Here is a 72,089-nt window from a genome sequence, read left to right as displayed (position 1 = left end):
GATAAATTGTACAAATATGCTTTCAAATTTATTTAGCCAAAAATTCACGAAAACAATGGGAACTGCTCTTAAAAAGATAGTATTTTGGGGCAAAATACCATTTTGATTTAGTTACTTCTACCAATCAATGTTAGATGTATATTATCCACCCTTTTTAGCGCTTTTTTGGTCTCCTCTGCACATGGCCCCAGATTTTCCTTTCCCACCTCATCCAGCTCAGAGGTTGTTGTAACCTCTAAATATGTTGCTTTTTTTACTACCCTATAATCGGTAAAAGATACACATTCATTAATAATTATCTGTGTTTTATCCCTGTTCAGGATAAATCCTCACAATGCACCATATCTCTGAGCTTCTTCTTCAATTGCCCTGTCAGCCTGAACAAGATGGGAGGTGACTAGAGCTATATCACCGGCATTAACCAACACCTTACTTTCCAGTTCAAACATAATTAAGGGTGGAATATCTACTACCACTTCCAAATGCTTCAGGAAAGGATCAATTTAAAGCATATCAAATTGCAGTGAGCAGGGATACCCTTGTCCCTTTCCTCTTCTTATTTTAAAGGGTTTCATCAGTTCCCCATTTATATAGAATCTAGCCACAGGCTTTTAATACATGGCTATATCCGCACCAATAAAGTTATTTCCTGTCCCTTTTCTATACACTGAAGTCCAAAGGAACTGCCAGGAAACCCTATTGAATGTTTTTTCAAAGTCTTACAGAATTGCAGCCATAGGGTCTCCTGACACCTGTGTGGCATCAAACAGGGTGATAATTTTTCTGATGTGTTCAATAGTGCCTCTACCAGGGAGGAAGCCATGCTGCCCCGAGGAAACAACGCAGTGAATGATGTGCGATAGATGAGAGGATAAGACTTTTTTGGGCGGTAGGACCTCAGCTCGTATATAGGTTTATTTTTCTTTGGGAAAACTATAATCTTCACAGAGGCCCATGATATTAGTGGTAGAACACCTTCTGCAATCTGTAAGAACATAGGGGTATTTGCACAAGAATTGTCGCTAACTACCGCTAATGTTAGGTAGCGGCAATTTTCTTACTGCTGTGTACCACTGAAAACTATCGCCATCGTACTGATGCATTTACAATACGTCGCTACATGGTGACAGTTTCTCATTGCAGCGGGAATTATCTACGTGAAGACCGGCATCACGGCGATACAAATCTTGCCGCCAACATGAAAAAAGTGTCCGCCTGCCTGTCAGCGGTCTGAAAACGCACGCTAATCAGCGTGACAGCAGTTTTTTCACGTTTCACTGGAAAAACAAACTACAAAAAGCCCAGGAAGTGCCCAAAACACAAAATCAAGAAAAAAAGCCCAGAATAAACATGAAGGAAGCACGAACCAGTAAAGCAGGAGAGAACAACCCCATCAACCCCTCCAACAGCCAGGAGGAGCAGCAGAGACCCAGGGGAAGGAGAAGAGGAAAACCAGGGTCAGCCAGCAGGAAAGTGAGATCCTGATTGCGGAGGTGATAGACAACTCACACCAGCTTTTTGTCAGCTCCACTGTGTCATTGTAGCCCAAAAATGCAATATTTCAATCCACGTAGCCAAGGTTAATGAAGAGGTCAAGGGGACAGGGACAGACTCAAGAAGTGCTGGCATGATGCTAAGCGCATGACCAAGCAGAAACTGTCCAAAAATCACCTGGAAGCACTGCAGACCGGAGGTGGGAGTCCAGCCCGACAGGAGTAGAGGGATGCCTTGGAGGAACAGGTATCTGTGAGGAGTCGGTGGTTTGAGTCCAGGGACAGGATAGTGCTGAACATGACCAGCTGCATCAGCAACAGGGTAAATAACAACTAGGGACTGGGGGATGAGAACTAATGTTACTAATGTCCAGCTAACTATTCCTCAGTGCACACCAACACTGTATGCAGATCTTTTTCCAGACACATTGGTCCCTGGGGATAAAGACACATATTGGTGCTGTCACTGACCTGGAATTCTGTACAAACAAATATTCTAATACAGAACCAAACTAATATACTTTAGTCTACAAAATCAGGGCAACATGAACAAGCAAAGATGCACATTGACTAGAGAGGTTGCAGGGTGTTGCATTGGCCTCCTAGGATCAACACCACACTCAGCCAAATTGCCAATATAGGGCTGCATCTCATTGACAAAAATATGATGCAGCCCCCTGAACCTCCCAGCTCTGAGGCATAAGTTTGCAGGCCATTCGACAATTCAACTCTGTGGGGCACAAGCCTGTACCCTACTTAAGCACATACAGATTAGTACATTTGGAAAACAGTAAACACAAACAGGGCTTTTAGGCAAAAGCTTCAGGGTTCTGTAGTAGCAATTGAAACCAGATAATCAAGAGTCCACCTTTACATATACATGTCACATGGTATATTTTGTGTATAAGGTACATATAAGGTTGACAGCGTTTCGATCCCACTACTTAATCATGGGGATCCTCATCAGGACATTAATTAATGCCTAAATGGTACAAGCCTCTTTTGCCTAGGAATTGCTAGGAGGAATGGGGCACTTTAAAGGAGTTATGGCGGCATCCCAGAATCGGGAGCCGGGGGGGAGCGTCAAAAGTCAATTTTGATCGTGATGGGTGAGGATGTGCCGGTTCAGTCGGTTTTCAGTCCTCCGTGGCAATGCGATCACATCGCATTGCCACGGAGGACAGAAAACCGACTGAACGGGCACATCCTCACCCATTGCAGATGGAGAAACATCACCTCCTGAACAGCAGCCTGTCCCACTCGTCAATGATGAAGATGAAGGCATCGCAACCGTACATCAGGACATCCTCCTGGAGCTGCTTAACTCCATTGGCAGCCCATCTCCGGAAGCAGAGACATCCATCAGTGTCATTGAAGCTCCACCGTCTGCACAAAACACCCACGAACAAGCACTTATCACCACAGCTGTCTCCCAGGACCTTGAGGACCCACTTCTAACATTTTAACGTTGTGTGGTAGAGGTTCAGCAAGGCAAGGCTGGTCAGGTGTGGGTGGGGTTTGCCAGCCTTGCGGGCAAACTAGATGGGGTCCATGGGTGTCTCAGTCCCATTAGGGACCACCTAGAGTCCATCACAGGCACCCACATTCTGCTTCATGGTCTCCAACATTCCATAGATGACATCGCTGGAGTACTTACTCAGAGACAAGAACAACTGTCCAGTCAGGGTGGCTACATCGATGTCACCAAGGAGTTGTGTGAAATGAGAAAGATCATGCAGAACATGGAGCAAATGCAGGCCTCACACTTGGCATCCATGGCTGCATACCATAGTGACGTTGCTGGAGTCTTGCAAGGCCTTCAGCTTATCATCACTACAGTGATGTAACATCATTTGGTACAGATGAATGCTGCTTCTACTTCCACATGTACCTCTTACCCCCTGATATGTCACAGCCTCACAGTGCTCCAGCCAATACACTATCTCACACATGGGAGGCACATGACACATCAGATGAGGACGATGTGGATGAATCCATATTCCTGCGAAAAAGTCAGTGGGAGCATTCATCTGTGTCAAATAGACAATTGCTGCTTGGATCTGTGCTAACCATCATGCCTCGGAACATCAGCTTCCACTGTCCTAATATTGACTCTGCTACACTCACCTTGGTCTTCAATAAGGACTGACAATGTTGGCATTGTTCCCAATGACACTGCAATTAGCCTGCTGACTGACCTCTGCCTCTTCCTTCTCTGGACATGTTACCCCCAAAGGACTCTGCCTGGCCCTCCACTGGGCATCTATACAATGTGGAGGTTGTTTGTTAAAGTTCTGGGCCAATCTTTTACCAATGATGTAGGAAGGTGGCTACCTGACTATGGTTACTCCAGATTTTTTCCTTGTGTTTAGCTGGTTTTCGACTTAGTTGGCCTGGTTCCCTGCTAATCAGGGCCCCAGGCTATCTGCTCTCTCTGTAAAATGGATTCCATGTACCCTAGGTGCATAATTAAATTGGCTTGGGTCACCTTATCAGCCCCTGTACAGAGCACTATAGGTGCCCAGGGCATAGGTGCATCCAAGGCCTACCAGGGGCTGCAGCATATATTTTGCCACCCCTGGCTGGCTATCCAAAATTGACACAACTGGCTGATCACTCAGCTGGGGCAAGGTGGTGTAATCACCCCTTGCTTAGATATAGTATGCCTATATCTAAACCTATCTGGACACATATATACCTATAAGTCACTCCTACGGCAGGCCTTAACAATCCTGGAGGCAGAGTGCTTGGTTTTATGTGAGATGGTGCTCTAGCATGAGCTGAGCCTGTCTGCAGCTGTCGGGAGAATTCCCTAAGCTGTTCCGGGATAATGCCATACGTTATACTATTAAGTGCATTATAATCCTCGCGGTTATATGTTAACTTTGGTTTGGCTTTATCAAAACATGTCGTGTAAGGTGTCATACGATTTGGAATACTATACCCTCGACAGTCCTGTCGACGGGGATAGCATTCCACACCTCTAGAGGGAGACGACATGTTACTTTGCTAAAACGCAGTTGATTTTAAAAGGAGCCTCAGCACCACAAAATGGATGCTTCTGCCACAGACACAAGTCTGACCTCCTGCTGCTGACCGAAACTCAGCCGAGGAGGCCTGGACAAAGGCTTTCCTGTCGCGGGGAGGTGTCACACCACCCCAGACAGGAGATAGTGGATTGTAGCAGGGAGGTTTGAAAGAAACCAGACAGTGCCTGGGGCGCACAAGGCTTCCCCTTGCATAATCCGGTCAAACCGGTTCTGGGGCACACCATCCCCAGTCCCAGCACGACCTGGACAAAGGAAAAGGAGTGTAACCACCCCCTTCCTGGGTCCCACCCATAGGAGGAGACCTAGCAGGTAATCCAGCCCCCTAGATTGGTATAAGAATGGGAGCAGTGCCAAAGCACTCAGATTATCCTGACTGAAACTTATGAAACAAAACTCTGGACCCTTCGACATCCTACTCAACGTAGGAGACTGAAGAATCTCCCTTGTGGTCAAGGAGTGACCACCCTGTGCAAACAGGCACCATCCAGCACCTCAACATTTGCTTTGTTGCAGTTCCCGCTGGAACTCGAGCAACAGAGATCGACAAGACCAAGCGTGCCTGCCTTCTAACAGCCCGATCCACAGTCCCTGCAGAGCTGAGACCCGTGGAGGCGACCGGAAGCGTGGGGCCCGCCATCTTGGAAAGACCACGAGACGCTGACTGTGCAGCCCACGAGTGACCCTCGAAGCTGTACATCGGGGTTTGAGAAGCCCAAGCCCTGAGCCACCCTTGCACCGAAGCTCACCCCTCCACACACCGAGTGCTGCGTGGGGCCCTTCTGCACCTTTTGGCTCAACGCGTTGGCCCGGTCACTTGCCCGTTGGCTTGTGGCCCCTGTGCCGACGAACTACGAAAAATAACTTGTGATTCTGGTTGATCCAGACTTGCACTCGCTCCTCTAAAGGGGAGCACCCGGTCTGACTCTCCTGGTCCGAGTGAGAAGCAATGTTCCAGTCCTGTGTGGATTGCTCTTGCCAAGTGTTGTTTGCTCCAATCCTAAAGCCGACACCGCCGACGGCGAGAGCCTTTGTAGGACAGCTTGTGATCCACTCCTGGTTGTCGCAGATGCCCTAGAGTCCACGTGGCAGCGGAGAGAAGCTCCTTGACAACCACCTGATTGCGCCCGACATTGCCTGGTTCCGTCCTGGTTCCACCCTGGTCACTGCTGAGTGACCCAGACTCTGTCCCCTCTGCTTTCAGGTACTCTACAACTCCGATCTACCCTTGGATCACAACGGACACTTCTCCTTCACGACGCCTGCAGCATCTTCAGCTTCAAGCACCATCAACCAGCGTGACAAAACCAGACACTACTTCGCACCTGTGCACCCGCTTCCTGTGGGTGAGGTAACACATCAACGCCGGTGTTCCCACACTGGTACACACCTCTAGTGTATGTGTCTAAAGTTTCATCTTGCTAGGTTAAGCGGAAGTCTCCTTAAACTATAACTTTATAACTTTTATGCACCATTGACTTTGCATTGGTGCATGCTTGTGCTTTAAGCGCTGCACCCGAATCCCGTGGGCTTTTCCCGACTTCAGCATTGCTAGTCCCGACTGCTCCCAGCGATTCCCTAGGCCCTAGGCCTAACCACTGTTCGATTGGTATCTCTTATACCACTTTTTTAATATATGGTTTGCGTGGCCCCCCTGCCTCATCCATAATTGTGCAACTTTCATATGTTTAACTGTGCTTTTGTTTAAACGCTTGTGCCTCTGCACTCATAAAGAGTACAGAGGATTATTCTAGTAATAAATACATATATTTTTATAATATATACTTGTGTGGTGTCCTTTCATTTGATATTACAGGATTGTGATTGGTAAAACAGCTTGCTTAACACGACCTCTAGAGTTAAGCCTTTAAGGCTGCTTAGTCCATGCTACCATTAGGATAGCTTGTCTATAAGGTTGACTTACAACCAGACACCATAATGGATTGTTTGGTCTGATACAAGGTGGTTCCAGAATTGGAAACATTATATATCAGGCCAACTTCTCACAAATGTGAATGCACATGTAAATAAAAAAACTAAAGTCACACAGATGTGTGTTGCCTATGACCATTCAAGTATATACGTATTAACAAATGTATGATCCGTGAATCCATCAAAACTTCCCCAGAGCGACATTTGATAAATGGTCATGTTGAGTCATGTTGAGTCTGTGTCCCAGATAGGCAGTGAGATGACCGGGTATATGTGAAATAGCCATGCCCTCATAGCTCAAATACAACATTCTAGCAAGAATTCAACTCTGTCCTAGGTACATGATGGGGATAGGCAATTGCTGCAATATGTTCAAGTCAGTGTCATGCCACAAGGAGTGTATTCAACTAGCTTCTGACATAAGTGCAACCACAATTCCAAAATAGTAACCATTTATTTAAATACTACAAAATAACCTACCCTAAACTAACATTAATCACTACAACTAACCTAATCTAAACTAACTGGTACTAACTAAATGTTACTCCAAACTATCTACCTTAACTAATACTACACACACAATTACATATCTGATACATCAACCCCATTCCCCCCTTAAAGTACATCATTAGACAGGACAAATACATCTTAGCTAAGCATGAACTAACTACACATATATCCCACACAAATATGTATATTTGTTTTGTTTTTCATACAAAAAAAAATCACCCCCCACCCAAATGAAAAGGAAATTTAGCCCAGAACACTACATTGAGAGAATAAACAATCTAAAAAGTTACCTAATAATTACACTATGTCTACTCCACAACTATACTACTTAACACTTAAAACCCTATACTAATTTAAAATATTTTGTACAATAACCATTGGGGACTGTCGAAAAGGGGGAAGGCTCACAACCTGGCCAGCTCAATATGGGAGCTCCAGGGCACCCTTGATGTCCTGGAGGTGGGTGGTCATATCCGACAAAGCCCATTCAATTTATGCCAGTCGCACATTCCTGTCCATCATTCACGGACAGTCCCTGTTGGGGAACCCTACAGCATGTTTCCATGCTGCAGATGGCAGTGTGGCAGTCCCTTGAATGCATGGACGTGAGGGGACACTTGCTTGTGTGCCTTAAACAGTTGCAGCATGTTGGCTGTGTGCTGTCTGAGCTTGAGTAGCAGATCAGTGTTGATGTCTGGACCCACGCCTGCAATTAGAGGGGCCTGGTATGACCTGTGTTATCAATGTTTGCTGTGCAACTTTAGGGATAGACTTGCATCTCCTAGCTTACCGGTCATCTCTGTACTGCTTAGCCATAGCACAATATCTCTTGGCCACCGCAGGGTCAGACTGGCTACCAGGTGTTTTGGCATGCTGCCAAGCTGGGGGCTGATATTGTTGATGGGGACCTGCATGTGCTGAACAGAATCCGTTTTGCTTTGTTTATTTCGAAGCACACGCAGGTCTCCATCAACGAAATTACCCCCCACTGCTGTGACATCAGCCCCCAGCTCGGCCGCATGCCAAAACGTCCGGTAGCTAATCCATCCCACCTACCCGTCGTATGTGCAGATTTCGTTCATTACGGATATGGAATGCTTGAGCCTCATCTGGTGACATGTTGTCTGTAAAATAAGGCACATGACAATATGTGAGTCCTGATAATTATGTCAATGCTCTCCATTTTACTCAGAAACACAAGGGCATGAAAACATGGACCCTACACTCAAACCAAAGATTGTGAAGTTCAAAAGTGACCTCAACAATGCAATGTTTAATTAAGGATCAATTACAACCTGATGGTGTCACTGACCTGGCAGTGCATGGCATGGGACATGTCAAGGGCAGAGTAGTGTCACACCATTTTAAGGTTGTCATAGTCAAATGATGGTGCTGTCACAAACGCAGACTGAGTTGACTAGGGGAATGAGCCCAAGGAGACAGCTTGACAATACCATTGCAGAGCCAGGTCATGCCCAAAAAATATATAAGGCCATCTTCGCAAGGTGGTTGTGGAGCGTGCCATTGGTCTCCTTGGTTTAAGGCTACACCTGCAACTTCAGAAACGCAGGTTTGTACCATACCTACAATAGCATTGTACAGACCTGTGTCTGCCCCCACACTGCATGAAAACTATTGCCTCCTTGCGCCTAAGCAGGCCCACAGGCACAACGATGCAAGTGTCTCTGCATTGATGTGGAAGTTGAGAATGTGCAAGAGAGTGCCCCTTCCTGCACATAACCATTCGTTAAATGATGTCCTGTCACTGCTATGTGTGCTGCATCACGCAACACATATTGAAGTCACATGATGACTTTTTCATCACAGATTGAACATGTGATGCAAGGTGCACCTTCATGCACTAGAGCAATCAATGGCGCCTTGCTTTTTGCATGGGTACGAGACAACGCAGCACTATTGGGCTTCATTCTCAGGCAGCTAGCTTATGGGAGCATCATGACTCAGGCAAATGACATCTTTTTGCTACCACAATGTTGTACAATCTAACGTTGATGAGTAAATTGTGTGCTTGTTATATGCACCAACATGTCAAAGATACAACACATCAGAGAAAAGACACTGACTATTAGCAGTAATCCAAGGTTGGGACAGAAGTATCCATTAAACTGATGTTGACACATCCAAAGGAGTTCTGACTCTGGATCCTGCTAAAAAAATTATTTAATCACATACACTAGCTTTCATATTGTGGATGTGACTGACTCTTTGTACTGGTACTTGTAACTAACACCTGGTGCAACAAAGAATTGATCATCATTGACAGTCATCTCAATCAAGGATGTACATTAATTCCATGTCTGGCCATAGCCATCACCAACATCACTCACATGTCTCCTTTCCTGTGTGTACACTGTGTAATCCACATGCATGGAGTGACATAACCCTTTGCTATTTCTGGAATAGGTATCACTGACTGGGGATGTGTGAAGTTACATCAGGAAGACAAATGCAGTGCTCAATCTTATCTTACTAAATTGTTTATACTTCATACTTTTATGATCCATCATCACACTGGAGGCTAGGTACACGTGATCCAAACCCAGACTGCATACAATTACATATAGGATTTTACCCAAACATTCTTCCCACCTCACAATGCAAATATATAATGCGAAACTCACCAAAGGCGTGTGGGTCCATGAAGTTGTCGATGTCCTCCTGAGTATTCCGTCGTCTGCCAGCTGTGAGACATGAATAGAAATGTGTGTTGGTATCAAATGTGTCCTATTCATAGTCAGATTCATCTTCATCCAAATCAATGCCCTGTAACGGTACTGTCTCTGTTCAGGTTGCATACATGATTGTATCTGCTTTGCCTCTCATACCGACAGAACATGACCAATGCTGAGTAGTGCAACACAAGCCAATCCTGCTAGCAAATGTGCTCATTTTGCACACGCTACTCTCATGACACATTCCCAAGGCCACGTTTCTCGCCACAACATCATGTTCTCCATGGTCTGTGGACAATATTATCTCTGCAGATCTCACATGGGTGTGTTAGGACAATTCATGTTGTCTGATAGCACATTGTCTATGCGCAGACTGACACTCCAAAGAAGGCATATTTCTTCAAATACACAATTTTAAATCTCATCTTGCCTTACACAATTGTAATTGTGAGACAATGTTGCAGGCATGTGGTACTTCACATACATTGTGAAGTGTGAACATGTGATTACACCCTTGCACAGTGGTGCCAGTCATGTTTGTACAGGAGGCAGTGTGTTGTGTCATGTATCCTACATTATGCAGCTCACATGGCAACCTCATTCACATTAAGGGTCCACACACAAATCTCCTCATACTCAATCTTAATAGGATGCGCTGCGAAGCACACCTTAAACCTTGACACAGCACTTGTATGTGTGCAGAAGTGTACACATTCCTAAACATGGTCATACCTCATAATAAACACTGTCTCACTTGCATAATGGTGCATGTGTGGATATGTAGAAGCTGGCAGCTTTACTCTAAATAACCGACTGACATCATCCTGTAGTGTTTCTCACATTGTGTTCCTGACTACATTTTGGATTTTGGAAAGAAAAAGACGATTTTGGGGTTGTACTAACCAGCTTATAGGCCAATAATGACTCCCCGGTGCTCCAACATGACACCACAGCGGCCCAGGCAATAATGCCATCGGTGCTTCCATTCTCAGACAGTCCTGTCCATCCTGAAGATCCTCAGCATTTGACTTCAGACATGCTCCCACCTCACCTTACGTACACGTACGGCATATCCCTGTGGGATCCTTCCCCCACTCCCAGCCATCAAGGGCAGGTAGAATTTCACAAGCCAGTGAAAGACCCACAATGCCCCCTCTGACATCCTGCCCTCCCTACCCACACCCACAATCTTCCAAATTACCCCTAAACCCACTAGTAATAAGGAAAAGCCCAAAATATCCCCCTGCAATTAATAATATTATTAAAGTACACATTGGGCACACACCTGACAAGATTTATTATGAGAGGCAAAATAGCACGTAAGGACAAGTACACAAGACTTTACAGAGACACTAGGGGCAGTTCACAGGACGCAACACCACTCTCTACTCCCAACAAACCAGCACACAACTCAAACCACCTCCAACACTCTCCACTGACACCAACAGTGTGCTCAAAAGAGAAAGTGAAAGTGTACAGTACTCCTCAATTACACAAGATGCATGCTGAAATCACTTCCTATGTGTCTGTAGCCCATGCTTTGACTATGTGATAATATTTTGCAAGCTATTGGCTTCTGCTGTAATTTTTAGTGTTTTAACATGTATATTGGGATCATTTGCTATGGCGGTTATACAAATAATTATCGCTTTTGTGTTTAAGCAACAACTTTTTGTACGCAAAGTGCAAGTTGTTCATCAGATGTACAGGATTTCATTAAATTGCATGACTGCTGACACCATTTGTTTATGTGATGTGATCTGTGTTGTGTATGTGACTTCAGTCAATCTGAAATATCAAGATTACAGTTATGCATAGCTGTCTACATGCCCTTGGATTACACATTGCAGCCTATCCACATTGATTCATGTGTGATAAGACATGCATGTGTCAGTGGTAGTCATTATATTTGACATAGTTAGTATGTGTGACAACATAAGTGACTGTGAATTTACTCATTCATGGGATGTCTGCTACTGTTTGACAGGCTTGCAACACACATGTAAATGAACATCAGGCATCCAGTACTTGTCAAACATGTTTTGGATGCTTCAAACAATGTGAAGGCTTGACCACAGATTCCTACTTGGTATTTTTCAGCCTAGATTAGCAGGTCTGCACAATTTGGGCAGCTGCAAAGTGAGTCATGTGCATGAATCAAGGTGGTTGTGGGACACAATGGAGATATACATTATTTGATGATGTGAGCAAATTGTATATATCTGGCATTTGATTTAATATTTCTGCTACATATGTGCAATACATTCATACATTCATACATCTCATACTGAACAGTTTGTGTCCAGCACAATTTTTCAGTCTAGTTTGACAGTGCTACACAGCTTGAAGCTAAGTTGATAACAATATGATGCCTGAACAGGTGATACAACAACAATTTTATGTGTGTCTGCAGTACATCAGGTCTCAGACTCTTTAGGCAGCATGAGCTTGTGGTAGCACAGCTGATGTTGTTGGCAGAAATCTATGCACCAGAATGCAGAATGTGTCAGCCATGTGCAAATTATGTAGAGTACAACAATTCACACGAAGCCATCTGGTAATATGTTGTAAAGCCAGTGTTCAAGATGGACATGACATTGTTGTATGGCCACAACAAAGCAGCACTTTACATAGTGCACTACTTATAATAGTATGATGTACAATGCCAGTAAGCACATACAGTCCACATTGAATTGACTCAACACTGTATCATTTTTATTTGACCTATATTGTCAGAAACAGGAACTGCAGTGTTTATGCAAATTGTCTTTGACGGCTAGGCCTGCGTCTTCCACAAAACTGTGTGCACTGGCATCAACAACAGATAGCTGTTGGCAAACCCTGGCATGCCCAATGTAGACCGATTGTGGATAGGGAAAATCAGGATTGGTGCACTGAGTAGGGGTGAACAATCAAAGTGCACATGATCATATACAAAGGGCACTGCATATTGTGTGGCATGCACCAACACAACAATGGGTTTACAGTGGAGACATCCTACTTTGTTCCATCTCCAATCTTTGTTTCAATGTCCACTGCTATAAGTGAGAGCTGTGTGGCTCAGATTTTTGCTTACCTTTTCTTTAACAGTTATATGAAATTCTGCAGTTCAGTTTCAGTTTGGAAAGATTTATTCGATCATTAAAAACAATCATAAAAGCACATACAAACACAGCAAGTATAACATGACGATAAAATATGGGGGCATCAATCATAGGCAATGACCATTGGTTAATTAAAAGAAAAGACCATGCTTTTCCTAGAAGCCACAGATTTCAGGATATATACAGCTGTAAAAAAACACACATCAGGTTCATCAAGTGCAAATAGCAGCCTCATAGCAGAATTAACAGATGACACAGAGTATTTAAAAAAAGTGGCTTAAGATAAGCAATACGAAAGTACAAGTACAGAGGGCAAATAAACAAAAAGTGCACAGTACTTTGCTTCGTGCTCCCATCACATGGGCAGAAAACAGAGGTATGTTTTTTTATACAGGGGAAGGCCACCAAATTGTGTACGATACCTAATCTTAACCTAGTGAGGACGTACCGATGAGAGGGCCAAGTGACCACCTTTAAATACTTTGGAAAGCCAGAACTAACCAAGTTGTTATCATAATAAAATTGATGGGTTAAGAGCTGGCTTGAGGCGTCACTACGCCGTTTGGCTTTTTCCCCCAGATATGTAAGTTTTAGCTCCTTCTTGGGGATATCAATAGCACTGGCTGGATCTTCTAAAACGTTCAGGTCAAATATATGTTTAAAAGATGTTACCACGTAATTAAGCCAGGGGATCAAGGAGCATTTGTCCAAACGGAGACAATCATTAATGATTCTCCTGGTGAAGCCTGTTTCCTCCTTAGCCCATATCGATCGCCAGGCAAGTAGGGGTCTTAGTCCAATGAGGTCTGTTAAATACTCCAACCTTACTACCTGGTGTGTCAGCCCAGTAGAGGCAGATGTTGGGAGGCAGAAGAGTTTTTTTAGAAATGTATTTTCCTCTACTTGCAGATCCCCATGAGGACAGTGACCCCAAACTCCAGAACCATAAAGAGCTACTGAGGCACATCTATGACGATATATATGCAACATGTCATGTACACGTCTACTACCCAGTTTGGAAGCAAATCTGCAGTTAATACCCATGCATGCAAGAATTTTGTGTAGTGATATTTTATTTCACAAGGTAAGATTATGTGGCCTTTTTTAAGATGAAGGTAATTATCTGGTCAGGAGACCTTTCCCAGGAGAATGTGCACACTTTTTCAGGAAATGGCATGGTTCCTTATCTATACTTATTAACGCTGTTTACTTCAATAACGATCATAAGTCATCATATCAATAATTCATCTGTTCTATATTTTCAGGATTATTCATTTGCTTCAGTGAACTCCAGTCCGCTGCTCATTATATAGACATCATATTATTATTGCAATCCATATATACAAAACACCCAATGCATTTCGGATCATTCCGAGGACCCTTTCTCAGGGGTCGAAAAAATAATAAACAAGAAGCTATTCAGTCAAAGTTTCCAAATACATGGTACACATATTACATGTAATGCTATCATGTCACTTTCAAAATTAATTTACAAATGATCATGCCTAACTCATGTCCAAACTATCTTGTGCAAAAAATACGAGGTTGAAACCTCAGCTATATCATCCTACTTATCGATGTTGAAAAAGTTGTACATGTCGTAATCTCTGTCCTTGATGTTACCGGGATTAACTGCTCAAAAACGCTAATGTGTATGCACAGCCGCTTTTATCTCACCTCAATGAACAATACTCGTCTGGCTTTAAGATGGTTAAAGCAAGAATAACTTGCCTATAAAAAAAGGCACTGTTCAAGCCTAACCAGACAGTCCTTACTGAATGCGCGTGCAGATATTAACATCTTATAAGCTCGCATTCAATGCGGTTTAAAAAAAGAACTCTAACCAAAGAGTTAGTCATGGATTCTAACTGCGCTGTTATGGCAAAGAGTAAATGCGTTCACTTACCTCTTCTCCCAATCAGGAAATTTCAAACGCTCTCCCTGACTACGTTTCGTACAGCGTGATATGCAACGTGGCTATATCACGTGACAGGTCACCGCGGTATATTTAAAGGAGCCGGTTCCACAGCTCGTGAATGCACCGATTAAAGTTGCAGAAGCAAACAATAAAAAAACGAGTATGAGTGGAAAAAGGGAATGGTTACTCGCCTACAATTACTCTTCCGCATATGCATAAACACATATAGGGTAATGGAACCGACATCATCTCATGTGATATAGTTGAAACTTCATTCCTGTTAAATGCTATAATGCCAATGCCTCCTATAACATGATCAACAATCAATATACACAAAAAAAACTTAAGATCCAAAGAAAAAATTCAAAGAAAACATGGTAATTCAATCCGGTTGTTCAACCCGAACGGTTGTGTGGAGTTCAATTTTTTGATCCATAGAAATTCAGCTCTTAACAGTTGTTTATGTGGATCAATGCCTGGACAACATTTCAAAGATTCAAGTATTGTAAAACTTAATTGAGACACATTGTGTCCTGTTTCCAAGCAGTGCATGGCTACTGACGATTTTTCGTGCTTCAGTCTTATATTGCTCTTATGTTCTGTTATTCATATTTAACTTTTAATTACAGTTATTCCTACGTAGATTTTGCCACAAGGACACTTAGTGGCATATACTATGTTCTTAGTGTCACAAGTACTCGTGTGTTTAAGATCAATTTTATAACCTTTTGATGGATATACTAGTTTATTGCCTTTTATTACATTGTTGCAATGAGTGCAGTTCCCACAAGTTAACATGCCTTTGAATTTAATAGATGGTTCTTTCGTAGCCTTCTTGGATAGTAATTCCTTTAAGTTCTATGAGCGTTGAAACGCAAATATCATTTTGTCCTTGGTAATACAACTTAAGTCAATTTCATCCTCAATCAAATGCCAATGGTTTTTAATGATGTTTTTGATTTTGTGAGCCTCAGTAGAATGCTTCAAAATGCATATGTTCAAATTTTCATTCTCTTTGGTCTTATATTCAAGAAGAGTTGATCCTTCCATATGCTGACCTTTATCAATCGATTCACTGATCAGTGTTTTAGGATATCCTCTCCTTATAAATCTATCAGCGTAGCTTTTTATAGTTTCCACAGCATCTTCTTCTGTATTTGTAATTTTTTCAACCTTAAAAACTGTGATTCCTGTTTCCGTATATATGCAGGAGGCACAAGTAGAACATGGGTGCAGTCAATTTTCCCCAAGACAGGAGAAAAAACAGTAATGTCATAGAAGCCTTGCTTGTTGTCAAGTTATTCTTGCACAGTGTTAGGGAAGCATAGAGTGCTGCGGCATCAGGCTGATGATGGCATCCAAGACAGTTGGGAAGAACCTTAAGAAGGCTGACTGTGAGACTCCACCCACTCTGGTAGTGGTTGGTTGGAAGGTACCAGAGGCCAACATATGCTGCAATGCAAGTAGCTTTATCTGCGGAGGTATGTTTGTGCAGCGCTGTGATTGTGCCTGCAGCCTCTGTACTATCTGGGTGAGTATGCGTAGGAGTGAGGTCCTTTTCCGCCTGTAGTGGGCTATCACATCCTCTGGCCAGAGGTCTAACAGGGTGATGCGTTTGTGGTATACCTGCTCTCTTCTTTGGCCCTGCCTCTGTAGTGGTACTGGTGGTTTTGGTCTTCTTGGAGCTCCAAGCTGCAGTTGGAGTTCCTCCATGGTGTCATTAGGTAAGCAAATGGGGCTCTGGGTGAGTCTCCCTAATATACAGGTGTTTTTGCACCAAGTCCTGCTGACAGAAGCGGTGATGCATAAAACAGACGTTTACGCGGTTAAATTCCTGCAAACTGCGGATAGTGGCAACTCGTAAACACAGTGAAAAAAAGCCGCCTTAGCATCAAAAAATTGACGAAACAGCGTGTTAACTCCTTGTACATATGCCCCATAGTTAGCATGAGTCCCTTTATCTGCTCCTGAATAACCTTATAAAATTATGTGGGGATTAGGTTGGGCCAGCCTATTTCCCTCTAGGTGGACTAGACATTGCTACCACAATCTCCCTTCAGCTGAATGGATGATCTAATTGTTCCCTCTTAAATTGACAGAAATTCACCCACCGTGGACTCCAAGTATTTAAGTATTGGCTCTTCACGCTTGCCCGCCAGGCTTCCCCGATCTTCTGAATATAAAGCCTGACAACATTTATAACAGGCTGACTGGATTTCAATGGCTTCAGATACCAGCCCTATTAGGGGATCCCTCACCATACTGATTTTGCTTCTTATAAATTCCTGCCTAGTCCTACCTGCAAGAAGATGCCCCACCCTTTTGCTACACTCGTACATTTTTTCTTGATGAGCAATTGCTTTGTCTATTGCCCTGTTTCGTTTTTCCCCGATTGCTGCCTTATCGAGTACTATTTCCATTTGGGATTCCTATACCCCTTTTTTCTGCTGCAGGGCGGTAATTAGCTTTCTTCTGCCTTGGCCAGCCTTTGTTAGAGAAGCCGCAGCCAATCCTTTCCATTTTCCTTTTTCTAATCAAGAATTGAATTGCCTGCTTGTGTGGTGTCCCAAACTATGACAAGTGAGGCCATTTCCAAATTCCTTGGCAAGAAATCTGGGATCCACTCCCTCATGTGTCCCAAATTGGTTTCTTCCAATAAAAGTACTCTTTCAAATGTTTAAGAAGGGGGCCTTTCAGAAGAGCCCCCGCCATCCACCTCTAATACTAATGTGCTTTGATCTAAAAGAAATCTTGTAAAACATTCAATTGTGCCCTTCTGTCTAACTTTGGATTGTACAAAAATATAATCCAACCCTACATGTTTCTGGTGGGGTGCAGAATAGAAGGTAAGCACGTGTTCTAGAGGTCTCATTTTAGCCCATGCATCACACAGTCTGTGCACCTGGCATAAATTACAAACTGCTTGAAATACTTTGAGCTTCCTTCCCATGTATTTTTGCAAAGGTCCACAACCACATGAAAGATTGAAATTGAAATCCCCACATATAACAATAGGGAGCTGCCAGTGTGACAATTCATTAGATGACCACTCTAGTAGAGAAGGATCATCAATATTGCTGCCATAGATAGAGCATAAGTTAAAACAGGGGTACCCTGGGGATCTACACATGGCTATAACCCAATGCCCTAATGTGTCCACCCGGATTTGGGGACACTGTATTGTTTTGTTGCGGGTTAAAATTGCACCCCACGTGTGTGAGTCCCTTGGGTTGTCTTCCCAACTAGGCTATGCCCAAGTGCTTTAGAAGATCTTTTGGTTTACCTTCTAAGTGAGTTTCTTACAGACAATGTCTGCCTGTAATAATTGCAACCCTTGTGACACCATCTGCCGGCTGAACTCATTTAAGCCACATATATTTATCGTAGCTATCCGTAGTATACCCATTTTTATGTTCTAATGCCCTTAACCACACTTTAATCTTCAACTGTCCAAATGAACACTCCACACTCCAACCAAATGAGACTAGTCCCACAGAAACAATTGCCTGCCTAAGTCCTTCCACACACTCTTTTATGTGTACCACCCTTCCTCCCTCCCTACCAACCCCCCACCCCTCCCACGTACACAGGCAATCAGGCATAGCCTGAGCTATGTGTGTCTAACACACTGCCCCACCGTCTCTCTCATCAACGATACTCATTTTACACCAATTGCTCAGGCCCAATATTCCAGTAACAACCTAAGCAGCATGGAAAAGCAACTGTCTGCTCAATTGGAGGGGTTCCCTTCTTTTTCCTTTCTTCTTTTTTTATTTAGGTAGTTTGCGCTTGAATCTCTGAAGTGAAGCTACGAAGAGTTCCTTTGTATTTGATTTTAAGCATTGCCCGATTCTGGACCTCTGTTTGAAAGGGAGAAGACAACTGTTATAAACGCCAGCATCTTTCCACCGTTTCATGAGCAAAGTCTGGTTTAGCAAAAATGAAACACCGTCGCAGGCTTTTGGAGCATTAGGGTGAGCTTGATCATACACTAGTTGCCTCAATAGGAAGTTCCCAGGTCTTTCATGTTGGTGCTTTTTCAGCATTAGTGGAATTCCGTGAGCATGTTGAATTTAGGAGTCCCAATCCCATTTTAGTTGATCGGGGAATGCACTCCTCAATAAATTCACAATATACGATCTAGGGTTGCTGCCTTCCACTCCCTCCGTAATCCCTAAAAAGCATAGATTAGATCAGGCAGAGCAGGTAATATCTTCCCTCTATGCTGCCGTGAAGAGCTAGAGGGATCAGTACTCAATGGGGTATCAAGCTTTACTTTCCCCAGGCCTCCCTTTATTTGGCCTTCTGCCTCCGCATCTATTCTTTGTTCCACGGTCTCCTCTGTGACTAGCTGGCTTTTTCTCCATTTTGAGCTAAGTTCCCAAGGCAGGGAGACTGTTGGACTTGGCCCTTTTTCACCTGAATTTTTTTGCTTTTGTGGGAATCAACGTCGTGTTTGAGAATCTGAAATACAAATGTTATATGTAATGCAATGGTGTGCGCACCTGTAATTACCCCATTGTAAGAATGCACCTTGGTAAAATGCTACTTTTAAAATGGGTGCCATGGCTGTGTGTTGTGCCGCCTGACTGAGGTGGGTTAGCAGTCTAGTTGTTTCCCAGCAACCCCAGCTTTTAGAGGATAACCTGACACCCAGGGTTCTCTACACCTCCCCTTGAGCCAGACAGGTCTTGGTTCCCCAGACGCTTCTAGAAGCTTCTGGCACTGTCTGGTAGGTGGGGTAAGGGGCATATAAATAGGGGGGCTGTGCCACCATGTGCTCAGAAAGAGCGTGGACTTGAACGTGAGGGGACTTGCTGCCAGGAGGTACCGCCACATGGGCCTGTGTGCTGACTCCTGTGCCCAACTGTAACCCCTCTGCTGTCCACAGGGCTAGTGAGAGCCCCACTGCCGGAGTCAAGGCTACTGTATCAGGAGGAGTGCCACGTTACAGAGGAGGATGGTTCTTAGGACCTATAGCCCTGTCCTGATAAGTGCCCACTGACTGCTGACCTTGCCCAGTAGTGCCTACTGCTCTGCTACCGAGCGCCTGAAGGAGAAGAGCACTATATTGGACTGGCCTGTGCTCCCTGCCTGCACCCTAGCGCCTCGTGGGACCTTGACTCATGCCCTGCGCAAGGTGAGCGCTATAATTGGTGGGCTCTACACTTGAATTTATGGTATCCTGCCTGTCATCTAGCGCTTGGCGAGGGTGGCGCTATGTTCTGATTATCAAAAAATCATTGGGGGAAGGAATCATTTGTCCTGAGTAACCAGGGTTTGTTTACTATTCGTTTCGGATACCGATAAAAAACCCTCATTCACCTACCTAGGCTCGGATGGCGGTGTATCTTGGTTCTCCACCTTTTTATTAGCAACGTGACAGCATCATCATCGGGTTTGATCGTATGCTTCCTCCACCTGGAAGTGAACCACTGGTTAGTACAGTAGTGATTAGTGATGAAAGTGTGAGTGAGAAGTACTAAATAAAAAGCTTAGATGACCAGACAGGACAAACTTCTATTGGGTCTGAAAAACAGGCTTGGTTAAAAATGTGGGCGTGCGTCAGAAGTTAAGTTATGGGGCTTCCGCATGGTATAATGTCCATAAAAAGGTCAACATATTTCAGCCACAAACTGCCCAGAGGGGGTCAAGTTGGCTTTATTCAGGACCTAGAATATATAGTGAATAATATAACTGGGCAGGATGACACCATACCTCGCTGTTGCTGCCGAGGTAGAACCACGCACAGGAGCCACACTGGACTCCACTTCCCAGGCTCCCCCCGCCCTCGTCGCCCTACTCAGCGCCCAGAGGTGCTTAAATCGGAAGGAGGCACCCTGCTGCCCGAGATACCTCGCTGTTGCTGCCAGTGGTAGAGACATGCACAGGAGCCACACCGGACTACAATTCCCAGGCACCCCACGCAGTCGTCACGCTACTCAGCGCCCGGAGGCGCTTCAATCGGAAGGAGGCACACCACTGCGCGAGACGCGCCCGGGAAAGCCCGCGCCAAGGGCAGGCCCATCTGAGCCAGTCAGAGGTCGAAGGAGGCCGGGCGGGCGCCATTATTGACATTTTAAGAACTATTGGAAGCCTATTGTCACCTGTTGAACTGTGATAGTGAGGTACAGGGTTTAACACGCTACTTACAATTAGAGAATGTATTGTATTATATTGAGTGAGTAACAGGGCAGTAAACCCTGAGCAAATTTAAATCGTTAACAGGACAGGGAGTCGTAGGGATTCTGGACGCTTTTCTACTAAGGGCCAAGTCGGCTCTAATACATGAAATTGCACTCACTGAGCGTAGATTATCATTGGAGCTACAGTGCCCCCTAAGTCACTCGGTTATAAATGTTTTCAAAACTTTTCACACACCTGCAGTGAAGGGACAAGGGGGTAGAGCAAAGGGCGGGCTTTGTACATACATATCAAACCAGCTAGCCATAGACAAAATGGAATTAAAGTAGGGGATAGTTATTATCAGTTGATCAAACTACATCAAAGCCTGACTCATTGCATTGTTTTGGTTAATTTTTATAATAACATTCTACCAGATAAGCTTGGAAAGGTTGTAAAAAATATTGGCAGTGAGCTTAATTCATTCTGTAATGTTAGTACAAAGGACACAATGATAACCTTTGTGGGGGGATTTCAACTGTGCCTTATTCCCACATGAGGATAGTAGAATCTGTGGTGCTAATGACGAAGAGGGCATATGTAACACTCATTTTTGCTATACACTGGCGGGGGAATTGTTTAACGACTGATCTTGAATACTGAGCTGGATTTTGTGAATGATTTACTGGGTAGAGCTATCTCCATGCCCAATTCATTTAATGGAATAGGTTTATCCTCAACCATAGACTATATATTAGTATCCCCCAACTATGCATCCAGGCTGCTCTCTTTTAATGTTGGTGATAACTTCCCTCTATGCCTAAAGATCAGTCTGCCATCACATAGGTATGTTAGGGGCGGATGATGCCACAGTTTGTCTGAGCAACTTAGCTTCCCACAACAGTATCTTACCATCCTTTCAGATAATATCAGCCGAGGTCAGGGAGTTAATATTTGTTCAACTCCGTAATAAAGTCAAAAGTCAGGGGTGGTTCGACACCAAATGCCACAAGCATGCCCCAACCTTAAGAATGAGTTACATAGGCAGGGCAGAATTTCAAATAATGTTAGGCAGGAAAGAATGGATTATAGACTGGCCCTTAAGGAAAGAAGATGTGCTATGAGAAGGGAAGCCTGGGAATCCCTTCACAGTGCGGCACAACAGAACTATAGTGCCGCCTTTTGGAGAGCAGTGAAAACGCCGTTTTTACAACCTGCAGGCGGTACCTCCATAGAAATCGCCATACCTGCGGAGTCCTGGATCAGACACTTTTCAAAGGTGTATGACCAGCAGGGAATCCTTAATTTACCAGTTATTGATATGTTAGAGGAAAATATTGAAAAAGTAGACTTGCAGTTCACACTGGAGGAAGTGGAGTGAGCTCTGTCAGTGAGCCAGGGAGGTTAGGCTCCCAGCCCTGACGAAGTACCAGTGGACCTGTTCAAATCAAATACAGCTCTCTGGGGGCCCTTAGTAACCCAGGTTATTAACGCCAGTTGTCTGTATTCAATGTTGAAGACCTGGGTGGAATCTATTATTGTTCCAATTTTTAAAAAAGGGGATCGTAATGATCCTGGGTGTTATAGGCCCATATCCTTATTGGACTCCATGGTAAAAGTAGCTGGGCAAGTCAATCTCAATTCAATTCAAAAGTCTTTATTCGATTACATAATCATGAAAGACATTTACATTTAAAACAATAATGTCCTAACATTCCATCCTCATTAAATAGCAAAATTACACTAGAAATAAGTCCTTAATTACTCCATCAATAAATACAAATATACAATAAATTAGTCTAAAACATATTTAAAAACACAGTTGGGCATCACAAATCTCAAGCCATGGTACAATAAACCAGAATTTAAGTAAAAGCAGATTAAACATAATCTCATTATGGTAGACCTATCGTATCCATTATCATTATTGATTAATCAGTCTGTGGGCACGGGTCATCCACATACCATGTAAAAATTTGGTGATCGCGATTATAGTTAATTCATTTCCATCTGTTTTTAAAATCCTTAGTGCTTCGGAACCTGAAGTAATCCCCATCATGTGACAAATTGGCTTCAGCCATTTGTACCTCAGTTTCTTATAAACAAGGCAAATAAATAAGATGTGAGCTGTTATTTCTGATTGTGTTGAACAAAACGGACATTCCGGCAGGAACCTGTACCCCATTTACCAGTAAATGATTTAATAGGAAGGGTACCTATCCTAAATTGGTGGTACCATTTCCTATCACTGGGTACCGTGATAAGGTCCCAGTACACTTCGTAGTCAGATGCAAGTTTGGTCTCTAGAAAGTCTCTTGACAGTGAGGGACTCGTCAGGGACATGAAACGTTTCATAGTGACCATGTTCCAGTAAAGCCCCCTCAAATCCTTTCGGGATGGAAATTCACTATTTGTTGGATTTTGCCACAACCTGTTAAGTCCCATATCAGTATATTTGGCCTTTACCTGCCTCAGCCATGAAATTTTGCCCGCACTGTCAGCGTCCCTGATCTCAAGTAGGGCTTGTGCATGCTGGGTAAGCTCGGGGGTGACCCAGAGCCTCCTCCAGTAAACCACTGGTCTGAAGCGAGCCACATCCTCTAAAAACTGGCTCCCCAATTTATAATAGAGCGGTATTAGGGAAGTCAATTGAGGCAAGCCTGTCATACCCTTCATACATTTATTTTGCGAGGTCGTGAGTGGCGCTAAGTTGCTGAAACTCCAGAATTCAGCCCCATACAAAACTGAAGCTGCAATTTTTGCATTATAGATTTTTAGCACAGGGGCAATCAGCTTCGTAAAGGATAAACAGTGTTCTTTCAGCAAAGCGCGAGGTAGTTCTGCATGTTTAAGTAGCAACTGATCCAAGTGTGGGTTCCAATTAAGCCTGGAGCCTAGTGTGATGCCAAGATACGTAAAAGCATGGGTCTGCTCGAGTATAACATCGTTCATGGTAACTCTCCCTCTTACAGTTTTTTGTTTGTGTAGTACCATGAACTTGGTCTTGTCTACGTTAATTTTGAGGCCAAAATCCTGGCAAAACATCTCAAATCTCCCTATGACCTTCTGCAGGCCTTGTTGGGTTTTTGAAATTTACAGGGTGTCGTCGGCGAAAATTAACAGGGGTATCTTCCTACCATCTAAAGTTGGAGCATCAGTAGGGTGGTTCTCAAAGTACTTGGTCACCCTGTTAATGTAAAGAGAAAATAAAGTTGGTGCCAGTACACACCCCTGTCGAACCCCTCTAGTGATATGGATTCTATCTGTAAACTTGTCCTTGCTGGCCCCAGCGAACTTGGGCAAAGTTTACTTCATTAAGTTTAATTAAAAAAGCCAGCAGGTCCAAAGGCATTCCCTGTTCTGCGAGGACTCTCCACAACTTGGCTCACGGGACTAAGTCGAAAGCCGACTTTAAGTCTGCAAAAGCGGCATATATTCTGCCTCCATTAAGGATCGCCACACGCCAGTAAATTAAAACAAATCTAAAAACATGTTCTATTGTGCTCTGATGTGATCGAAACCCGGCCTGTAAAGGCGAGAGGATATCAAACTAGTCAATTGAACCCTGGATTATACTTAACACAAGCCTGGCTGTCACCTTCTGAATGCAGTCAATTAAACTAATAGGCCTGTAGTTACCAGGACCTGATCTGTCCCCTTTTTTAAAAATTGGTATGATCTCTGCAACCATCCAAGACTCAGGGATTGGAGAACCCTTTGTGATAGCATTCACTAAGATCTGTATATATGTTACCCACAAAGCCTTATTATGCAAGAACAGGTCAGCAGGAACACAATAAAGCCCGGGCGCTCTGCCACTCGGTACAGTATTAAGTGCAGCTTCAACTTCCAGCTTAGTAAAATACAGTGCAGGAGTACCAACTTGAGTAATCAGAGGACTCTGCGATAATTCACATTCTCGGGCATCATTGGCAAACTGTGTCTTAAAGTGCAAAACCCAGTGTTCGGGAGCTACATGGTTGTTTGGCATGTGGCTCGGCTTTCCCTTACCCCACTTACCAAGTGCCACTATGCAACCATGTTCCAGTCTTGGCTAGCACAGTATAGCTCTTGCCAATGTTCCTCATTCCATTTCTTTTTCACTTTCTGTTGTGCTAACTTATACTACACCCGTGCATTGTGGATCCTATCCCTATTCTTGGATCCTATCGCCATAGCTAGTGCTTTGTATGCCACCCTACATGTTATCCCATACCATGAGTCAGCAGGGGCCTTTACAGAGATTTTTGGTTTTACTATTTTAGATATAAAAAAGCCCTTAAGCTTATTAAAAAGTTCATTATGAACTGTTGTAATATTGGACTATTCTCCTTGTTGGTTGAGACAATTTTGGAGGTCTGTGGTCGCCTTAGTCACCAACATGTTAATAGCCTCCAGCTGATCCTCTTTATTTATATATTTCGACCATTTTACTCCCCTGGTGTCATTACTTAGATGAAGTTCTACACCAGCGGGAAGACCATCTTTTATGCAATTGCCTACTGGTATGAGTGCTAGCACCAGGGGATTATGGCCACTTACCACCCTCTCCTGGATGATCATATCTATTAAGTATGGTCAAAATTTGCGAATTCGCCGTCCGCAAATTCGTGCAAAATGGCAAAAAAAATCTGCGAGTTCGTGAATTTTCCTGCGAACTCGCTGATTTTTGTGCCATTTGTACAAATATGTGACCACGTGTGCCTGTAACTTTGCCAGCGCGCCAAAAGGCGCCGAGGTGCCTTGAGTGAGCTGGCCATTATAGTGGGGATGGGCGGGAAGACGTTTCATACCGCTAATCTGTGCTGGACGTGGCCAAACGGGCGGGGCTTCTATGCGAGTTCATATGCATCTTGTTTATAAAGCGTCAGAGACCGAGCAGAGCAGCAGATGAGGAGAAAGCAGCCTCCTGGTCACAGGAGCTACACGGGGATGGCACTCGGGAAACTCACGGACACAAAAATACGTTTGGCACTGGACCCAGAATCCTTCAGATGTTCAAGATAGCTGTGCTGCGCGTGTTGGTATAAAGCCATTCTGATCCTGCTCAGTGGGTTCAGGCACATGCAGCTGCTGCTGCTGGACAATGTCCCCTCTCATACTAAACTGCCCCGTACAGGCATATGCTGGCGCTGGGCAGTAGGGTGCAGTGGCATGCGGGTGCTCCACGCCTGGTACATGCGCATACAGGTGCCGGGGGGAACACGTGTTTATTGGTGCTGTGTAGCAAGTTATGACTTTACATTTTGACTACACCAGATGGTTGTACCACCTACACGGATCAGGAGCATCCAGGCACCAGACTTCATGGTGCAAGAGCATAATGGTGCTGTGCGGTACGGGTATATGTACTGGGGGCAGGGGGGCACTTAGCACAATCTGTGCTCACACCCAGAGGGCTCCCAAGCAATTGAGCACAAATGATTTTCACACTGAGAGGGCTCCGGGGCAGTTCAGCAGCACGGGGGCTCACACCCACTGGGCCCGGGGCAATTCAGTAGCGCATGGGCTCACAACCCCTGGGCAGCTCAGCAGCGCGGGGGCTCACACCCACAGGGCTCCCGGACAGTTTAGCAGCGCCACCCTATGGTTCATCACTACCACCCTCTGGTTCATCACTGCCACCCTCTGGTTCACCACTGACACCCTATGTTTCATCATTGCCACCCTCTGGTTCACCACTGCCACCCTCTGGTTCACCACTGTCACCCTCTGGTTCATCACTGCCACCCTCTGGTTCATCACAGCACCCTCTGGTTCGCCAATGGCACCCTCTGGTTAATCACTGTCACTCTCTGGTTCATCGCTGCCACCCTCTGGTTCATCACTGCCCCCTCTGGTTCACCACTGCCACCAACTGGATCATCACTGCCACCTTCTGGTTCACCAGTGCCACCCTCTGGTTCATCACTGTCACCCTCTGGTTCACCACTGCCGCCCTCTGGTTCATCACTGACACCCACTGGTTCATCACTGCCACCCTCTGATTCATCACTGCCACCCTCTGGTTCGCCACTGCCACCCTCTGGATCATCACTGCCACCCTTTGGTTCATCACTGCCACCATCTGGTTCACCAGTGCCACCCTCTGGATCATCAATGTCACCCTCTGGTTTATCACTGCCACCCTCTGGTTCATCACAGCACCCTTTAGTTCACCAATGCCACCCTCTGGTTCATCACTGCCACCCTCTGGTTCACCACTGACACCCTCTGGATCATCACTGTCACTCTCTGGTTCACCACTGCCACCCTCTGGTTCACCACGGCCACCCTCTGGTTCATCACCGCCACCCTCTGGTTCATCACAGCACCCTCTGGTTCACCCCTGCCACCCTCTGGTTCATCACTGCCACCCTCTGGTTCATCACTGCCACCCTCTGGTACATCACTGCCACCCTCTGGTTCATCACTGACACCCTCTGCTTCACCACTGCCACCCTCTGGTGCACCACTGCCACCCTCTGATTCATCACAGCACCCTCTGGTTCACCACTGCCATCCTCTGGTTCACCACTGCCACCCTCTGGTTCACCCCTGCCACCATCTGGTTCATCACAGCACCCTCTGGTTCACCACTGTCACCCTCTGGTTCACCACTGTCACCCTCTGGTTCACCACTGTCACCCTCTGGATCACCACTGTCACCCTCTGGGTCACCACTGCCACCCTCTGGTTCATCACTAACACCCTCTGGTTCACCACTGCCACCCTCTGGTTCATCACTGTTACCCTCTGGTTCATCACTACCACCCTCTGGTTCATCACAGCACCCTCTGGTTCACCACTGCCACCCTCTGGTTCACCACTGCCACCCACTGGTTCACCACTGCCACCCTCTGGTTCACCACTGCCACCCTCTGGTTCATCACTACCACCCTCTGGTTCATCACAGCACCCTCTGGTTCACCACTGCCACCCTCTGGTTCACCACTGCCACCCACTGGTTCACCACTGCCACCCTCTGGTTCACCACTGCCACCCTCTGGTTCATCACTGTCACCCTCTGGTTCATCACTGCCACCCTCTGGTTCATCACTGCCACCCTCTGGTTCATCACTGCCACCCTCTGGTTCACCACAGCCACCCTCTGGTTCACCACTGCCACCCGCATCTATAAGTAGGTGAGCCATGCTTGTCCGATTTTGTCCTCCCGTTGACTGCCCTTAATCCATGCTCCAAGCAGAGCGCTTTAAGCTGTAAGGCCGCCTCCGACCACTTCTTGATCGGATTCAATGTTAATTGCGGGATATCCCATATCAAATCTTCCTCTTGGCCTAACTCTATATGTTTGTATATAGCGGCTCGAAGGAGCAGTTAAAATCCCCAGCGACCACTATGTTTCCCTCTCCATTGTACAAATTGAGGTAGGAATCAAGAAGGGCAACAGTGCCTGAGGCTTTCCCTCCAGGAGAAACTCTATAGCAAATACATAAAAAAGTATAAGGTCCTCTACACCGAGGACTCTTATCTTAATTATTAGGATGTCATTACTATCCGTGTCCAACTGCTGAGCTGTATACCTGTTGCCTTTGTCTTACCCAAATAGTTAGCCCCCCCATCGGCCTCCCCCTATGCCCAGCAATAGCAGGTTTATAGAAATGTATGTAACCTAGTCTAAACTCAGGACCCACTGACCAGGTTTCTTGTAAGACCACGATTTCATTGGTTTCAATAAAGGATAACCAGTCAGATGACTGTAATTCATTCTTCGACCGGCAATATTCCATGATGTCAGAAAAACATTTTGTGCCCCATTTCATGACTCACCGGAAGTGTGCTCCTTGCTGCCCCCATTTGCTATACATGTGTCAGTTCTGACAAGCAGTGGGCTGTTTTCTTCTTGGTGTATCTTAGTGGGGCTTACACTTACTCTGTGGTGGTGCTTCTAGTATTTGGTCTATCTGAAGGGATAATTATTTCAGGAGGAAAACCCTCTGAATTTTGACTGTTGTAGTTTAAACCCGACTCTCCCTTGTCTCTTCTATCTGGATGCGTGGGGGTACGGTGTTTAGATATGAGACCCAGTCAATCGTTTTCCTCCAATGTGCTCAGTGCCTCATATCTGTTATGGATCGGGACTACACAATCGGAAGGGCCTAACAAATGTCCTGAATTCCTGTAAGATCCCCCTCCTGTGTTTACATTTGCTCGATAAAAGAACCCCAGGGGGAGGACATTAATAGCATCTTTCCAGATTTTAAAAGGAGCTGCCCTTTCCAGAATACACCTAACTATTTGTGGAGGCCTAAAGCTTATAACTACACTGTCCCCAGCTATGCCTTTTTCAGAGTTTCCCACCCAGGCCATCCTTCTGACCATCATGAATTCTTTAAATAGATGATTTCTGAGCCCAGTTTTTAAATCCAAGAAATGGAGGGCCTTATTCTTTAGAGACGACCAATGTTCCTCCTCATGTGATTTCAATCGAGGGACATTGGCCTGTACTATAGTGTGTGGCGTTGGCTCTGGTGGTAGATCAAGAAAAACCCTTTTCGACTTTTCCCCTCCTTCTCCCTGATATCTCACCACAGGTCCATTTGACACTTGTTGGCGTGTGTGTGAGGCATTAGATACTGATGTAGGTTGTGCGGGAGGATTTGGGGGGCACTCTGGATGTGGATAGGGGTTAAAGGATTTGGGTGAGCTACTGCCTAAACTTGTGGTCTGAATGAGTTTCCAGCCCGACTAGACCCTATGGCCTCTGGGAGGCTACTCCCTTTATTTTGTCAGTCAGTCAAAAAACTTTATTCGGTTAATTAAAACCATAAAAGCAGTGCATAATACATAGAAACAAATTTTAAAAAATACAATTAAACAGATGAAGCGAATTGATTGCTACTCCTTCTAAGTACATAATAAACACATTCATAAAAAGGGGTTGGTAGATAAGGGGAACACCTATGTCAGCATGTTGGAAACATTCTTGCCAAAGTTGATACAGGAAGTCAGATTTGATGATTAAGTGGTGCGGCAACTCTTAATTTATTCTGTCTGGCGGCTGCTACTAAAAAACAAGCTACACCATATGCAACCGGCACCGAGTTCAACATCTGGAGATATAATAGTGCTGGCCGTACCTGGACGAAATTCAAAGGTTTCAAGATGGGAACAAGAAATTTTTTCCGCGGCGCCATATAATGCTCACAGAACATGACCAGGTGCAGAGTGTCCTGTGTTGAAAAACAGTCACATGTACAGGGGGGAAGGTTTTCTGGAATACCCCATTCTGTGTACGAGCCAAGGATAAGGTGGATCAAATTAAATCTGAACCTTATGAGCAGAAAGCGATGGTAAGGCTTTGTGACATATTTTAAATAGGGTTCCATAGCTGTAGTTGTGGAAAGTTGGAAGAGTGATCTCACCGTAGGTTTACTGAGTTCAACCGATTCTCTTTCGCATTCCAACAAAGTCCGAAAGTGCTGCTTCACCCATTTTACATCCTCTTTTTTAAGATTTTGCGGTAGCGAGTACATTTCCGGTCGCCCTAGCCTCGCACATGCCGCTCTAACATATGCCAGCCAGGGTATAGTGTGAGCTTTGTCCAGAGATATACAATCTTTAAGGATGCAATGATTTAAGCGGATTTCCTCATTTGTCCAGGTTTTAATCCAGCAAAGTATTGGGGACATTTTTAGGAGATCAGAGACATATCCCATGCCTATTTCATTATGGGTTGAATGTGTGGGAGAAGATTTCGGGAGTGTCAGCAGGGCCCGTATAAAGTTGTTTTCAGCGATTTGTATGCCTGGAGTTGGGACGTAGCCCCAAATGTCTGCCCCATAGGATGCTATTGGCACACATTTGGCTCTGTAGATCCTGGTCATGGCTTCCATAGGTTTCGAGCCCAATTTTTTGGAGAAGCTCAGAAGTGCTGTGATGGATCTAATGACTCCTTTTTCCTTGAATTTCATTTGTGGTTTCCAAGTTCCTCTCTCGTCAAAAGTGACGCCCAGGTAGCAGAAGGAGGGCACCCTCAGAATTGGTGAGTTGTTAGAGCTAAAGGATCTAATCTTCATATTTTTCTTTCGAGAGCCTACGACCATAACATGGGATTTGGCAGTGTTAATTTTTAGGTCGAGGGCTTCCATGAAGAGGCCAAAATGGTCCAAAAGTCTTTGCAGACCTATACCAGTCCGCGCTATAAGAACAGCGTCATCCGCGTATAGGAGGACCGGGATAGGTAGCCCCCCCATACGCGGAATGTCCAGGGTGGCTGGGTTCAAAAATTTCCCCAAGGCATTGATGTACAGTGTGAAGAGGAGAGGGGCCAGGATGCACCCTTGTCTGACCCCTCTCCCTGATCTGAACTTTGCTGTACACCTTCCATCCCTCGTTGCTCTAACAGACGCAAACAAATTCAAATGGAGGTCGTGTAAAAAACTAACCAAGGTAGTGTCCAAACCCATATTTCGTAAGATGGACCATAGTTTTGAGCGATTGACCAAATCAAAAGCGGAAGATAAATCCATAAACCCCGAATAAAGAAGCCCCCCTTCACCACAGTGTATTTGCTAATAATTAGATGAAGGTTCAAGCATTGGTCGATTGTCCCTCGGTGTGCCCTGAAGCCGTACTGCAAGTCTGAAAGGATCCCGCTCTCCTCCAGCCAATCCCCCAATCTGTGCAAGATGACTCTGCCTAAGATCTTGACGGCAGAGTCCAACAGGGAGATTGGTCTATAGCAGGCCGGGTCCGCCCTATTCCCTTTCTTAAATATAGGCACTATTATAGAGGTGGACCAAGAGGTTGGGAAGCCAGCTGTAGGAATCGCATTAAAAACGTTGGTCAAAATCTTTGACCAGAATTGTGGGTACTGTATGTAGAGATCAGCGGGTACCCCATCGGGTCCTGGGGCCTTGTGTTTACTGGTATCTCTAATCGCCCTTTCGACTTCCATAGTGTTGAAATCCATAACCAAGTTGGCGTGGTCATGGGTATTGACAGGTGAGGCAGGGACTGTAGATTCATAGATTTTGCCAAAATGGGCTAGCCATCTGTTGTCCTCTATGACACAGTCTAAGTCCGATGACCCATTATCTGAAAAAAAGGGCTGATTTAAAATGGCCCAAAACTTCTTGCTATCTCTTAGCACATCCACAGATAAAAGGCTATTCCAAGCTTCCTCCTTGATTTGGGTTTTACGCTTATCAACTACGTTTTTATATTCCTTCCTTAACTTGGCCACTATTGACCTGTCTCTCGGTTTTTGTTTAATGGCTTTTAAAAGAGCACTATGTATCCTCGAACATTCCTTGTCGAACCATTTATGAGTCTTTATTTTCGCTTGCCCAACTGACCTTCTTTCCAAATTTTTACTGATCCTTGGACAGATCTCCTCATATGCGACCAAAACCTTGGGGCCCTCGGCAGATGGGTCCAAACACACTGCCATATTGGCCTCGGACTCTTGGGCGAGTGAATGAAAGAATTCTTCTGGGACAATCATCTCCCATTTTAAGCGCCTTCCCTGATCTTTAGACTTCAAATCCTTTGGAGCTGCCACGTTCAGCGAACTGCCGGTACGAAAGCAGTCTAGGTCCAAGGTCAGGAGGACAGGATAATGATCGCTTGAGATAAGATCAATCACACTAGTCTATGACAGTGTTGGCATCTCTCCCGACAAAAGTTGGGGCTCTAGGCTCGCTAATGCGTTGGTCCAATTCGTAGAGGTTTAGATTAGCTAAAGGGAACTCTAGGAACTCGCCTTCGGATGTATGCTCGAAATGAGGAATGGCTTCAGCTGATATACCCCCATATCTATCGTTAAAACAACTTCCCTCGCAGGGGTGAATGTTAAAATCCCCCAGAATAACCAGTTCTGGGAGGGTAGTGCGATCACGCCTATAGGCTGACAAAAAGTTTAACAAAGAAATCAAATGTTCGTTTGCAGTGACTGACTCCTTTGAGTTATAAAAATTAATCAAAAGAAAAGTCTTTGAATTAGGGAGGGTCCACTCCACCGCAAGCATATTTGTTGATGCGGTATCTATTTTTTTGAAAACCCCTACTAGATCTAGGGAGCACAATATGAGTAAGCCACCCTTTGCTCTCCCTCTTACTCTGAGGTTCCGTGACGATTTGAACCCGTGTTTTCAACATTGTCGTAAATACATAATTTTGGTATCAGCGAACCGCAAATGGTCCATTTAGTATATCCTGGTGTTTTCGCCATGCTACGAGCAAGAGTACTCCTGCTACAAACACATTTCTGATCTACCCATGGCATCCATCTTAGATCATGGCAGCCATTTTGTGTTTCTTGCCCTCACATAGACAATGGACACGCAATGACCTCTGATTGCTTCATTTCGATTAAGGACACGTAGGCTTAGCTGGAGATTCACCTCTCTAGTGACACGTGCACCTTAGAACAGAACACGCTGTAGCTGCATGACTCGACAAAGGCTGCCTCCTCTGCCCGAGGCCAGTCCTGCTATACTGGTTTTCGTATTCTTTGGCCTGATCATGATTAGGCGGCCGAAGCTGATAACCTTGCCCATTTACGACCCACAAACATCTCTTATCCTGCTTTTCTATCTCCTACACCTGGCTCTGCTCCTTTCCTTCTGGCCCTTTATTAGGGGGAGGTAACGAAATTTACGATGAGGCGGTCCGGCTCTTGAATGAAATGTTGACATGGGATTGTGATGGAATTGTGGGAACCCCTCTTCGTAATGTTTGACATCAGATATTATCAACGATTCTTGTGTAACGCCAAATATTTATTGTTTAGGACACAAAGGTTTGGGAATGTACCAGCATGTAAAGAATTTGCCTGAAGGCCAATATTTAGTATATAAGGAGCAACCCTTCTTGTACAAATCGAACAGGCTCCTAGATACTGCCCGTGTGTAGTTTCTGTGACTTCTGTGTCCCTGCAGTAATAAACCTTTGGTCTTTGACGCCACCATCGAGAAGCCCGTGTTTCTGTTTATTTGTGCACCGAGACAGGTAGAACTCCGGGGTCTTCGGGTGTTATCCCTGACACCTCTGGACGGAACCAAAAAGTCCAGAACTCCAATTGGCGCCCAACGTGGTGCGACGTCATTCGGTACCGGTCCAAAAGCCTGAAGAGTTCGAAAAGCTTCGTGTGAAGATTCCTGAGGGAGGCGCCCCACTTCATCGATCCCGGCATATCGCAAAAGTGGCCCGACGTTCTCTTCCACGAGGGTTCCCGTTCGGACGGCTGCAGTGGTCCGTTGCCTTGACCGTCGCCCTGTCTTGGACCCGAGGTGCAGTCCTTAGTACGGCGAGACGTAGACGGGTTTCTCCTTGGTGACGTCTTCAGTGCCTCAGTTAAGTATTTAGTGGTTGCTAGTTGGTTACTTCGTAAGGGTTGTCAAAATCCTTTTAGTTCTTGGTTTGGTTTGGTTTCGTAAGATTATCACTGGTTGTTACGATAATCTATTGGTTTAGTTTGGGTATCGATACATTTGTTCGCTTTTGGTAGGCCTAAGTTCTTGGTTCGAGTGCACATTTCTGTTTGTGTTTTTGTTTGTCCTGTGTTCCGGATTATAAAATGGTAAGTCGGAAAAATTGTATGTTGTCGTGTTTTGGTTGCAACAGTGATTCCCGGTTGGAGGACTCATGTCTGGTTCCTCCGATTGGAACTCCTCTATATGATTTATACTGTAAGTTTGGTGTGGGTCCGATATCTTATAATGAGGAATGGATCCGATACACCGAGAAAGACGGTGTCCTTAGTTGGCCACTGCATGGTAGTTTCGAACCCGAGGTCCTTGATAATTTGGAAGTGAAGTTGTTTAAGAAGAAAGCCCGGCCGGCAATGTTTGATTCTTTCCGTTATTGGCGAAAAGAATCCAAACAGAGAGAAATTAAAAAGCTGAAGAAAGAACAGAAAGAACAAGAGTTGACTTTAGAACAGGCTGCTAAGCAGCTGCAACTTAATGAGTCCGAAAAAGCAATAGAGGTGGCTACTAGAGAGCATAATTTAGCGATGGACAAGTGCTACCCTGCCTTGCCATCGAGTACAACTAAGGCGGTAGAGGACTCTGAGAATGATCCTCTGTTGTCTTATCTGTTAAGGTCACCCCCACCGTATGCACAGGGTGCTACGGCTCCACCTGTACCGAATATACAATTACCGGTTGCTGGACAACCTGGTATTCCTGCTCCTGCCCCTCTGAATCAAGCTTCTGTACTTCCTGTGGGCAATGTTAATGTTCCTTCGGCACCCCCTCTTCCAGGGTTGCCGGCTTCTTTACCTGTACCTGCACCACTTATACCTGCTGTTTTACAAGCTCCTTTGTCTGATACTCCTACTGTTCCTGTTCTATCTATTCCAACTGCCACTGTATTTTCTGCTTCTGCTAGTATTATGACTCCGCTTACTGTTCGTCGGAGAATCACTGATTCCGTCTCCCATATTCTGTCTCCCCTCTATAAAACTTTAATTAAGACTCCGGCCTCTGACTCTGTTCAGAGACGTAGTCAGCTTCCCAGTACTGAAGAACGGGGAATATTGGATTCCACCGCTCTTAGATGGATTTCAAAAAGTAGAAGATATAGTACTAGAGATGTATTAGATACATTTATGCAATGGAAAGAACCGACACAAAGATATGTTTTCGATGAGATGTGCTCTCTTCTGCGTGACGAATTAGAAGAAGACGATTCTGAATCAAATCTAGAAGAATTAATTAATGTTCAGAAAGAGTTTGCTGCGGGTATGATAGTTGGTGAGGATATAAAGGAAGCGATGGAACTAATTTTAAGCTATAGGAATGATCCATCCCTTCGTTCTCCGAGAGAGTTAGAGAAACGTAGTACGAAGCAGAATCGCCAATATCCAATGAGGGAGGTTCCTCCAATTTGGCGCAAAGCCGTTCCAGCTGATGTGAACCGTGGTATTGCAGCCGCTCCGGCCCAATTCCAGAGAGTGTGGATACACATTCCATGGAAGCGAGCCGAAGTGTTAGCAGTTAAACAGGCTTTACCAGATCCGCGGAAGAATCCTGCCGGATACTATAAAGAGTTAGCACAGACAGTTGAGGGTTGTGTGATGAATTTAGCAGACATTGACATGTTATTTGGGAATGTAGTTCCGCAACCAATATGGGCTAAAATTCGTAAAGAGAATCATCCAGTTGCCCTAGGTGGTGATTGGGCAGCTATTATTGCAGCGGATGGTCAACAAATAGGTGGTTCCAAACCCGAACCTCTAATTGCTGATCTTCCAGGTAGAATAATTGAATTAATGAAGACTCTGATGCCAGCATTGCGCGTTAACTGGGACAAGTTGTCCGCATGCAGGCAGAAGAAAGACGAAAGTGTCTCCGACTTTTTCACAAGGTTCGAAGAGACTTTTGTAGATCACAGTGGTCAGGATATGAGCACAGAAGGAGGACAGAGACTATTTGTCGATAAATTTGTACACAATCTGTTGCCAGAGCTCAGTAATAAATTGAAAGATTCCGAGAGTGCGTGGGCTGTCTCTACAACTGCGCAAATACTTGCAACTGCACAGTATTATGAAAATAGGGATAAAGAGGAGAAAGAAAAGTCAGAAAAGAAAACGAAAGATTTAAAAACTAAAGTCCTTTTACAGCAAGCATATCCGCCTCGCACGAATCAGACCAATACACAGCAAGGGTCATATCAAAGGACAGATTATAATTCACCGAGGCCGCAATATCAGTGGAACCAGTGTGCATACTGTAAGAAAGAAGGTCATTATACGAATGACAGTCCAGTCTTAGCGCAGAATAATGCTGCAGCAGCTCAGAGAGGTCGTGGTGGTTCCATGCAAAATTCTAGAGGTCGAGGACGAGGTGCTATGTCTCCACAGACGAATGATCGCCCTTCTAATTACTTTGATCAACGAAATGGACCATCTGCCCAGCAAAATAGATCTCAACAGTATCATGTTGAAGACTACTGTGAAGTTGATGAGGGATTTCAGCAAACTGAGTACTAGGACAGCCATGGACAGAGAGAGGGAGTAGTATCAGTTCCAGTGGATCAGAGTGGGCCTTATGTCGCAGTAGCAACATCAGGTGTAGTCGAACCGTTTCTGTTGGATACTGGTGCCGCAAAAAGTTCTATCATTCATGCGAAACTCCCTGGCGCACCTTTGTCCGGCTTAACAAATGTTTCAGTAGGTTTTTCAGGCGCCCCTGTTTACAACCCTGTATCTGGTCCTTTGCCTATCTCTGTTGGACCGTGTCAATTGAAAGCACCCTTGATTTTGACGACAGGTTGTAATGAAAATCTGCTTGGTTTAGACTTGTTAAAATGCCTGTATGCGACGTTGTACTGTTCTCCATCAGGAGTACAGCTTACATTGGGTAAAAGAATCACCTCTCCGATGTACTTGTCAATGGATGCGCTCCCACCAGAGCTGCGTTCTCTCCCTGATACTCTTTGGGCGACTGGTCCTAACGATGTAGGCCTTTTGGAAATTCCACCATATGTGGTCACTTTGAAAGCAAATGTCAAATTTCCACGAATTCCTCAATACAAGATTTCTAGGGAAGGTGAACGTGCACTTTTATTGATTGTGCAAGATTTGATTAAGAAAGACATGATTGAAGAAACTAGAGGAAATGTCTGTAACAGTCCTGTATTGCCAATTTTAAAACGTACTGATCCTTCAAAGCCTCCAGTGTATAGATTTGTTATCGATCTCAGAGAGGTTAATAAAATTGTGGTTCCGCAGTTTCCTGTGGTTCCAGACATTACTGCATTGTTAACGTTGATTCCTGCTACAGCCACATGGTTTTCAGTCATCGACTTGAAGAATGCCTTTTTCAGCATTCCGATAGCCGAGGAAAGCAGAGATATTTTCGGCTTCTCTCTAGGAGGTCGAAGCTTCAGGTTTAAACGTGCTCCACAAGGCTATTGTGAGAGTCCGTCCATTTACAGTCAGGCATTAAAAAGTCAGTTAGATTCTTTTGTGCTTCCTCCTGGTTCTGCATTAGTACAGTATGTAGATGATCTTCTAGTGGCTGCCGATGACAAGGAAACTTGCAAAGCAGCTACGATTTCCTTATTGCATCATTTGTCCAGTTTGAACCATAAGGTGTCACCTTCGAAAATGCAATACTGCTGCCAAGAAGTGACCTACCTAGGTCATCTCTTGTCAAAGGAGGGAAGGAAGTTGACCCCAGAGAGAATAAAAGCAATTACGCAGATGAATGTTCCCCGCACACAGAGAGAAGTACGTGCCTTTTTAGGTATTACCTCATACTGTAGGCAATGGATCCCAAATTTTTCTCTTTTGGCAAAACCATTGGTAGCTTTGACTGGGAAAAATGTTCCGAGTCCGGTGCCGTGGTCTGCTGAATGTCAGGAAAGTTTTTCTGAATTACGGAATGCACTATGTTCAGCTCCTGTGTTGGGTACACCCGATTACAGTAAACCATTCACGCTCTATGTTCATGAGAGAGAATGTTGCGCGTTGAGTGTTCTGACACAGAGATTTGGTGATAAACAACGCCCGTGCGCGTATTTTTCGTCAACATTAGATCCGGTAGCCAGAGCGTTGCCTAGTTGTTTGAGAGCTACAGCGGCAGCTGCAGCTTCCATTCGACAATCTGCTGGTTTGGTGATGAATAACATGCTAGTGGTCATGGTTCCTCATGCTGTGGATACACTCATGAACCGAACCAAGACGCAGCATCTTACCAGTGCTAGATTATCAGGCTATGAGCTGACACTGTTAGCGAGTCATATTAAGATCAAAAGATGCAATGTATTGAATCCAGCAACATTGTTGCCGACTAATCAGGAGTCGAGCGATTCTGAACCCCATGATTGTTGTTTCAGAACCGAGGAAGAAACTAAAGGACGAATTGATTTAAAAGACACTCCGTTGTCAGATCCAGAAGGCACGTTGTATGTTGATGGGTCATGTTTTAAATTGGAGAATGGTGATGTGACTGCTGCTTACGCAGTAACGACTTTGAGTACGATTGTGGAGACTGCGAGAGTGAGTCAGAATTCTGCCCAAGCTGCAGAATTAATCGCTCTAACGAGAGCGTGTGTCTTAGCAAAGGGAAAGAGAGTAAATGTGTTCACAGATAGTCAGTACGCGTTTGGCGTGGCCCATAGTTTTGGCCGTTTGTGGAAAGAAAGAGGTTTCATTACGTCCCATGGGACTAAGATTCAACATGGTCAGCTAGTTAACGACTTGTTGGAATCTTTAACCTTGCCGACTGAAGTTGCGATTGTGAAGTGCAGTGCTCATAAAGCAATCACGGATGATGTTGGTCGTGGGAATGCTTTTGCTGACGAGACCGCTAAACAGACAGCTAGGAATATGATGAGTAGAATGTATGTTGCTATGTCTGCGAGATGGGTTTCTGAGTCTGGAATGTGTGAGGACACAGTGGAAAGTGTGAAAGAGATTCAGAAAGAGGCGACTGAGGAGGAAAAGCTTGCATGGAAAGAGGGTACGGCTAAATTGGACTCGAGTGGATGTTGGATTGATCTGTCGGAACAACAGCGTTGGATGTTGCCTGATGCGTATGTGCTTGCAGTAGTAACGATGGCGCATGGAGTAGCGCACATCAGTTCTAAAGGGATTTGCAAGATGTTGGCTCCAGTCTGGAAGAATGATGGGATTAGTAAGTGTGCAGAGAGAGTGGTGAGAAATTGTATGGTATGCCTGATGCATAATCCTGGCAAGGGAGTCCCCACACCTGCTGGTCATTTCGCTCCTCCTTCCTGCCCCTTTGAAGTGATTCAGTTAGACTTCATTCACATGGATCGCTGCAACAACCTAAAATACGTCCTAGTGGTAGTTTGTGCTTTTTCCAGATGGGTCGAAGCATATCCACTGAAGGACAACACTGCTTTGTCTACTGCCAAAATTCTTCTCAAAGAATACTTCCCTAGGTATGGAATGCCACGGATTGTATGGTCAGATAACGGAAGTGAGTTTGTAGGGAAAGTTATGCAGAGTGTGTGTGCCGGTTTAGGGATCAAGCAAAAATTTCACAGTGCAAACCATCCACAGTCTGCTGGTTTAGTTGAGGGTTACAATGGCACCCTCAAGCTAAAACTCGCTAAAATACAGGCATCCACAGGTTTGTCCTGGCCAGACGCACTACCCTTGGCTTTGTTATCAACAAGAGCGACTGTACATTCTAGAGTAGGGCTTAGTCCTTATGAAATAGTCTTTGGTCGTCCTGCCAATATTTGGGGAGTGCCAAGGCCAAAAGAATTCTGTTCTCGGGAATATCCAATGTTGATTGATTACCTTTACGACTTGACTGCTAAATTGAGTCTTATTCACCAACAGGTTTTCGATGCATTGCCAAAGCCATCAGCTGAAACCTGGCGACCACGTTGTGGTGCGGAACTTTGCGAGGACGAAGAACCTTCAACCCAGATTTGTCGGTCCTTATCAAGTACTTCTAGCAACGAGAACTGCTATTCGAGTGGCTGGACGCAAGAACTGGATACATACGACGCACGTCAAACGTGTGCCCCTGCCGCTTCCCTATGATAACTGGGTGAAGAAGGGAATTGGTGCCTCTGAGTGTGAACAAACACCCAGGTTCATCCCTTTCAGCGATGCCGAACTAATCACTGATACATCGAACTTTGGCTCTTCTCCTGAAACTGTTCCTTTGAACTCTGAACGTTTGTCTTCCACATCAAAAGAACATTTGCCTTCTGCGAACTTGAACATTGCAACCTCTGCTGATGAGACACTGTTTCCAGATCAAACAGCTCCTGCAAAACTGAGATACAATTTACGGTCTCGCAATATGGACAAATAAAGCAGGAAACTGCCTATTGTAATATTTGGATTTTGACACTTTTGCCTTCAGCCAGGAAGTTTGCTATTATTTTTATTGTTTCAAATTGCCTTGCCGTCTGGGTAGCCGTAGGGTCGTGGCTGTGTGCCTAGTTGAATCTGCGGGGGTCAGACACAAGGTCGATCTTTCTGTTAGTTCTGGGAACTCCCAGGGCTGATAGAGGCATTTTCATCTACGTACACATCATCAGTGGTCGCGAGCGGATTGTAGAAGATGGAACTTCCTGAGCTGCAACGAGAAAATGTGATTTATGTTCGCAGAAATAGACTTTACAGAATTCTTCACAGCAAATGCTTTTTGATGCAATGTGCTATTACATTTTTAATTGTTTTGATAACATTGGTGGGTGGAATCGTCTTTGGTATTAATTTGATTTTTATGCCAGTAACTACAGTACCTCCCCTTGATCCTGCTACTTCTACTGTTCCTTCTATACACTCTTTTCACTCGTTTCCTGAACATTAGCAAGCTCGACGCTCAGAATTCATTAATAACACTTTTGTACAGCTCTTGCACCAACACCAACTGGTAGTTAACACTACAGACTGCTGGGTGTGTGGCTTGATACCCCACACTATGGATAAAGGCATTCCCTACCTGGTTTTGCCTTTTAGCTATAATGGATCATTTCAGGCCCTTCAGACCATTTTTGCCTATGCCCTTGAAACCTATCCTCCGCGTCCACCACGTTCCACTAAATATAACTCTGCCAACAAAGCTTTAGTCCAGGGAATTATTGACATGATCAAGGACGTCAATAATACTCCATCTTACCCTAGAGATGAATTACGAGTATATTTGAGTTGGAACTCTTCAGAGTATCGCCTTAGTCTGGGAGAAAGCAAGCGTAAAAGCTCAACTCCAATCTGGGTCGTGCCTCACCGAGGTCAAGTCTGTTTGCAAGGAAATGGGAGAAATCCAAGAGCTCAGCTAGGGAGGAGTGAGTGCGTTGAGACCTATGTGTTTCCGTCTAACTCTTCCCCTGCTTTCCTTACTGCTAGGGGTACCTACTTCATCTGTCAAGACAGAGCGTATACGTGGTTGCCTGCTGACTTTTCAGGATCATGTTATATTGCCCGGTTGTTGCCTCCAACATACACTGCTTCTTCTGATTATCACAAGACCAGAGTAGCAAGAGGTGTCTTCAGCAAGGAAGATACCGCTGGTCAGGAAGCTGGAGACTTCTTCAAAGGTTTCCTTCCGTTCTGGGGGCCTATGGCCAATAGTAGAAACATACGTCAGCTAACACGGGTAGTTGAATCTACTATTACCGAAACTGCTGGTGCCCTTAGCAACTTGACAGCTGAGCTTTAGGCGGATCGACTCATGACGTTACAGAACCGTATGGTTCTAGACGTGATACTTGCAGATCGAGGTGGGGTATGCAGAATGATCCAATCGAGCTGCTGTGTCTTTATTCCCAATAATGCTCCAACCGTTTATGAGGCGATCTCTAAGCTACACAAGATTTCCGATTCTATACACGTAGACAAGGGAAACTGGTCCTTCATGGAGTGGTTTTGGACTCTGATATCAGCGTGGGGATGGAAGGTTCTGATGGTCATTGGTGTCATCCTAGTATTCCTGTTCTCGTGCTGCCTGATTATCCAGTGTGGTCCCGCTTTGTGTAGTCTCTGTGCTGCAACCTGTTTTAGAAAACAACCTGCGTTTGGAGAAAAGGCGCGAGAAAGGATGATGATACAACAGCATGTCACTGACCTGATGAGCATAGAACTAGATTCTGACATAGACTGAGTAATTGCCTATGTAAGGGCAAAAGGAGGGTCTGAGGTTCCGTGACGATTTGAACCCGTGTTTTCAACATTGTCGTAAATACATAATTTTGGTATCAGCGAACCGCAAATGGTCCATTTAGTATATCCTGGTGTTTTCGCCATGCTACGAGCAAGAGTACTCCTGCTACAAACACATTTCTGATCTACCCATGGCATCCATCTTAGATCATGGCAGCCATTTTGTGTTTCTTGCCCTCACATAGACAATGGACACGCAATGACCTCTGATTGCTTCATTTCGATTAAGGACACGTAGGCTTACCTGGAGATTCACCTCTCTAGTGACACGTGCACCTTAGAACAGAACACGCTGTAGCTGCATGACTCGACAAAGGCTGCCTCCTCTGCCCGAGGCCAGTCCTGCTATACTGGTTTTCGTATTCTTTGGCCTGATCATGATTAGGCGGCCGAAGCTGGTAACCTTGCCCATTTACGACCCACAAACATCTCTTATCCTGCTTTTCTATCTCCTACACCTGGCTCTGCTCCTTTCCTTCTGGCCCTTTATTAGGGGGAGGTAACGAAATTTACGATGAGGCTCTTGAATGAAATGTTGACGTGGGATTGTGATGGAATTGTGGGAACCCCTCTTCGTAATGTTTGACATCAGATATTATCACCGATTCTTGTGTAACGCCAAATATTTATTGTTTAGGACACAAAGGTTTGGGAATGTACCAGCATGTAAAGAATTTGCCTGAAGGCCAATATTTAGTATATAAGGAGCAACCCTTCTTGTACAAATGGAACAGGCTCCTAGATACTGCCCGTGTGTAGTTTCTGTGACTTCTGTGACCCTGCAGTAATAAACCTTTGGTCTGTGACGCCACCATCGAGAAGCCCGTGTTTCTGTTTATTTGTGCACCGAGACAGGTAGAACTCCGGGGTCTTCGGGTGTTATCCCTGACACCTCTGGACGGAACCAAAAAGTCCAGAACTCCAACACCTGGAACTGCCGGAGTGGAGAAGCTACAGAAACCGTCCAGGGAGAAACTATGTGTTGTATCCCACGTTTCTTGAAGTCCTAAAATGTGATGTTGTTTAATAAATCTTTGCCATGTTGGGTCTAAAGCCTTTGCATTTAATCCTGCCACATTCCAGGTAAGGACTTTACAGAGTACTAAGTCTGTATTAGGGGCAGTCGATGTGCCCACGCCCCGAATCTCTCTCATCCTCGGGGTAGTTCCGAGTGTGGGGGATGAATTAACTGTAGTCAGGTCCGCTATGGCGGCATCCTTGCGGGGACGGGTTGGATTAGCACAGGCGCACCTTTCCCCTGGCGAGCCCTGGGTATGTCAGTCCACCCAATCTGTTGTTGATAGACAATCAAAGCGATTTACTGTAGGGAAATGCATGGGGTTAGAAGGACCATTTAATGGCTGCTGGTAGTAAAAGGGATGGGTGAGATGGGAACCATGAAAGGGGCCACCTTGGCGTGGTCTACCTCCTCTCGTCCCCACCAAATTCCATCCCCCATCCCATCCCTCCTCGCTGGCAGGGGGTTGTATGGCCCGAGGGAAGTTAAGCCTCTGTCTAGGGGTGCGATCGTGTGAGCCTTTAAGCCAGCTCCAGCGGTTATCCGCTTGATTGTGTGGAAGATAGAAATACGAAAGGGGTCTGGCAGTCACCCTGCTCACCTGGTATCTTGGGGCCCTGCTATTACAGATAAAATCTACTACCTCCGGATTCTCAAAAGTAACCACCACGCAGTCCCCTTTCAAATTTTTTCTGTTGTCTCCTACCCAGGGAGCCCTCTCTATCATTAAAATGTTGGTAGGTATGTTTGGTGGGAGGGGATAATTATTCGCTAGCCAGTGGCAGACTTTGTTTTTAAGAGCCTGATATGATTCTTCTTCTGGCGCGCGAATTTCGGTAACTCCAGTAAGGATAACCACATAGGGCGCGGCATCCGGTGGGAGGTGAATATTTCTACGCGCCATATCCTTAGCCTTATCCTGTATATCAGGTTTAGAGGCCTGAGATAGACCATCACTGGGTGTGAGCTGGGAGGTTACATTGTTTTTGGAAGAGGTCAGTGTAGTGTCAGTTTTCTTAGTTTGCTCCACAACAGGGGGTTTAGGTTTGGAGCCTGCCTGATTTAAGGTGTTACTGGATTTCTTAACCGTCATTTTATTAGTCTCCAACACTTTGTTAGGAACCACTGGGGTCTTTGCGGGTTTGGGTAGATTAGTAACCTGGGTGGGTTTATTATTTAAAGTGAAACTGGGGGCACTTATGTCCTTATGTATATTTTTTAGTACCGTTTCCAAGCAGCGTAATCTTACCTCTATGGGTTCTAATAATGCTTTTAGCATATTAAGGATTACTGTGTTATTCATGCTTGAGCCGGTCTCCTCCTGTGATGGTGTTATTATTGGGTTATCTGTAGGTCCACTAAGTTGCAAAATTTCTTCCAGACTTTGGTCAATTATAGTATCGTCTGGGAGACTCAGCAGTAAACCTGGGTTGTTATGAAGTGAGCCCTCTCTGGGGGTAGGTAGACTGACTGAGGGTTTTTCAATGTTAGGAAGTTTGGGTAAAGTAATGGCCTTCTTCCCTTTCGCAACAGTTGCGGTATTATTTTTACGTTTTTGCTTAGGGATTGCCCCTTCTATCCGGGCCCTTTCTTTTATGTTGGCTGTAGAGATACTAATGTTTGTCTCACTACATTGCGTTCCACTCTCAGTCAAGATATTGAGATTGGGTGAAGCCTCCAGGTCCTGGACAATATTTGAGGCATCCAAGTCCCCGTTAGTTCCAGGTTGATGTACTAAGACCTGTACTTCTGGTCGGGAGTCCGTTTTTGGTGTCTGAGCCTGGGCAATGAGGCCAAGGGAAGACCGCTTGGCCATAGCCAGGTCTTGGGAGACTCTCCTGTCCATAAGTATGATCCCTTCATCAATAAGTGCGTGTGTGCGAGTAATGAAGTTGTCCAGAGTCCCTGTAAGCTTTTTAGCTCCTGCAGCGGCCATACTTCTCGTTTCACGACAGGACATAACCCGTATATTCAAGAAGAATAAGAGGAGGATTGAGTGCTATATATGCCTAACCAAGATTTCTGGCCCAGTCCAGTCTCCTCGGGCCTCTGAGGGCCACAGAGGGCCCGCCCTTTGCCCGGGCTTAGCCCCGGGCGCCCCCGCGCAGCGGGGTGCGCCGCTTCTTATAGGCGTCAGTAAAAGGGCGGGGCGATCAGGGAGAGCGGGCCAGGTGACTTGGCCTCGGGGTAGCCGGGACTCCTGGGAAAGCGAGTCCCGGTCCCAGCGCTCGCAGCCCTGTCACTCACACACTCACCCAGCAGGGGCCAACAATTGGATGGGCAGCCTCGGCGAAGCGGGACCCGCGGAGAGGGTTCCGCAAGCTGCTGGTAAGTCCTTCCCTTCGACGGTGGCAAATCCTTCCTTTCACAACAGGGCAGAAATCAGTGTGGTGTCCCGGTTTGCTAATCGGGCGGAGTCCTTTTCAGCTGTTCTGCTGGGCGGGGCGGTCAGGGAGAGCGGGCCAGGTGACTTGGCCTCGGGGTAGCCGGGACTCCTGGGAAAGCGAGTCCCGGTCCCAGCGCTCGCAGCCCTGTCACTCACACACTCACCCAGCAGGGGCCAACAATTGGATGGGCAGCCTCGGCGAAGCGGGACCCGCGGAGCGGGTTCCGCAAGCTGCTGGTAAGTCCTTCCCTTCGACGGTGGCAAATCCTTCCTTTCACAACAGGGCAGAAATCAGTGTGGTGTCCCGGTTTGCTAATCGGGCGGAGTCCTTTTCAGCTGTTCTGCTGGGCGGGGCGGTCAGGGAGAGCGGGCCAGGTGACTTGGCCTCGGGGTAGCCGGGACTCCTGGGAAAGCGAGTCCCGGTCCCAGCGCCCGCAGCCCTGTCACTCACACACTCACCCAGCAGGGGCCAACAATTGGATGGGCAGCCTCGGCGAAGCGGGACCCGCGGAGCGGGTTCCGCAAGCTGCTGGTAAGTCCTTCCCTTCGACGGTGGCAAATCCTTCCTTTCACAACAGGGCAGAAATCAGTGCTGGTGCTTTAGTTAGTTGATCCTCTATTTTAGCTAATCTTTGATCTATTGCTGTTAATCTACACATGAGAGGGTCAATTAAAGCTAATAATTTAACTTCCATCTGCTTGAGGAACACATCTTAAGCCTCTGCAGAGTCTGGGTACTGCAACCCAGACTGGGCTGGATCCGTACCTACTACACCCCCCCCCCAGTTTGTTCTAACTCGACTGGTGGTACTAAAGTCCCTCCCCTCTCTGCGACCGCGCTCTTATTCTTAGCTTGTTTTGCGACCTATGAGCTGGCTCTGGGGGCACTACGTGCTTTTCTTTTCTTTGATTGAGCATTACTTCCGGGAGCAGCTGCTACTTTCTTCTGTAAAGTACAAGCCTTGCTGTAAGAAGCAACAGGGGTGGAAGATATACTATCTTCAATGGCCAGATTAGGAGAGCCTAGCTGAGGGCTACCTGTACATCTTAGAAGTGGTTGAGGGCATGGTATTGAACCAGAAATAGGGTCTTTAATGGTAGTTTGTCCTATGGGTAGGCTTAGAGGATCTACTGAAAGCCTCCTTTCCGTTAGCTCAATTTCGTGCATGAGCATGGATTCGACCCGAGTAAGAAAGGTTGACTTTGCCAACATCTTGTACGTGGGGATCCCTGTCTATCAGCTCCATAAACTTCAACTGATCCAGAACCAGGCTGCCCGCCTGGTGTACCATCAACCCAAACACCAGCACGTTTCCCCGCTCTTGAAGAGTCTGCATTGGCTCCCAGTGGCTAAACGGTGCTCCTTCAAGCTCGGCTGCACCCTATTCAAATCCTTGCACAACCAGGCTCCTGAGTTCATCTCCTCCAAGCTTAAGCGTTACCTTCCTACCCGCAATTTACGTTCCTCTGCTGACAATCTTCTTTGCACTCCATCTTTTCGCCGTAAAAAACACGGTGGTTTATGCTTCTCTCTTCTAGGTCCCTCCTTTTGGAACTCCCTCCCTTCTCCCTTTCGCTTTTGCTCCTCATATGAGTTGTTCTGCAAAACTCTGAAAACTCACCTTTTCAAGGCGGCCTTTGAGTAACTCCTCTGCCCTGGATAGCTATGTTTGTTATGAGCACCAAGAAACCGTCCCGGTGTACGTGCGCGGTATAAATTATTTAACATAACATAACATAACATAAAGGCATCCAGAGTCCCTGCCACTCCCACCCCTCCTTTGCGTGTATTCTTACTCATTTCAAAACTGGTCTATAAAACCAGTATATAAAGAAAAGAGATCTGCTTGAATTTGGAAATAGTGATGTTCTTGACAACTTATCACCCCCACTATAATACGGACAGTCCTTTAGAAGAGCTTACTTAGAGTCCCGAAGTGAATGTTGAAGTTTTGGAAAGTCTTCCGGTTGAGGACGGGCGCGGCGGGAGCCCTTGGTCGATTTAAAGCACCTCCTGGCGCTTCCTGGATAACACAGTAACCTAGTGCCACACAAGGAATGCTGGGTAGTTGAGTCCTTGCCCCCAAGGGTCGCGAAAACCGGGGTATTAGCAAAGCAGCATTAGCGTTGCAGTCCCCTGGACTGTGAAGACTCCGGCGATATGTGGCAGCCAAACCAACAGGTAGATAGTCTATAAACTTCCACAGTTGCTGTGCCTGGGCTTTCACCACGAGGTCTCTTCAGGGTTAAGCAAAAATATTCAGTTCGCTCTATTTAGCAGAGCTGAGGTGCTCAAAATTTGCCTTCTTGCAAAGCCAGAGGCACAAGTCTTCCTTCTGTCTTAAATGAGACTGAGTGCACCAGAAAGGGGAAAAAAACACATCTGTGACTAGTAGGAGTCTTGCTACATTTCTTACTGTGTCAGTTGCTACAAAATAACAGAGAAGTCACTGCTCATTGAGAGTTCTACAGAGGCTCTCTGCAATCAAGGGAAAGTCTTTGCCAGGCGATAATGAAACTAACAGGGGCAGGCAGTCACAGAGTTACATCGTTTGTGAAAGCCATCAGAAACTGAAAGGAAGCAGCTGACCTGATCCTCGGAGGAGATGCGATGTAGCGAAGGCTTCGCTGGGAAAAGATCCGACTTGGGCTAAGAAATCAATTCAGAGTGAAGGGAGACAGGCAGTCTCCTAGCGTCAGCTGAGAAGAGCTTGCAACCTTGAAGGGAGAAGTCAGCTGGGTAGAAAGAGAGACAGGCAGCCTCCAGCAGAGGCGCGAGCGTGCACTGGAACAAAAAAGTGGGATTCGTGGAAACGCTGTGCTGATGGTTCACAAGGCTCTCAGAACAAACAGGAAGAGCACATCACAGAATCCGAGTCAGGGGGCGTGGTCATTTTGCAGCACCTGCAAGCATAGGCAGAAGATAGCCTGGTGCTATCATATTTACAGTATGGCTTTCGAGAGGGGCTGGGAACGACCGAGCAGAGTTTAAACCTGGCCATATTAGTGGGGAAATACAAGAGAGCAAAGATGGGAAGCTTGTTTCTGGCATTTGTGGACCTTATGACGGCCTTCAATTCTGTAAGGCATGACAGATTGTGGGCGGTTCCTGAGACTGGAGGGGTTGACCCTTACATCATTCTCTTTTTACGGCGTCTGTATAGCGGCGCAACGGCCAGCGTGCGCTTCGGATTGGGTAACAAGCGTACAGCTTCCTTTCCCATTAGAAGGGTGGTCAGGCAAGGTTGTGTGCTGGCCCCCTTTTTTTACTCTTTATATTAATGGACTGATTCAAGCTTTGCTTAAGAATAATCAAGATTTTCCTATAGTGGGTGGACGACCCATACCTGCTATCCTTTATGCGGACGATGCAGTATTAATGTCTAGAACACAAAGTGGTCTCCAGAGGGTCCTAGATAGTTTTACTGATTTTAGGAAGGACCTACGACTCTCTATTATTTATCAAAGAGGTATGTTTGTAGATGGGCAGAAGTTAGCCCTGACAAAGAGTTTTTCATACTCTGCATTTTATTTAATCAAGGGGATTCATTGGCTCAAGCCATATCTGTGAAAAAACTGGTGTTTATTAAGATAACGGTACAAAAGGGGGTGGTAATGGACGGAGCATCTGAACCAATCAAACACTCACACCCAGTCAAAAGATCTGGGTTTAATCCATCACCCTTCTTTAGCCCACTCTGCCACCCCAGTTCAGACATGGCTATATGCAAATCAGTCTGACCCTGTGCCTCATGGGAACAGTCCAGCCCGAACTGCGAAAGCCATACCTTCCCTGGACCGGAAACAAGCTTCTGAGGACCTGTTTCTGGCATTCCAGCCGTCTTCAGCCCAGCTTGCTTGAATCCAGTGGCAAAGTGAGCAAGGGACTCACGTCTGAGCATACCCTGCCATACTTATGGCGGCCAAAAGCGGTACAAAAGGGGGTGGTAATGGACTGAGCATCTGAACCAATCAAACACTCACACCCAGTCAAAAGATCTGGGTTTAATCCATCACCGTTCTTTAGCCCACTCTGCCACCCCAGTTCAGACATATTAACACCATCGCTGCTAGAGAGACATTTCCTCCGGTGCTGGACTTGTTGGAAATCCCATTGTTCATGAGGAGCTGAGCTCGTCATAAGCACAGCTCCACTGTGCCTCATGACGAGCTGAGCTCGTCATGAGCATCAATGGGGTTAAGATAACAGCTGCCCTTGTTTCTTTTTCCAAAGCTAGATGGGAAACCACCAGGGGAGCCTATTGAAATTTACAAAGCCAAATGCACTACTACTGCAATGTACAGGGCAGGAGTTTGGGGTTTTGTTAATACACACCCGATTCCAGTAGTGGAATACTCCTTTTAAAGATATATTTCATCAGTTGCAGCCAGTACTCCTTCCTATACCTGCCATGATGAGCTGGGCCTTCCTTTCATCTCTGACCTTATAAAACTGGAACCCATCCTCCTGTGGCACAGGATTTGGTCGAAAGAGCAGACTAAGTTAAACAGGGAGATTCTACAGGATTGCCTTAAACTGGAAGGGGTCCTAAAGATGCCCTGGGTTAGGTATGTGCTTGATTTTATGAGCAACCTAGGCCATGCAGAATATGTTTCTGACCCTATATCTATGCAGGCAATCACCATAAAGGATCAAAGAAAGGAGGGTCTCCATTTATTGGTTACAATAGGAATGTCAGGAGAGATTTTAAGGCCTAGTGTTAAACAACATCAGTTAATTTTAACCACTTTATACATGGAACCATACTTAACATTTGTTCTTGTGGTTTTGACAGGCAGTTATTAACCAGATTTAGACTGGTCAATGTCTACAGACTCGTGACCTTTCCTAAAATGAATGACTTGTCTCGGAAACTGCAGTCATGTCTGTGTGATAATTATTCTGACCAGTTCACTATTCATCTAGTTTTAAATCTTATACAGTGTGAAGGAAAGTATGGATTCTTCCACTTTTAAAACATCAGGGGTTCAGGCAATGCCGCCCGGCACTAATTAAACTTCAGTTCTTGGAGAATGAACATATAGCCTGGTGCTTAGCAATGTTCTTGTAGAAAGTACTCCACCAAAGGAAAAGGATTTTAATTGATGAACTATAACTAAATGGGCATTTACTGCTTTTTAGATGGTTTTATTAAGGTCGCACTAATTTTATTCTGAATTTAAAATTTTGCTAATTGATTGTGATTCTTTTGATTGTGTGTAATTGTATTAATTTTTGTGCTTTTATGATTGTTAAAAAATGCTCTTTACACTATAAACGGCAGTCTACAATTTAAATAATAGTAGAGCCAGTGAGGCTACGAGGGTTTACAGCTATGCAAAACAAGTTATAATATGAAATACTTGAACCCAATTTCATTTAAACTGGAAATTAATCCACTATGACATCTGTATCAAAATAAGAAGCAAATTTAGTTGCAGCAAAAATATGCTGCTGTCTTTCAGAGTTACGTTCATTAGATTTTCATGTGTTATCCAGTGTCTGATTTTACATTTTTACATTGATAGTGACATATGCATTCAATATCGTAAACATATTACAGTAATGAATGAAGAAGGCACAGGAGACAGCGAAGTGGCAAAGTGAATGACTCTCTTCTTGTCACTTTTTGCTCTCCTCCAAAGGTAGAATACATCACCATTAAAAATGTTGTTTTCTTTCACAGTGAAATAATACCTTTACATTGGTGTCCCTTGCCATCAGCCAACAGGTTGCTTTGCATTCAGGGCAGTCCTCATGTGCTTCAACAATCTCTCCCCATAGTACTCCATTGAGTCATGTTTGTTTTGCTGTCCTACTCCAGTGTCTTTTCCAGTTTATTTCCGAAGGTATGAGGTCTGTTGCCCCTGCCTTCTTGGCAGCAGTTATTTCCCCATCTACACTGCTCCGTGAGAGGGCACACAGCTGAAGGTGCAGGCCAGGAAACAAAAAACAGATCTAAAGAGGGAGCAGCAGGGCAATCTCTGCAAACAGGAAAAATGGAAAAATGGCTGTACAGAGGGGCATCGAAATAGAAAAAGGCACTTGCCACTAGAGGAGAGTGGCTATCTTCGTATTTGGGGTGCCATCTGCAACAGAGTTCCCCAGATGATCCGCAGAACATACAAGGGTACAGAGGAAGAGCAGCTATTACAAAGTGAAAAACAAAATATATATAGGCATTTGCTGGTTGAGTGGCTGCCAGGGGCATAACAGAGGCACTGCAGCACCTCGCCCTCTAATCCATGCCATTGCATACCTTGCAGAATGCGTGCAATGGCATGGAATAAGAAATAGTTAAATGCTTAGGAACGTCACTCTGCTTAACCGAGCAGACACCTGCAGTGTGGAGGGGGGCCAACAATCCAGGAGGGCCCCATTGAACCCATTCTGCAGGTGCCCCATCATTTTGTGTTACACCACTGGGGGCTTCCAATATTTGGAGATCTCATCATGAGACAGATATCTATGTAAAGTATGCCATTTAACCTGATGCCACTGTGTAAATCCACTGGGATCAGCATTCTTCATATCCTCACAAAAACTGCGATTCAGTAATTAGCGCTCGCAAATCAGCACTTCCCAATGAAGCAATCAAAATTCCAAAAATGCTAACATTTCGCAAAAAATTCCCCCGCAAAAATAGCGAGAAGCGAAATTGCGAATCCTTAACAGTGAAACATACAACAGCAACCGCATAAAGCGATTAGCAATCAAAGATCCGCAATGCAATGCATGGAAACTCGCAATCAGCGATTTTCAGGAAAATCGCTATTTTGCAAGTGCAGAATAATGGAAATCACAATCAGGTGGTAAAGTAAAAAAAAAAAATTGCACAGGTGCCACCAATCTGAAACCCTTTCAAAATGACTCAGGAGACCGCAGAAGCCTTTCACAATGGCATCCCTTTACGTGCTGGCAAGGAGGATGAAGATCAATGCAGCAGCTCAGCGCAGAAGGAGGATACAGGAGAGGATTTTCCGAGTGCGCGTTACATTGCTGGGCCAGACTGAGGAGGAAATCTACGATAAGTACAGGCTGAACCGTGCAATGATCATGCACCTAATTGCTGAATTGGAACCCCTATTGCAGCACCAGACACGTAGGACACATGCAATCCCCGCACAAGTACAGGTGCTATGTTGCCTGAACCTGCTAGCATCAGGCAGTTTTCAGGGGGTAGTAGCCATAGCCAGAGGGTTTTCACAAAGCTCACTCTCACACTTCTTTAAAAACTTCCTTGACGCCATGATGACAAGGATCCACACACACATCACCTTCCCCACAACCCTACAGGAGTTGAATGAGACAAAACTTGAGTTCTACCAGGTGGCCCAATTCCCTCATGTGATCGTATCCATAGACTGTACGCATGTCCCCATCTGTCCCTCAGCAGCCAACAAAAACATCTTCAGGAACAGTAAGTCTTACCACTCCATTAAGGTGCAAGTTGTGTGCAATGCCAAGCATATTATAACGGACATTGTGGCACAATTTCCAGGAAGCACCCATGACTCCTACATATTCCGGAAACTCGCAATTAGCGATTTTCAGGAAAATCGCTATTTTGCAAGTGCAGAATAATGGGAATCACAATCAGGTGTTAAAGTTAAAAAAAAAAAATTGCATAGGTGCCACCAATCTGAAACCCTTTAAAAATGACTCAGGAGACCGCAGAAGCCTTTCACAATGGCATCCCTTTACGTGCTGGCAAGGAGGATGAAGATCAATGCATGCAGCAGCTCAGCGCAGAAGGAGGATACAGGAGAGGATTTTCCGAGTGCGCATTACATTGCTGGGCCAGACTGAGGAGGAAATCTACGATAAGTACAGGCTGAACCGTGCAATGATCATGCACCTAATTGCTGAATTGGAACCCCTATTGCAGCACCAGACATGTAGGACACATGCAATCCCCGCACAAGTACAGGTGCTATGTTGCCTGAACCTACTAGCGTCAGGCAGTTTTCAGGGGGTAGTAGCCATAGCCAGAGGGTTTTCACAAAGCTCACTCTCACGCTTCTTTAAAAACTTCCTTGACGCCATGATGACAAGGATCCACACACACATCACCTTCCCCACAACCCCACAGGAGTTGAATGAGACAAAACTTGAGTTCTACCAGGTGGCCCATTTCCCTCATGTGACTGATCCATAGACTGTACGCATGTCCCCATCTGTCCCTCAGCAGCCAACAAAAACATCTTCAGGAACAGTAAGTCTTACCACTCCATTAATGTGCAAGTTGTGTGCAATGCTAAGCATATTATAACGGACATTGTGGCACAATTTCCAGGAAGCACCCATGACTCCTACATATTCCGGCAAAGTGGCATCCACAGGCGACTGCTCAGTAGTGAATTTGGTGTAGGACATCTTCTTGGTACACACATATAACAAGATGGCCGCGCCCATATCCCACCACATGGGTAAGGTCGCATGCTACAATCCCCCGAACACGCAGACAGCGCCCCGAACACGCACTACGCGCTCCCGAGCAAGAAAAACGGCTCGCGAATGGGACCAGCAAGCTACTACGCAAGCTCGCGTAGTGCGAGAACGGCTTCACGTAGCTTCGCGGAGTGCGGCTACGCGAATTACGCCCACCCTTATATCCATTATCGTTCATTAGCTCACTTCGCCACACCAGTTCAGTCCGAGCTATATGCAAATCAGTCTTGACCCTGTTCCTCATGGGAACAGTCTAGCTCTAACTGCCAATATATTTAATTACAGGGGCCTTCAACCAGCAGCATTCATCCATTGATCTGGCAGTAGATCATTCACATTTTTATTCTACCTACCACAGCATTCAACACGGAGTACAGAGTCAGCCCACTTCAGCAGCCTTGGCCGGCAGTGGGATTACCTGCAGGGTGGTGAGGTGGGGAGGGGGAGGGGCAGGGTGGGGGGTAGTAATGTATGGATTACAGAGTTTTACAGGTAAGTAAACATTTAAATAAATAAAACAAATTTTGTTGAGCGCACTGCATCGTACTACCTACCCACCCTCCCCCTCCCCACGTAACCATCCTGCTGGTAATCCCACTGCCGGCCGCGGCTGCACTTCAGCCATTAGTGTACCTCTCTTTGAGTGATGGCATTCGTAGCATCTTCCCTAACCAAGGAGCATGCAATCAGTCAGCTGCCCATTGTGGTAGTTTCGTCCTAATCACTCTCCCGAACAGCAAGCTGGCAGGACTCTCATCAGTTGTGGTGTGAGAAGTTGATCCATAGGCACAAAGGGCTTAACACAGTGTTATGTGCCCAAGTTAGGCCCATCCAGCAATGCTGTACATTTTCCTACATTATCCTCTTTTCTGCACAATAAAATTACTACTGTGACCTTTTGCACATATTCACGTACATGGAAATGTAGGGTTAGTTTACACATCTGGCCATGCACAACATTATCACAGTACCTCAAACAGCGAGTACAGGGCCCTTACGCATGATTTACAAATGTTGTTCACTCTTAATCCACGGGGCAACAGGGTTATCTACATATCCACAACAAAACCAATCTGCGTGTAGATTGCAAGGTGGCTTTTTATTATAAATAATGAAGCATTTACGAGGGTTAGCAGAGAAGGTACTTCAGATGACACCGAAGGTCCCTGTATGCTGTGGTTTTGCAGAGCAGCTACCTTACATCTCAGTGAGGGGTGTCCAATTTGTGACCAAGAACAGGTTCAACATTCCCTCCCACCAGGAAATGGAGTTGGATCATCCCATGGCTCCACACCTACACTCACGCTAGACATTCGAAACACAGTCCATAAATAAAGAAAATATCAAAGAAGTTGAAACAAAAATAAACCTAGTAAAAAACTGCAGACATACAGTCACACTAAAATGGCTACAATATGGTCTCCCGGCTACATGTGGAGACATTACCTTTGTGGTTAAGACACATGAAGCATTCAGGACAGAGGTATTCTATTCCTGGGTTAAATTCTATGCTGCAATTGCCTGTATACAAATGTTTCATACTTACATGGAGAATGAAACCTCAGAGGAATACACACCATATGAGGAACTAGACACTCCTCTCCCTTCCCAAGAGCATATAAAGGTGCCCACCTACAAACTACAGAAAATGTGAGATTCGCTCAGCAAAGAAGGAGCAACATGGCCAGTCTTAGCTGCATGCACACCACATCCAGACACTGCAGAAATGCGTTCCTTATACAGAGATTTAGTAAAGAATAACAGAAATCTTACACAGTTCGCAATTTAAACACTCATAGTTAACCCTTTGCAGACCGCTCAAGCTGCGCAACCTCAATTGGCTACCATGATTATTGGGCCACAAACACTGAATGCTGGTATGGGAATGATTCCCACTAGATAGCACAAAAAACAAGCCAGCTTGAAACAGTATTTTTCCATATGGGCCCGCGGGAAAAACACTATTTGCTTGCCAATGGGGATGGCTACCCCAGTGAAAGACTACGTCACTTGGAGTGTGGTCTTTGCTGCTGTTTATACCAGAACACATGGTACCCCTTCACTGGTTGTTTTACCTGATGTATTGAAGCAGCTTATGAATGAGTATAGAGCAGCACCTTTATTGGACTTAGGAATTAAACTGATGGGCAATTTTGCTGCAGTATCCACCAATATGTTAAGTAACTTAAAAAGGGAGGCAGCTGTATTAGCTGTATGCTGAAGCTTGAGGGATTTCACTTCTGCACAACAGGAAAGGGATTTACCAAACATTATCAAAGAAGCCTATCCTACCCTAGATAGAGATAATTTGGGAGTCAGACTTGGGAAATCACAAATTAAGAGTAATTCTATAAAGAATATTCTAAGCAAGAACCCAATTCTTCAACAAAGAAGAAGTGGGATAAACACAAAGATCATGGGGAGGGTCTCCTCAGTAGGAAGCCACAGAGAAAAAGATACAATCTTAGAAACCGTGAAAATATTAGAAAGCCTGACAGGTATCAAGTTACTGATACACATTCCTCTCGTTCCATTCAGGAGTTGTCCGATAAACTTTTGGGGAGAGGTCAATGGTCATAGGGAAGATTTGAAGAGCACATGAAGTCGAACAAAGAATCACAATGTACCTTTGAATATATCAATAGTAAAGAAAAAAACAAGAATATTAAACCTCATTTAAAAGAGAAGAAAGTAGCAGAGATCAAGATGAGGCATTCCTGACTATTGAGGACTCTGCTTCTGAATAGGGAATGGGCAGTGATGATACTGGACAATATGGCAATAGTCATAAAAGCTCATTGAAACCTGATGGATTATCTGGCGACAGTAGCGCTGAGTGAGCATATCACAGTAAAAAACTACTGACACTAGGGTTAGTGTTCCCCATCGCCTATACCAAATAACGCTACAGTCTGAGGGGCACATACTTAAAAACATCAAGGCTCTGTTTTGGGAGAACTTGAAGTATGGTTATGGCATTCTTTTAGCTGAAAAAGGCTGACCAGCTGAGTTTGTAATGCAATGTCTAAATGGGGAAACAGTAATTTAACCTGCTTTCTCTGACCTCGCTCTGGAATCAGTTAAACGTTTTTCAAGGAGAGGCCATTAGTGCTAGCTCCTGCACTATAACACAAGTATGTTAGGTAAGTTCATGAGTCACCTCATCATGAAATAACATTAAAATCAATTCCTCAACCCCAGAGACAATACCCAATAAAACAAGAAGCTAAAGAACAAGGTAGGGAAATCCTAGAACAACTTGAGTACTAGGGCATGATAGAAAATTGTACCTCATCAATGAATAACCTCTTGTATCCCAGAATGAAACTAGACACTTAATACCATCTTGTGTTAGATTACAGACATTTAAACACAGCTACTTGCACTTTTGCAGTACAAAATGCACACAGTGCCACACTAATGAATAACATTGTGCTGAAGAAATACAAAACAACACCAGATGTCTCAAATTGATTATTCTGCAAGAATATGGTGCCTCAAAGCAGATATTTGACAGCATTTTTAGCTCTAGGCTCATAGGGGCAATTTTGTTATTTGCCTCAAGGGTATAAGAATGGCCCGGACTGTTTTCAGTCAGAGTGACTGAGTTACTTTAAACTTTTGATAAGGAGTCATTGTCCTATGTAGATGATATATACCTGACGGATGATGAATTAATGGAACACTTGGAGAGAGTAGACTGCATAATTCTGGGATTTGCTCACCTAGGTGACACATTTTATTTGAAAAAAATCAAAAATTGCCCATCTCAAGTCCTATTTTTTTTATACAAGCTGTCAAGTAAAGGCAAAAGACTGGCGGTTAATTTTTTAGAAAAATGCGCATTGCTCCAACCTCCGACGACTTTGAAAAGACTACAATCCATTTTAGGATTTTTTACATTTTGGCAGAACATATATATTTTAGATTACACAGAATGAGTAAAACCCTTCTATGATTTAATTAGTCATGACTTTTCAAGACACATGAACATACAAACATTTTACATTCTGTACAAGCTGACATAATAGTTCCAAACATTTACACACATGTGTAAATACTACCAAACTGGTGATCCACTAAAAATCTCTGTAACAAACTTCCTGTCTTGGGAGAGCAAAGATGAAAGATTTGAACGTACATCGTATTCCCACGTTAGCACATTTAAAAAACTGGGAACATTTCACATAATGCAGTGAGGATGTATTAGATGCCATGCTACGTAATGGCTCTTACAATTCAGCAGACCACAAATGGAAGGGATGGTTAGTTTGGCTGCTAGACACTAATGGGTGTCAGTCCAGTTTCCTTAGTAATGCCAAGGGGTTTAAGATCAATAGGCCTGATAAACCTTATGTAATATCTGAACACTCAGTGATGACATCATACAGTTTTGGAAAGTTGTGTCTTTATTGACTGAAGACCTCAACACTTTCTCAGGTGTAGCAACACTTGTACCGTCTGTCTGATGACATGGATCTCAAGGATTTCTTACTAGGTCCGGACTCCACGTCAGAAGTTCTTTTTATATGCCATATAAAATGAGCAATGGAAGGTCTCTCAATGGGAAGCTGCTGAGAGACTGCATTAGAATGATCCGATTAATCTAGAAAAATACTTTGGCAGTGGTTGACAATGGCATGAGCACATTATTGTCTTGGATATATTCACTGGGCAAGGTAGTATCATCTGCAATTGACATTATACAGCAAGACATGTCTATTTTACAACACGGACAGTCACAACTTTGGTCCATAATGTTGTTAAGTTGGACACTTCAAACTTTACATTCAGGCCACATGCCATGGTATTAACACATCACTCTGTTTTCATAATACGATCTAACTGAAAGATAGATATTAAGGGCACGGAGAGATGCAAAGTAAATTGTGCTGCACATTTTAAAATTTGACCAATTGCATTTCACTGTTGCGGAAATGCCTTCCATGGATTGGATAATCTATGGGTACATTACGCTATTAGTCATGATATACAACATCACCAAGTAGGCAGATTTAATGCCTTTGGAAAGGGATTTGTGCTTGAATAGTGGTAATTACGATTCAAGTTTAGATGCTGGAATGGGGACAAAGAAGTCTTTCTCAGTGGTTCCAACTGTGAGAATGCTTTAAGACGGTCCTTGATTTGGAAGGACATTTCACTTTATGGGGGTTGAAATGCGTTGGTTGCGAACTTGTCACAATATCTGAAAGGTTCTCCAGCTATAGTGATTGATCTTGTTTTCAGGCTGCTCTCTAATGGGAGCTTTTTGATGGTGAATTATCAAGGCTGCTTGGAATGGAACCAGACATCGCTTATCTTGTAATGGTTAATTCCATAGTTACTTGTTTGATACAGTATTGTTTTAATCAGCGCACAAAATTAGGGAGGGAATGCTAGGGCCTTCGATAAATGTTTCCAATTTATGCTTTTATTCTCTAAGTAATCTGAAAGCCATGCTTTTTTCAAAAGGATATGTCCATAACATCCGCCAGAGAGACGTTTGATCTCCCGGTTGTGAGGCCCTCGCCCGAGATACAGACGCTATTTCATTCTAACTTTTTTTAATGTATTGGCTCTGGATTGGTTGGTACCTTTCAGACAGTTTTTGGAGTTATACCATTGTTCATAGACTCTGTGCTTGCAAGCGGTTTTGGAGGTCTTCCGCTACCTGTGGCTGGAATTCTGATTTTAATTTCCCTGCTTCGCAATGGATGTCTCAGTTCAAACCAGAATGCAGACAGCACTGCATGTGCTACTATGCTGTGAGCGCATGTTACACTGCTTCAGCACACCTCAGCTTCGAAAACTGAATCAGCATTGGTTATTGTCGTTCAGGCTGTTTGGCCTCACTGTATACAACCTGTATTTATCGGCATGCTTTGCAGCCATGAGTGCATATTGGATTTCTCCCTCAGATCGCAAGGGGTCAGGCCATTGGACATGGAGGTGTTAATGGACCCTTTAAAGGCCCATAGGTACAGTTGTCCGAGATTATTCCTTTGCTGTAAAACGCATTCTTTGAGCCACCCTGGGATGCTTTGGCTCCTAATAAAATGGATACTGATTCTTTGGAACACATACAGGATGTAGTGCATCCCTCTGCAGCTGCTGTGAGAACTGGATGGAACCACCTTTGCTCCTACAACCTGCTTCGAGGTTCGTCTCTGAGAACATTGTCTGTAGTTGCCAGTGACAACAATGTTGTAACGACCACTCGGAACACATAAACAATTTGCTTTTCTGTTTGGTGGAAACTATTTGGCTTCTATTAAACAATGACTCAAAACAATGTTTTTCTGCTTTTTTTAGGCATCTGGCTTTCTGAGTGCTTAGGATTTCTAACAGTATAATGACTTTTAATGGTTTTTAGGAGTATTTTAAAAGAAAGCTTGCTCTTAGATTATTTAAAAAATTGTTTTCCTAGACCTTTTTAGTGTGCACTGTATATGACCCTCTGCCTTTTTAAGATACGTTTTGAATCAACCCTTAGTATGAGGAGTAGGTCTTACGTTCTTGATTTAAGCCCATGTAGCAATGCTGCACATTTTCCTACATTATTCTCTTTTCTGCACAATGAAATTACTGATGTTATCTTTTTGCACATATTTGCCTATGTGACAATGTGGGATACGTTTCTCTGAAACGACTTTTATTTACACATTTGGCTTCGCACAACGTTATCACAATGCCTCAAACACTGAGTACAAGGCCTTTATACATGATGCACAAATGTCATTCTATCTTCTTCCACCGGGCGACAGGGCTATCTATATATCTACAACAATGTTAATCTGTGTGTACACCACAGGATTCTTTTTATTATTAATAAAAGAGCACTTCTGGAGGTTAGCAGAATTGGTACTTTAACTGACACAGAGGGTCTCTGTATGCTGTGGTTTCACAGAACAACTACCTGACATCTCTGTGAAGGGTCTCTTATTTGTGACCAAGACCAGGTTCTTCATTCTCTTCCACCAGGCAATGGGGTTGGATCATCCGATGGGGGGATTCTTGGCTCTACACCTACACACACTCTAGAAATAAACAGCATTGTGATTGCACAGTAGGAGTACACCTGATGACTGTCTTGTTTTATATGCCTGCTTATAGACACAGTCTTTACATCATGGTGGAACTATATCTGCTATTTGCTCTTTTGGTGCTCGTAACCACTTTCATTTGCTTCTGTCTACTAATTATTGCAGCTCATGTTTTTTTATACAAGAATAACGTTGGTTCAATAAATATATTGAACATATCCCATTGTGTATTCTCTGTATATTTCTCAGGGAACTAAAGAGCATGAGTGCCTGAGTGGAAAGGTTCTGATCTGTGACCTCGATCCCTGAGGTATCAGGATTGGGTTGAATGTTGGAACCATGAATTCCCTTACCACACATGTCTAAACAAGTCAGTATTAATACCGACCGTGTCTTAACCATGCACTCCTGTACCACTCATGCCTTTGCAGTGTTATTTTGTGGTAAAGGCATGAATGGTAATGGGGTAAGTGTGGCTAAGGTTGCAACCCCCCTTCCCACCACCCTAGGCAACAAACTCCCCCTTCCCCCTCCCTACCCTGAGTTCCAAATACCCCTACCCCCTCCCAACCCCCACGCTGGCCCCTCCCCCTGCCCTGAGGCCTAAAATTCTGTCCCTTAACCTGACCCAGTCCCGCCTTGACCAGTCCCTAAAAATTGCCCGACCTCCATTAAGTCCTAAAAACAACCCTGATTTACCCATTCCCCCGTACTTGCCCTGAGCCTAATACCCTAGCCCCTAATTAAAAAAACTATCCCAACCCTCCCAAGCCCTAAAAACTAATTTGATCCCCCAGCCCTGAATACTACCCCTGACCTACAGTCCTAAAATCTACCCCACTCCCCTAGCCCTGAAAACTAGCCCTGAACCCCCAGCCCTGAAAACTACCTCCAATCTCCCCAGCTCTCAATACTAGCCCCAAACCCTCAATCCAGAAAACTACCCTGACCAACCCCAGCGCAGAAAAGTACCCCCGACCCACCTTCAGCCCACAAAACCACCCCTGAACCAACCCCAGCCCAGAAAACTACCCTGACCACCAGCCTACAAAACTACCCCAACCCACCCCAACCCAGAAAACTATCCTGACCCCCAGCCTACAAAACTAAGCCCAACCCACCCCATCCCAGAAAACGACCCCAATCCACCCCACCCATAAACTACCCCTGACCCAACCCCAGCCCACAAAACAACCCTGACCCACCTCAACCAGCAAAATTACCCCCAAACCCAGGTCCACAAAAGTACTCCAACCCACCCTACAAAACTACCCCGACCCCCAGCACATAAAAGTATCCCGACCACCCCGGCCCACAAAACTACCCCTGACCCCCTCATAGTCCACAAAACTACCCCAACCCACCCCCACATCCCCACCACGTATCTTTCCCTGTGAGGTCTTCCTGCTTCTGTCCAATGCAGCCAGCAGCTAGATGGCACATTGCCCTGTTCAAGCATATGCCTGGTTAAGGCATATGTGTGGTTCAGGGAAGCGTGGATTCGCTTGGGGAATTGGAACACTTGTGGTTTAGACTGCGGTGTTCCAACTGTTTCCTTCCGGATTTACACTTTTAGTGGTTGCCGCAAACTATTTGCTTCCTGGTTAGGTTACGGGGGCCTATGGTGGCACTGTGAGCTAGCTGTTCTCTAGGCCAACATATCCTGCGGGGCTTGAAATCAGTCTAGGCACCTCACCCAAAGTTTATTTTGTCTGCAAATGCACAATTCCTATGGATTAGTGGGAACTACACAACAACATGGCTTGGTGCAGAACAATTCCTTCCATTGATGCTATTGCATTACCGTCTTGAGGGTGCCCATGAATCATTCAACAGCACCATTGACTTGGGGCCAGAGAGATGTACTCTTCTGATGCTTAATATTGAGTCATTCAAGAAACTCTTGGAATTCTTTTCTATTGAAAGTCGAGCCATTGTAAGATTTGAGAATAGCGGGGATGCCTCACGCTGCAAAGATGTCATGATAACATTGTCATGGCTTTTTGATGATAGGTATTCCACCAATGGAAAACGTGAAAATTCATCAATAACCACCATGAGATAATGTTCATTTCCTATAGGCCCGATGAAGTCAACTGTAACTCTCTATCAGACATGCGCAGGAAAGTCAGACATTTTCAATGGATGCTGAATGACATTGGGCCGCAAACAGTTACAAAGGTGGCCCACTTTAAGCTTTTTCTCAACCTGTTCATCTAGGCAAGGAAACCACACTCAGTCTCTTAGAGCTCTTTTGACTTTCTCTCTTATGCTCCCAGGTAGACGATTCTTGAGCCTCTCAATATAATACCTTCTCGGGTGACAGATAGTTCATCCTGAATATTTTAGAATTTTTATAATTCAATGTCATCAGACAAGGGTTGAATACTTTTTGTCCAAGATTTCATTGTAATGTGGTCTTTGAGAATGAACATATCTTTATGTGCATTAGTAGCAACAATAATCTGTTCAATGTATAAAGCTGCTGGTGTGCTGGGCCTCACAAAGAAGTTGAGATACTCTTCAGATGCTTTACATGTCAAACTATGGCGATGTAGTGGAACTCATGAAAAGTAAACTGCTGGGTTTTGATTTTTCCCCGGCTTGTGTACAATCTCATGGTCATACTCTTACAGTTACAATCCCCCACCTCTCGGTTTGTGGGGGTATCTTAGCTTTTGGGTTTCCAAAAATAGTTAGCAACGCCTGGTGGTCTGTCATGACAGTGAAATGTTTTCCATATAGAAACACATGAAAACGTTTGCAGGCCCACACTACGGCCAGACTCTCCTTTTCCGGCTGAGGATAGGCACATTCTGTTTCAGGCAGCCTTCTGCTGTCATAGACCATAATGTGTCTTTTAGTATTTGGATGGTCATTGTGTTGAGCCAGAATTACCCACAGCCCCAAAGGGCTCACATTCACTGTGATCCCAGTGTGCAACTTGGGGTCAAATTTGGCCATTTCTGTTGCATTCTCAAAAGCATAGTTTCTTTCTCTGAAAAGGTGCTCGCATTCAGGAGACCACTAGACTAGGATATTCCACTCTGTTAAGTCTCTTAATGGGGCACCCACTGTAGCAAAGTCACAAAAGTATCTTAAACAATAACTACCCATGCCGGAGAAGGATTGCAGCCTGGTTACAGCTTGTGGAGGGCAAGTAGATGACAATGCTTGCATTATATCAGTGTCAGGAGTCATTCCCACAGAGAATATGTGTCTAAAGGAATGATTTTTGGTTTTGGGGAACACACTTTGCTGCATTCAGAGTGAGAATGTTGCAGGGATTCTGCACATATACAGAGCTATTCAAAGGAAACAAGGACCTTGGTGTACTACCTACCTTACTGTCAAAAATCCCAATCTGACTAGCTATAGCGTCTCATTCATTTTCCGTACTACAGCGAAGCTACCAATGATTGGACAACCTAAAACATTTCACTCCGACTCCCTTAGGAATCGCGGTAGCAAGAACCCTCTTTCGCTCACTCACTCATACTTGTCCACAACATGAGTAATTAGAGACACTGTATAGTATAAAATGTTTATTTTAACTAACCTGCTCTAAAATGAAGTACACATGCCATTACTAACAGCAAAATGATTAAACACAATATAGTGAGCATTGTTACAATTCCATAGAATATGAACGGGGATATAATTTTATAAGGCTGGTGGAAAATGGCCTACTGTGCCTTGCCGCCTTCCCGGTGCTAGGAACTAGGTAATTATAAAAATACAGAAGACCTCTGGGCTTTGTCAGGGAGACCTCATACCTACAAGTCTAGATGCAAAGGTTTATATCTCTGGACAAGCACAGCTCTTCTCTCTGGAAAGGTTTTTCTCCAAGTGCCTCGAACATGCATGCATACAATATTAAAAGCACTCAATTTACAGCAGTGCATCTGTGTTTTGTGTTATGTCTAGGTGCGGAGGACTGACCAGAGCAGAATAACAAGGGCCATTGTTTTTTGACCTTGCACATTATGTACAGACAAAAAATAGCAAGGAATGCGAAAGGCAGACAGTTCTCATTTGAACAGGCACGAGCAGAGTCTTAGTGAAAAAAAGTCATGTAGTAATGTGTGCAACAGCAGCAGCATGGCAGTCAAGCTTGTGCTAACGTGACAATGTCTGCAGTCAATCCACCAATCAATCCACCAACCTCACTACTAGACCTGCATCAGCAAGCAATTGGCACATTTGTAAGAGCCTTATCATGCTCCTTTTATGTTGTCCCAAATACCAGTATGTCATCAATGTAATTGAAATCATGTGTAACAGGTTGGATTACTTGACAAACATATCTCTGCAGCCAAAGATACTTCAAAACTCATTCTTTTGTATCTAAACAAGCAAATATGAGTCCAAAAAGTTGTAATGTGTATACAGTTCTCTTCTAGCTCAAGTTGATGATATCCTTTCTGCAGGTCAAGATCGAAAAAGACTTTAGCTCCTTTCAGCTGCATGATCATATCTGCTATGTGGGGACCTGGATGTCTTTCTCACTCAATTGCTTTGTTGGCCTGGTGCATATCAACACAAAAGCGCACTGAATCTCCACTGTCCTTTTTATGCCAGCATGACTATGGGCAAAACCCACGGTGTAGGACCTGTGGAGCATTCAAATATGTCATGCTTCACCAATGTTTCTAGTTCTTTCTCAGCAACTTCTTGTGTGTGAAAAGTGACTCTGTGGTGGTGTTGGAAAACCGGGCAAATACCTCATTAATAAGAATTTGCACTTTCATTTCTTGAGTCTTCCTAGGTCATGAAACAATGACAGGAACTGCATCATGATTTCAGCATGAGCATGCATTTTGTAGTTAGAAGATATCCGTCTCATGTAAGCATTAGTGGCAAAGCTAAATAGGCATGCACTCAATGAAGTTCCCTGAAGAGCCTGAATCGGTGCTTGCAGTGACGTTCTTTTCTGTCTCATGGTTGTAAATGACCCTTGACCCTGTAGTGGTTTAGAAGTCGCCCACATGCATACCTTCATGTTTGACAGAGTAAGGAGTGGCACAGGAGATAAGCTATTAAACGCTTCTACTGGCATGATAGCAATAGACGCACCACTATCTATAATGAAGGTTGTGGAACAATGTTCACCTTCAATGTAATTTTGGGAAAGAGTCCAAATGAATTTTGTTGCTCCACTTAGTGATTCTTTTCTTACTTTTGATCTTCCGTGCAAGCTGCTAATCCTACCTGTGCATGTCATTTCTTAGTCAATATCATCAAAGCACATCCATCTTCTTCAAAAGTGCTTGATAATGACGTTAAAGAGCCTTCATATGAAGAACTTGATGATAATCAACTTTGCTTGGTTACTACTTGTAACAGATCTTGCATTTTGGCCTTGTGTGTGTGGTGAGAATGCTTCTGGAACGTTCTGGCATCCATTTTCTCTTCTCAATGTGATGCATTTATCTTCTCTTCTGCTTTGCAGACCTTTATGAAGTGATTTTATGTCTAGCAACTTTGCATATCTGTCCTGTGGCTTGACATTTATTTTCATCGGGAAATGAAAATTCACATCGGAAGCATAATTTGTTCTCCTTTGGAGACGTCAACTTGTGTGCATCAATTGTGTGCTTATACTTACTTTTCATGATCAACACTGATTCATTACATGCCATTCCTGCTTCTATATCAGCAGCTTGCCGATCTGCTCATTGTTTGGCCCTTGCAGCCATTAGCATTTTCTCTAAACTAAATCTCTCTTAACATGCATCTTCTGAAAGACAACCATTGATGACTCTGAGCTGAATGGCTTCTTTATCAGTGAAATCACAGAACTTACAGTCTAAGCAAACTCATCCATTGTTTTGCCAACCTGTTGTCATGCTTGGCTGAAAATGTACCTTTCAAAGTCAACATTCAGCATCGGCTTGAACTTGGTTTCCAATGCTTCTTTGATCTTTTGTTATAACGTTGCATCAGTTTCTGAGGCTTTTTTTTACCACTTCTTTCACTCCACCACCGGCAAGGTTTTTCAGATATTTAATCATTTGCTTATTGTTTTCGTCTTCCAGCACATCTATGAAATCAAAGAACATTTTGATTCATGCAGACCATCTGTCACAAATGTTCAGCTTCTGCGCTGTGTAGTATGGAGGTGGTGGTTTCAGAAAAACAGCAGCATCGCACTTATGCTTCTTTCAGTTGCCATTGAGAGCACATGTTGTTCAGACAGCATTGTTCGCACAAAGTGGGACTGGGAATTTCTCCACACAACATCCCCTTTGCTTGAGACAATTTGAGGCTGTGCTGTGCTTTAATTGCCTATGCCATTTAGTAAATTTCTGGTTTTGGAATTTGCTTTGAATGGAGGATGGCTCTTTTTTATGGTGCTAGGCGGTATCTCTTCTTTTGGCCTTGTCAATGGGTTCTGGCTGGTTATCCAAATGTGCTTCTCTGAAGGGCCTTCAAATTCTTTCATGGTTGTGTATGGGCTGGAGCATCGCTTTGACTCCACACGCACCACTCACAGACTACTTTGCATCGATTTGGGGTGCACGTGGCACGCACAAGCAGTTTGCTGTTCCGATGCAATCTCCCCAACCTGGGAGCATGTAAATGAACATGCCACACATGGAGCTCTATTATTGACATCTTTATTCCGCCACATACAAGCACATTCTCTGCACGAATTGCATCATAACTTTTATAACCACACCTTAACACCTCCCAGCAGATTACTTAATTTCAGTTTAGAGTCCGCCCAGGACTGTATGTTTTAGCACTCATAATATCAAGACATTACAGCAGTCACTCTTACACAATGTGCATTTACACCAAAGAAAGTCCCTGTTCAGTTTAATAAAACCACCCAAAAACATTGGCAAAACCAAATCTAGGCACCCAATGCCAGACCTATGGTTTTATCAATGCTTTCTATTTTTACCTACAGCAATGGGACATATATCAACTTAAGACTCATTAAGCTAGCCATTAATGAAATATGACTAAACGTGATCCATTCTCCTCTTAGTCATTAGATGAATGAAGTGAAATCTCTTTTATTTAACTGCTTCATTTACGGTCTTGTTTCTAACCATGGAGAGATTAAACTATTCAAGTATTATTGGCTAAGGCCCACCATTTCTACTTTTATGAGTCAAGATACTGTAATGAACTCTTGCTTTGTTATGCATCTGAATGGTACTCATTTTATTTGTGTAAAAAGAGTGAAAAACTAAGCCTCATTCTGTTCCTTCATCGGTCAGTGCAGTAATTCAACACTGACCTAATACCAGTATTTACCTCATGAGGAATTACCTCAACATTCAAAGTTCTGTACGTTGGAATGGTGGATAATGCAATAATAAGACATACATTGCCCAGTTCTAAATTTCAAAACAAGGTGGAAATTTACTAAAGTGCGATAAAACATAGTATAGCAACAAAACTTACTGTGCTGCATCGAGTTAAAGGAAGAGTGAAAAACATCATATCTACTAAGATGTGATTTTTTCTTCTCTCCCAGTGTTGGCGCACTTTAGGCTACCATGTGTGTTCTTTCAAGCAAAGGTTTTGTACTTGAAGGGAGCCTTCAAGTACACAAACTATGATTTAATATATGTCCCACTTTACTGAACAATGCAACGCACATGCAAAGTCTGAAAATTATGGAGAAGTTAAAACATTTCTCTTCCATCATTTATGCCTAGAGGAGTAGTGAGATTTTAGCACACGTCACTGTCTACAATTGTTAGTAGATAGGGATGTGTGTCAAAACCCATGGGTGGTTGCATAGGCATACTGAGATACCATTCAAGAACGCCCGTGCAAAGCAAAGTAGTGCAAAGTAGTGTATACTGCTACTTTGCCTTAATTCAGTCACATTTTTCCTTGAAAATCCTGATTTGCATTGAAAAGTACATACCAAAACAACGCTTTGCACAGTGTTCGCTTTACAAAAATAGCACACACCCTGCCAAAGTGTTATTACAATTTGAGCCTCCCAAATCTTGTAGTATTTTCCAGCAGAAACTATGCCACGTTTTAGTTCGCAAGATTTGTTCTCGGGTAAAACCTGTATATTTTTGCAATATTAATAATCCTAATTCATGAAAATTGATTACCGAACAACTCTTAATGATGCCCATGGATAGGAATGTCACCCATTTTGGTGCCTGCGACAGCTGCCTTTAAAAGTTAACGATTTGTTTTTCAGTCTTCAAATGTGTCCTTTATACATTTTGCATTCTCAAAGATAGTTCTTTTATTAACCTCAGAAGAACTGAAATTGTGTGACTTGCATGTAAAATGCGCACGTCATTATTCAGTGATATTATAAACAGAATTCACTGTGTTCAGGACATAGCAAGCCAAAAGAATATATGCGTTTTTCAATTTTTATTTCAGCTTGATATATTTATCTCCTAAATAATGCAGACGTTAAAGACTCGTAGCTGCTGTGAAAATGCGCAAATAATTGGATGTAAGTTCTTTGATGCGCTACCGGCTTCCTGAGTAGAGTTTGACCCCAGCGCTTATGAAGAGAGCAGAAAAAGCAAGTCAGTGGTTTAACTATCAGAGTGATGAATGGACAGTCACCGCAAAGTGACCCTCCCAGGAAGAGATGCACATTAAACAAAGCCGCACGAGCTGCCATTGTCTGGCCGGGATTGTAGGAACCTTATTTTTTGGAACTGTGTCTCTGGAGGTGCCCATAGTGAACAGATGAAATAGCTATCAGAATGCAGCGCGCTTCAACTCCATTGCTCTCTGGAGGCCCAGAGAGCAACCACTTTGTCACAATTTGACAGCTACCTCCGTGATATAATAGTTTATTATTCCGAATTTAGAACGTCGTTTCACCAGAGGTGTGCACTTGCAGGGCTGGGACAATTGCAGTCTCCCGTCGTAGCAATGCCGCACTGGGAATCATACGCAGATCTGATAAAAATTTTCTAACCATCCCTTCTCCCATCATCTTCTCGCTCAGTTTCTCTCTTTCCATATATCCTCTACACTCCTCCTCTGCTCTCTCTCCTCTCCCTCTTTGATTGTTCTCTCTCTATCTTCATCTCTGTACATCTCTTTCTGCCTCTTTTCAAGCCTCTTTGCCAAATGTAATTAGTCTCGTGGAACTGGGGAAGTGACTTGGGAAACGGACGCGGCCGGGACTTTCTAAACATTCCTGGAGGACCTCCTTTCCATGGAGGAAAGCCCTGTGGAATCAAAGGCCTGTCCGGCCCTGTGAGGCAGCATATGCAGCTCACTGGTTTTGCAAACTTTTACAACGACCACCATTTTAAATTAAACTAGAGACCGAGGTAGTGCTGTAAAATCATCAATCAATCAATCATAGCATTTATAAAGCGCACTACTTACCAGTGAGGGTCTCAACTCGCTGGGGGGAGGGGAATGCTGCTACTGCTCGAAAAGCCAGGTCTTGAGGAGTCTTCTGAAGGTCAGCAGGTCTTGGGTCTGCCATAGGTGGATGGGAAGATGTTCCAGGTCTTGGCAGCAAGGTGGGAGAACTATCTGCCGCTGGAGGTCACTCTTCGGATGCAGGGGACTATGGCGAGGGCCAAGTGAGTGGAGCCGGCGGGTGGGGGTGTGGAAGCTGAGTCGTCTGTTGAGATACACTGGTCCGGTGTTGTGGAGTGCTTTGTGAGTGCTGGTGAGGAGCTTGAAGGTTATCCTCTTGTTAACGGGGAGCCAGTGCAGGTCTCTCAGATTGGGTGTGATGTGGCTGTGGCGAGGAATGTCGAAGATCAGGTGTGCAGAGGCGTTCTGGATGCATTGAAGCCGTTTAAGGAGTTTGGCCTTAGCTCCTGCATAGAGGGCTTTTCCATAGTCCAATCTGCTGCTGACGAAGACCTGGGTGACTGTTCTTCTCGTTTCGGTGGGGATCCACTTGTAGATCTTGCGGAGCATTCAGAGGGTGTTGAAGCAGGAGGAAGAGACAGCGCTGACCTGCTTAGTCATGGAGAGGGTGGAGTCGAGGATGACCCCTAGGTTGCGTGCGTGGTCGGTAGGTGTTGGAGCTGTTTCCAGTGCGGTCGGCCACCAGGCGAAGACCCAGGCCAAAGGGGTGGATCCAAGAATAGGTATTTACTTGAGTCACCTGAGTATCATAGGGCCAGAAACATTAGAACAACTCTGCTGCTGAGCAATTTTATGTTTTTTTATTAAGAGAAACAGTCCACAGCTCTCTCTTTCCACTCGTTCTAAGTAATCCTTTTTTGATTGGACAGACACTTTTGCTTGCGTACTCTACAAGATAAGACGGACATTTTAAGTTATTTTCGAAAGATCTGTGCTGTCATCACCGATCATTCTGGATTGTGCCATTTGCCAATCAGTACAATATACTATTGCATCTGCATCCTACTCCGACAGTTCTTTCTTTAGTTCTTCCCTGTACTAAATAGTGCAATTCTTTAGTGTGGATTTAAAAAAAAATAAGCGGGGTTCATCATTTTTAAAGCCTTGCCAAAATATAGTCAAAAAGTGTCTAACTAGAGATCATATCAGTGTAGTGAGCCAACCGGCCACTGCACACCATTGTTGCACATTCAACTCCCTGGGATGAGCTCGGACCAGGGATTATATATTAAATGACGATGTCAGCGCACGTGGCTGGTGGTGTGAGCAGAGCTAAAGTGTGGATGTCCCTTATTGCAGCTCCGCTGTAGAAGTTAGGCCTTCCCCAGCCCCCCAATCATTAGAAGTCGGTTGATGCCCTGACTGCACTCCCAGGGTTTGCTCCCAAGCCCCCACCATGTCTGGTCAGACACGACCCTGGT

The sequence above is a fragment of the Lissotriton vulgaris genome, chromosome 1_1 (genome assembly GCF_964263255.1).
Source record: "Lissotriton vulgaris chromosome 1_1, aLisVul1.2, whole genome shotgun sequence".
Lineage (NCBI taxonomy): Eukaryota > Metazoa > Chordata > Amphibia > Caudata > Salamandridae > Lissotriton > Lissotriton vulgaris.
Note: the sequence above shows the minus strand (reverse complement) of the source record.